Here is a 71,370-nt window from a genome sequence, read left to right on the forward strand (position 1 = left end):
ATCAAACCAGCCCGACTTGGCACTGGTGCCACCTCTGGTCTGGGAACCATCCTGCCTATCGTGGATTTTAAGGAGCCAGCCGGCTACTCCCAGCCACAGGCCCCCAACAAAAACCACGGCCCTTTTTTCTCGCAAACAAAACTTAGCTGCCTCACTTCTGGATGGCAGATTGCAGGAGCCACTTGGTACTATCAAACCAGCCCGACTTGGCACTGGTGCCACCTTGGGTCTGGGAACCATCCTGCGTATCGTGGATTCTAAGGAGCCAGCCGGCCACTGCCAGCCACAGGCCCCCAAACAAAATCAACGGCGCTGTTCCCTGGAAAACAAAACACGCCTGCCAACTTTTTGATGGAGTTTGCAGGAGCCACTTGGTACTATCAAACCAGCCCGACTTGGCACTGGTGCCACCTTGGGTCTGGGAAACATCCTGCGTATCGTGGATTCTTAGGAGCCAGCCGGCCACTCCTAGCCACAGGCCCCCAAACAAAAACCTAGGCCTATTTCTCTGGCAAACAAAAGTAAGCTGCCCTGCTTCTGGATGGCAGATTGCAGGAGACACTTGGTACTATCAAACCAGCCCGACTTGGCACTGGTGCCACCTTGGATCTGGGAACCATGCTCTGTATCGTGGATATTCAGGGGCCAGCCGGCCACTCTCAGCCATATGTCCCCAAACAGAAACCTCGGCCCGTTTCTCTGGCAAACAAAACTCAACTGCCCCTCTTCTGGATGGCAAATTGCAGGATGAACTTGATACTCAAACCGCAGGCCGACTTGGTAGTGGTGACACCTTGGGCCTGGGAACCATCATGCGTATCGAGCATTTTAAGGAGCCAGCCGGCCACTCCCAGCAATATGCCCCCAAAAACAATCCACAGAATTTTCCTCTGGCAAACAAAAATCAGCTGCCTCGCTTCTGGATGGCAGATTGCAGGAGCCACTTTGCACCATCAAACCAGCCCGACTTGGCACTGGTGCCACATTGCATCTGGGAACCATGCTGCCTAGCGTGGATTTTCAGGAGCCAGCCGGCCACTCTCAGCTATATGCCCCCAAACAAAACCCACGGCCCGTTTCCCTGGCAAACAAAATTAAGCTGCCCCGCTTCTGGATGGCAGATTGCAGGACGCACTTGGTAGTATCAAACCAGCAAAACTTGGCACTGGTGCCACCTTGGGTCTGGGAACCATCCTGCGTATCGTGGGTTCAAAGGAGCCAGCCGGTCACTCCCAGCCACAGGCCCCCAAATACAAACAATGTCGCTTTTCCCTGGAAAACAAAACTCGCCTGCCAACTTTTTGATGGCAGATTGCAGGAGCCACTTGGTACTATCAAACCAGCCCAACTTGGCACTGGTGCCACCATGGGTCTGGTAACCATCCTGCCTATTGTAGCTTTCCAGGAGCCAGCCGGTCACTCCCAGCCATAGGTCCCCAGTCACAAACCTCGGCCCGTTTCCCTGGCAAACAAAAGTAAGCTACCCCGCTTCTGGATGGCAGATTGCAGGAGCCACTTGGTACTATCAAACCAGCCCAACTTGGCACTGGTGCCACCTTGGGTCTGGGAACCATGCTGCGTAACACAGATTCTAAGGCGCCAGTCGGCCACTACGAGCCACAAGCCCCCAAACACAAACAACGGCGCTATTCTCTGGCAAACAAAACTCAACTGCCCCTCTTCTGGATGGCAAATTGCAGGACGCACTTGGTACTATAAAAACAGCCCGACTTGGCACTGGTGCCCCCTTGGGTCTGGGAACCATCCTGCGTATCGATCTTTTTAATGAGACAGCCGGCCGCTCCCAGCCATATGCCCCCAAACACAACCCACGGCCCTTTTCTCTGGCAAACAAAACTCAACTGCACCGCTTCTGGATGGCAGATTGCAGGAGCCACTTGGTACTATCAAACCAGCCCGACTTGGCACTGGTGCCACCTTGGGTCTGGGAACCATCCTGCGTATTGTGGGTTGTCAGGAGCCAGCCGAACACTCTCGGCCACAGACCCCAATTAAAAACAACGGCCCGTTTCACAGGCAAACAAAACTCAGCTGCCCCGCTTCTGGATGGGAGATTGCAGGAGGCACTTGACACTGTGAAACCAGCCCGACTTGGCACTGGTGCCACCTTGGGTCTGGGAACCATGCTGCGTATCATGGATTTTCAGGAGCCAGCCGGCCACTGCCAGCCACAGGCCCCCAAACACAAACCACAGACTTTTTGTCTGGCAAACAAAATTCAGCTGCCCCGCTTCTGGATGGCAGATTGCAGGAGCCACTTGGGACTATCACACCAGCACAACATGGCACTGCTGCCACCTTGGATCTGGGAACCATCCTTCCTATCGTGGATTTTCAGGGGCCAGCCGGTCGCTCTCAGCCATAGGCCCCAAACACAAACCACGGCCCTTTTCTCTGGAAAACAAAACTCAACTGCCCCTCTTCTGGATGGCAGATTGCAAAAGCCACTGGGTACTATGAAACCAGCCCTACTTGGCACTGATGCCACCTTGGGTCTGGGAACCATGCTGCGTATCATGGATTTTCAGGAGCCAGCCGGCCACTGCCAGCCACAGGCCCCGAAACACAAACAACAGCCTTTTTCTCTGGCAAACAAAAGTAAGCTACCCCGCTTCTGGATGGCAGATTGCAGGAGCCACTTGGTACTATCAAACCAGCCCAACTTGGCACTGGTGCCACCTTGGGTCTGGGAACCATGCTGCGTAACACAGATTCTAAGGCGCCAGTCGGCCACTACGAGCCACAAGCCCCCAAACACAAACAACGGCGCTATTCTCTGGCAAACAAAACTCAACTGCCCCTCTTCTGGATGGCAAATTGCAGGACGCACTTGGTACTATAAAAACAGCCCGACTTGGCACTGGTGCCCCCTTGGGTCTGGGAACCATCCTGCGTATCGATCTTTTTAATGAGACAGCCGGCCACTCCCAGCCATATGCCCCCAAACACAACCCACGGCCCTTTTCTCTGGCAAACAAAACTCAACTGCACCGCTTCTGGATGGCAGATTGCAGGAGCCACTTGGTACTATCAAACCAGCCCGACTTGGCACTGGTGCCACCTTGGGTCTGGGAACCATCCTGCGTATTGTGGGTTGTCAGGAGCCAGCCGAACACTCTCGGCCACAGACCCCAATTAAAAACAACGGCCCGTTTCACAGGCAAACAAAACTCAGCTGCCCCGCTTCTGGATGGGAGATTGCAGGAGGCACTTGGTGTAATCAAACCAGCCCGACTTGGCACTGGTGCCACCTTGGGTCTGGGAACCATCCTGCGTATCGTGGATTCTAAGGAGCCAGCCGGCCACTCCTAGCCACAGGCCCCCAAACAAAAACCTAGGCCTATTTCTCTGGCAAACAAAAGTAAGCTGCCCTGCTTCTGGATGGCAGATTGCAGGAGACACTTGGTACTATCAAACCAGCCCGACTTGGCACTGGTGCCACCTTGGATCTGGGAACCATGCTCTGTATCGTGGATATTCAGGGGCCAGCCGGCCACTCTCAGCCATATGTCCCCAAACAGAAACCTCGGCCCGTTTCTCTGGCAAACAAAACTCAACTGCCCCTCTTCTGGATGGCAAATTGCAGGATGAACTTGATACTAAAACCGCAGGCCGACTTGGTAGTGGTGACACCTTGGGCCTGGGAACCATCATGCGTATCGAGCATTTTAAGGAGCCAGCCGGCCACTCCCAGCAATATGCCCCCAAAAACAATCCACAGAATTTTCCTCTGGCAAACAAAAATCAGCTGCCTCGCTTCTGGATGGCAGATTGCAGGAGCCACTTTGCACCATCAAACCAGCCCGACTTGGCACTGGTGCCACATTGCATCTGGGAACCATGCTGCCTAGCGTGGATTTTCAGGAGCCAGCCGGCCACTCTCAGCTATATGCCCCCAAACAAAACCCACGGCCCGTTTCCCTGGCAAACAAAATTAAGCTGCCCCGCTTCTGGATGGCAGATTGCAGGACGCACTTGGTAGTATCAAACCAGCAAAACTTGGCACTGGTGCCACCTTGGGTCTGGGAACCATCCTGCGTATCGTGGGTTCAAAGGAGCCAGCCGGTCACTCCCAGCCACAGGCCCCCAAATACAAACAATGTCGCTTTTCCCTGGAAAACAAAACTCGCCTGCCAACTTTTTGATGGCAGATTGCAGGAGCCACTTGGTACTATCAAACCAGCCCAACTTGGCACTGGTGCCACCATGGGTCTGGTAACCATCCTGCCTATTGTAGCTTTCCAGGAGCCAGCCGGTCACTCCCAGCCATAGGTCCCCAGTCACAAACCTCGGCCCGTTTCCCTGGCAAACAAAAGTAAGCTACCCCGCTTCTGGATGGCAGATTGCAGGAGCCACTTGGTACTATCAAACCAGCCCAACTTGGCACTGGTGCCACCTTGGGTCTGGGAACCATGCTGTGTAACACAGATTCTAAGGCGCCAGTCGGCCACTACGAGCCACAAGCCCCCAAACACAAACAACGGCGCTATTCTCTGGCAAACAAAACTCAACTGCCCCTCTTCTGGATGGCAAATTGCAGGACGCACTTGGTACTATAAAAACAGCCCGACTTGGCACTGGTGCCCCCTTGGGTCTGGGAACCATCCTGCGTATCGATCTTTTTAATGAGACAGCCGGCCACTCCCAGCCATATGCCCCCAAACACAACCCACGGCCCTTTTCTCTGGCAAACAAAACTCAACTGCACCGCTTCTGGATGGCAGATTGCAGGAGCCACTTGGTACTATCAAACCAGCCCGACTTGGCACTGGTGCCACCTTGGGTCTGGGAACCATCCTGCGTATTGTGGGTTGTCAGGAGCCAGCCGAACACTCTCGGCCACAGACCCCAATTAAAAACAACGGCCCGTTTCACAGGCAAACAAAACTCAGCTGCCCCGCTTCTGGATGGGAGATTGCAGGAGGCACTTGACACTGTGAAACCAGCCCCACTTGGCACTGGTGCCACCTTGGGTCTGGGAACCATGCTGCGTATCATGGATTTTCAGGAGCCAGCCGGCCACTCCCAGCCACAGGCCCCCAAACAAAAACCTAGGCCTATTTCTCTGGCAAACAAAAGTAAGCTGCCCTGCTTCTGGATGGCAGATTGCAGGAGACACTTGGTACTATCAAACCAGCCCGACTTGGCACTGGTGCCACCTTGGATCTGGGAACCATGCTCTGTATCGTGGATATTCAGGGGCCAGCCGGCCACTCTCAGCCATATGTCCCCAAACAGAAACCTCGGCCCGTTTCTCTGGCAAACAAAACTCAACTGCCCCTCTTCTGGATGGCAAATTGCAGGATGAACTTGATACTAAAACCGCAGGCCGACTTGGTAGTGGTGACACCTTGGGCCTGGGAACCATCATGCGTATCGAGCATTTTAAGGAGCCAGCCGGCCACTCCCAGCAATATGCCCCCAAAAACAATCCACAGAATTTTCCTCTGGCAAACAAAAATCAGCTGCCTCGCTTCTGGATGGCAGATTGCAGGAGCCACTTTGCACCATCAAACCAGCCCGACTTGGCACTGGTGCCACATTGCATCTGGGAACCATGCTGCCTAGCGTGGATTTTCAGGAGCCAGCCGGCCACTCTCAGCTATATGCCCCCAAACAAAACCCACGGCCCGTTTCCCTGGCAAACAAAATTAAGCTGCCCCGCTTCTGGATGGCAGATTGCAGGACGCACTTGGTAGTATCAAACCAGCAAAACTTGGCACTGGTGCCACCTTGGGTCTGGGAACCATCCTGCGTATCGTGGGTTCAAAGGAGCCAGCCGGTCACTCCCAGCCACAGGCCCCCAAATACAAACAATGTCGCTTTTCCCTGGAAAACAAAACTCGCCTGCCAACTTTTTGATGGCAGATTGCAGGAGCCACTTGGTACTATCAAACCAGCCCAACTTGGCACTGGTGCCACCATGGGTCTGGTAACCATCCTGCCTATTGTAGCTTTCCAGGAGCCAGCCGGTCACTCCCAGCCATAGGTCCCCAGTCACAAACCTCGGCCCGTTTCCCTGGCAAACAAAAGTAAGCTACCCCGCTTCTGGATGGCAGATTGCAGGAGCCACTTGGTACTATCAAACCAGCCCAACTTGGCACTGGTGCCACCTTGGGTCTGGGAACCATGCTGCGTAACACAGATTCTAAGGCGCCAGTCGGCCACTACGAGCCACAAGCCCCCAAACACAAACAACGGCGCTATTCTCTGGCAAACAAAACTCAACTGCCCCTCTTCTGGATGGCAAATTGCAGGACGCACTTGGTACTATAAAAACAGCCCGACTTGGCACTGGTGCCCCCTTGGGTCTGGGAACCATCCTGCGTATCGATCTTTTTAATGAGACAGCCGGCCACTCCCAGCCATATGCCCCCAAACACAACCCACGGCCCTTTTCTCTGGCAAACAAAACTCAACTGCACCGCTTCTGGATGGCAGATTGCAGGAGCCACTTGGTACTATCAAACCAGCCCGACTTGGCACTGGTGCCACCTTGGGTCTGGGAACCATCCTGCGTATTGTGGGTTGTCAGGAGCCAGCCGAACACTCTCGGCCACAGACCCCAATTAAAAACAACGGCCCGTTTCACAGGCAAACAAAACTCAGCTGCCCCGCTTCTGGATGGGAGATTGCAGGAGGCACTTGACACTGTGAAACCAGCCCCACTTGGCACTGGTGCCACCTTGGGTCTGGGAACCATGCTGCGTATCATGGATTTTCAGGAGCCAGCCGGCCACTCCCAGCCACAGGCCCCCAAACACAAACCACAGACTTTTTGTCTGGCAAACAAAATTCAGCTGCCCCGCTTCTGGATGGCAGATTGCAGGAGCCACTTGGGACTATCACACCAGCACAACATGGCACTGCTGCCACCTTGGATCTGGGAACCATCCTTCCTATCGTGGATTTTCAGGGGCCAGCCGGTCACTCTCAGCCATAGGCCCCAAACACAAACCACGGCCCTTTTCTCTGGAAAACAAAAGTAAGCTGCCCCTCTTCTGGATGGCAGATTGCAGGAGCCACTGGGTACTATGAAACCAGCCCTACTTGGCACTGATGCCACCTTGGGTCTGGGAACCATGCGGCGTATCATGGATTTTCAGGAGCCAGCCGGCCACTGCCAGCCACAGGCCCCGAAACACAAACAACAGCCTTTTTCTCTGGCAAACAAAATTCAGCTGCCCCGCTTCTGGATGGCAGATTGCAGGAACCACTTGGTACTAACAAACCAGCCCGACTTGGCACTGATGCCACCTTGGGTCTGGGAACCATCCTGCGTATCGTGGATTCAAAGGAGCCAGCTGGCCACTCCCAGCCACAGGCCCCAAAACACACACAACGGTGCTTTTCCCTGGAAAACAAAACTCGCCTGCCAAACTTTTGATGGCAGATTGCAGGAGCCACTTGGTATTATCAAACCAGCCCAACTTGGCACTGGTGCCACCATGGGTCTGGTCACCATCCTGCCTATCGTAGCTTTTCAGGAGCCAGCCAGCCACCCCCAGCCAGAGGCCCCCAGACAAATATTTCGGCCCGTTTCCCTGGCAAACAAAAGTAAGCTGCCCCGCTTCTGGATGGCAGATTGCAGGAGCCACTTTGCACCATCAAACCAGCCCAACTTGGCACTGGTGCCAACTCAGGTCTGGGAACCATCCTGCGTATCCTGGGTTCTAAGGAGCCAGCTGGCCACTCCCAACCACAGGCCCCCAAACACAAACAACGGCGCTTTTCCCTGGAAAACAAAACTCGCCTGCCAACTTTTTGATGGCAGATTGCAGGAGCCACTTGGTACTATCAAACCAGCCCAACTTGGCACTGGTGCCACCATGGGTCTGGTCACCATCCTGCCTATCGTAGCTTTTCAGGAGCCAGCCGGTCACTCCCAGCCATAGGCCCCCAGACACAAACCTCGGCCCGTTTCCCTGGCAAACAAAAGTAAGCTGCCCCGCTTCTGCATGGCAGATTGCAGGAGCTACTTAGTACTATCAAACCAGCCCGACTTGGCACTGGTGACACCTCTGGTCTGGGAACCATCCTGCCTATCGTGGATTTTCAGGGGCCAGCCGGCCACTCTCAGCCATATGCCCCAAAAACAAACCACGGCCCTTTTCTCTGGCAAACAAAACTCAACTGCCCCTCTTCTGGATGGCAAATTTTAGGACGCACTTTGTACTACGAAAACCGCCCGACGTGGCACTGGTGCCACCTTGTGTCAGGGAACCATCCTGCATATCGAGCTTTTTAAGGAGCCAGCCGGCCACGCCCAGCCATATACCCCCAAAAACAAACCACGGACCATTTCTCTTGGAAACAAAAATCCGCTGCCCCGCGTCTGTATGGCAGATTGCAGGAGCCACTTTGCACCATCAAACCAGCCCGACTTGGCACTGGTGCCACCTTGGGTCTGGGAACAATCCTGCATATCGTGGATTCTAAGGAGCCAGCCGGCCACTCCCTGCCACAGGCCCCCAAACACAAACAACGGCGCTTTTCCCTGGAAAACAAAATTCGCCTGCCAGCTTTTTGATGGCAGATTGCAGGAGCCACTTGGTACTATCAAATCATCCCAACTTGGCACTGGTGCCACTATGGGTCTGGGAACCATCCTGCCTATTGTAGCATTTCAGGAGCCAGCCGGTCACTCCCAGCCATAGGCCCCCAGACACAAACCTCGGACCGTTTCCCTGGCAAACAAAATTAAGCTGCCCCGATTCTGGATGGCAGATTGCAGGAGCCACTTGGTTGTGTCAAACCAGCCCGACTTGGCACTGGTGCCACCTTGGGTCTGGGAACCATCCTGCGTAACGTGGATTCTAAGCAGCCACCCGGCCACTCTGAGCCACAGGCCCCCAAACACAAACAACGGCGCTTTTCCCTGGAAAACAAAACTCGCCTGCCAAATTTGATGGCAGATTGCAGGAGCCACTTGGTACTATCAAACCAGCCCAACTTGGCACTGGTGCCACGTCTGGTCTGGGAACCATCCTGCCTATCGTAGCTTTTCAGGAGCCAGCCGGTCACTCCCAGCCATAGACCCCCAGACACAAACCTCGGCCCGTTTCCCTGGAAAACAAAAGTAAGTTACCCCGATTCTGGATGGCAGATTGCAGGAGCCACTTGGTACTATCAAATCAGCCCAACTTGGCACTGGTGCCACCATGGGTCTGGTAAACATCCTGCCTATCGTAGCTTTTCAGGAGCCAGCCGGTCACTCCCTGCCATAGGCCCCCGGACAAAAACCTCGGCCCGTTTCCCTGGCAAACAAAAGTAATCTACCCCACTTCTGGATGGCAGATTGCAGGACGCACTTGGTACTATCAAACCAGCCCAACTTGGCACTGGTGCCACGTCAAGTCTAGGAACCATCCTGCGTATCGTGGATTCTAAGGAGCCAGCCTGCCACTCCCAGCCATAGGCCTCTAAACAAAAACAACGGCGCTTTTCCCTGGTAAAGAAAACTTGCCTGCCAACTTTTTGATGGCAGATTGCAGGAGCCACTTGGTACTATCAAACCAGCCCAACTTGGCACTGCTGCCACCATGGGTCTGGTCACCATCCTGCCTATCGTAGCTTTTCAGGAGCCAGCCGGTCACTCCCAGCCATAGGCCCCCAGACACAAAGCTCGGCCCGTTTCCCTGGCAAACAAAAGTAAGCTGCCCCGCTTCTGGATGGCAGATTGCAGGAACCACTTGGTACTATCAAACCAGCCCGACTTGGCACTGGTGCCACCTCTGGTCTGGGAACCATCCTGCGTATCGTGGATTCTAAGGAGCCAGCTGGCCACTCCCAGCCACAGGCCCCCAAACACAAACAACGGCGCTTTTCCCTGGAAAACAAAACTCGCCTGCCAATTTTTTGATGGCAGATTGCAGGAGCCACTTGGTACTATCAAACCAGCCCAACTTGGCACTGGTGCCGCCATGGGTCTTGTCACCATCCTGCCTATCGTAGCTTTTCACGAGCCAGCCGGTCACTCCCAGCCATAGGACCCCAGACAAAAACCTCGGCCCGTTTCCCTGGAAAACAAAAGTAAGCTGCCCCGCTTCTGGATGGCAGATTGTAGGACGCATTTGTTACTATCAAACCCGCCCGACTTGGCACTGGTGCCACCACTGGTCTGGGAACCATCCTGCGTATCGTGGATTCTAAAGAGCCAGCCGGCCACTCCCAGCCACAGGCACCCATACACAAACAACGGCACTTTTCCCTGGAAAACAAAACTCGCCTGCCAACTTTTTGATGGCAGATTGCAGGAGCCACTTGGTACTATCAAACCAGCCCAACTTGGCACTGCTGCCACCATGGGTCTGGTCACCATCCTGCCTATCGTAGCTTTTCAGGAGCCAGCCGGTCACTCCCAGCCATAGGCCCCCAGACAAAAACCTCGGCCCGTTTCCCTGGCAAACAAAAGTAAGCTGCCCCGCTTCTGGATGGCAGATTGCAGGATCCACTTGGTACTATCAAACCAGCCCGACTTGGCACTGGTGCCACGACAAGTCTGGGAACCATCCTGCGTATCGTGGATTCTAATGAGCCAGCCGGCCACTCCCAGCCACAGGCCCCCAAACACAAACAACGGCGCTTTTCCCTGGAAAACAAAACTCGCCTGCCAACTTTTTGATGGCAGATTGCAGGAGCCACTTGGTACCATCAAACCAGCCCTACTTGGCACTGGTGCCACCTTGGGTCTGGTAACCATCCTGCCTATCGTAGCTTTTCAGGAGCCAGCCGGTCACTCCCAGCCATAGGCCCCCAGACACAAACCTCGGCCCGTTTCCCTGGCAAACAAAAGTAAGCTGCCCCGCTTCTGGATGGCAGATTGCAGGAGCCACTTTGCACCATCAAACTATCCCGACTAGGCACTGGTGCCACCTTGGGTCTGGGAACCATCCTGCGTATGGTGGATTCTAAGGAGCCAGCCGGCCACTCCCAGCCACAGGCCCCTAAACACATCAACGGCGCTTTTCCCTGGAAAACAAAACTCGCCTGCCAAACTTTTGATGGCAGATTGCAGGAGCCACTTGGTACTATCAAACCAGCCCAACTTGGGACTGGTGCCACCATGGGTCTGGTCACCATCCTGCCTATCGTAGCTTTTCAGGAGCCAGCCGGTCACTCGCAGCCATAGGCCCCCAGACACAAACCTCGGCCCGTTTCCCTGGCAAACAAAAGTAAGCTGCCCTGCTTCTGGATGGCAGATTGCAGGAACCACTTGGTACTATCAAACCAGCAAAACTTGGCACTGGTGCCACCTTGGGTCTGGATACCATGGTGCGTATCGTGGATTCTAAGGAGCCAGCCGGCCACTCCCAGCCACAGGCCCCCAAACAAAAACAACGGCGCTTTTCCCTGGAAAACAAAACTCGCCTACCAACGTTTTGATGGCAGATTGCAGGAGCCACTTGGTACTATCAAACCAGCCCAACTTGGCACTGGTGCCACCATGGGTCTGGTCACCATCCTGCCTATCGTAACTTTTCAGGAGCCAGCCGGTCACTCCCAGCCATAGGCCCCCAGACACAAAGCTCGGCCCGTTTCCCTGGCAAAGGAAATTAAGCTGCCCCGCTTCTGGATGGCAGATTGCAGGAGCCACTTGGTACTATCAAACCAGCCCGACTTGGCACTGGTGCCACCTCTGGTCTGGGAACCATCCTGCGTATCGTGGATTCTAAGGAGCCAGTCGGCCACTCCCAGCCACAGGCCCCCAAACACAAACAACGGCCCGTTTCCGTGGCAAACAAAAGTAAGCTGCCCCGCTTCTGGATGGCAGATTGCAGGAGCCACTTGGTACTATCAAACCAGCCCGACTTGGCACTGGTGCCACCTCTGGTCTGGGAACCATCCTGCGTATTGTGGTTTCTAAGGAGCCAGCCGGCCACTCCCAACCACAGGCCCCCAAACACAAACAACGGCGCTTTTCCCTGGAAAACAAAACTCGCCTGCCAACGTTTTGATGGCAGATTGCAGGAGCCACTTGGTACTATCAAACCAGCCCAACTTGGCACTGGTGCCACCATGGGTCTTGTCACCATCCTGCCTATCGTAGCTTTCAGGAGCCAGCCGGTCACTGCCTGCCATAGGCCCCGACACACAAACCTCGGCCCGTTTCCCTGGCAAACAAAAGTAAGCTGCCCCGCTTCTGGATGGCAGATTGCAGGAGCCACTTGGTACTATCAAACCAGCCCGACTTGGCACTGGTGCCACTTCTGGTCTGGGAACCATCCTGCGTATCGTGGATTTTATGGAGCCAGCCGGTCAGTCCCAGCCATAGGCCCCCAAACACAAACAACGATCCGTTTCCCTGGCAAACAAAAGTAAGCTGCCCCGCTTCTGGATGGCAGATTGCAGGAACCACTTGGTAGTATCAAACCAGCCCAACTTGGCACTGGTGCCACCTCTGGTCTGGGAACCATGCTGCGTATCGTGGTTTCTAAGGAGCCAGCCGGCCACTCCCAACCATAGACCCCCAGACACAAACCTCGGCCCGTTTCCCTGGAAAACAAAAGTAAGCTACCCGATTCTGGATGGCAGATTGCAGGAGCCACTTGGTACTATCAAATCAGCCCAACTTGGCACTGGTGCCACCATGGGTCTGGTAAACATCCTGCCTATCGTAGCTTTTCAGGAGCCAGCCGGCCACTCTCAGCCATATGCCCCCAAAAACAAACCACGGCCCTTTTCTCTGGCAAACAAAACTCAACTGCACCGCTTCTGGATGGCAAATTTTAGGACGCACTTTGTACTACGAAAACCGCCCGACGTGGCACTGGTGCCACCTTGTGTCAGGGAACCATCCTGCATATCGAGCTTTTTAAGGAGCCAGCCGGCCACGCCCAGCCATAAACCCCCAAAAACAAACCACGGACCATTTCTCTTGGAAAAAAAAATCCGCTGCCCCGCGTCTGTATGGCAGATTGCAGGAGCCACTTTGCACCATCAAACCAGCCCGACTTGGCACTGGTGCCACCTTGGGTCTGGGAACAATCCTGCATATCGTGGATTCTAAGGAGCCAGCCGGCCACTCCCAGCCACAGGCCCCCAAACACAAACAACGGCGCTTTTCCCTGGAAAACAAAATTCGCCTGCCAACTTTTTGATGGCAGATTGCAGGAGCCACTTGGTACTATCAAATCATCCCAACTTGGCACTGGTGCCACTATGGGTCTGGGAACCATCCTGCCTATTGTAGCATTTCAGGAGCCAGCCGGTCACTCCCAGCCATAGGCCCCCAGACACAAACCTCGGACGGTTTCCCTGGCAAACAAAATTAAGCTGCCCCGATTCTGGATGGCAGATTGCAGGAGCCACTTGGTTGTGTCAAACCAGCCCGACTTGGCACTGGTGCCACCTTGGGTCTGGGAACCATCCTGCGTATCGTGGATTCTAAGCAGCCACCCGGCCACTCTGAGCCACAGGCCCCCAAACAAAAACTACGGCGCTTTTCCCTGGAAAACAAAACTCGCCTGCCAACTTTTTGATGGCAGATTGCAGGAGCCACTTGGTACTATCAAACCAGCCCAACTTGGCACTGGTGCCACGTCTGGTCTGGGAACCATCCTGCCTATCGTAGCTTTTCAGGAGCCAGCCGGTCACTCCCAGCCATAGACCCCCAGACACAAACCTCGGCCCGTTTCCCTGGCAAACAAAAGTAAGCTGCCCCGCTTTTGGATGGCAGATTGCAGGAGCCACGTTGCACCATCAAACCAGCCCCACGTGGCACTGGTGCCACCTTGGGTCTGGGAACAAGTTGGGCTGGTTTGATAGTACCAAGTGGCTCCTGCAATCTGCCATCCAGAAGCGGGACAGCTTACTTTTTTTTCCCAGGGAAACGGGCCGAGGTATTTGTCTGGGGGCCTATGGCTGGGAGTGACCGGCTGACTACTGAAAAGCTACGATAGGCAGGATGGTTACCAGACTCATGGTGCCACCAGTGCCAAGTGGGGCTGCTTTGATAATACTAAATAGCTCCTGCAATCTGCCATCCAGACGCGGGGCAGCGGATTTTTGTTTGCTGGAGAAAAGTTCCGTGGTTTTTTTTTTGGGGGTATATGACTGGACGTGGCCGGCTGGCTCCTTAAAAAGCTCTATACGCAGGATTGTTCCCTGACCCAAGGTGGCATCAGTGCCAAGTCGGGCTGTTTTCGTAGTACCAAGTGCGTCCTGCAATTTGCCATCCAGAAGCGGGGCAGCCTACTTTTGTTTGCCAGGGAAACGGGCCGAGGTTTGTGTCTGGGGGCCTATGGGTGGGAGTGAGCGGCTGGCTCCTGAAAAGCTACGATAGGCAGGATGGTGACCAGACCCATGGTGGCACCAGTGCCAAGTTGGGCTGGTTTGATAGTACCAAGTGGCTCCTGCAATCTGCCATCAAGAAGTTGGCAGGCGAGTTTTGTTTTCCAGGGAAAAGCGCCGTTGTTTTTGTTTAGAGGCCTGTGGCTGGGAGTGGCCGCCTGTCCTCGTAGAATCTACGTTACGCAGCATGGTTCCCAGAGCCAAGGTGGCACCAGGGCCAAGTCGGGCTGGTTTGTAAGTACCAAGTGCATCCTGCAATCTGCCATCCAAAAGCGGGGCAGCTTACTTTTGTTTGCCAGGGAAACGGGCCGAGGTTTGTGTCCGGGGGCCTATGGCAGGGAGTGACCGGCTGGCTCCTGAAAAGCTACGATAGGCAGGATGTTTACCCGACCCATGGTGGCACCAGTGCCAAGTTGGGCTGATTTGATAGTACCAAGTGGCTCCTGCAATCTGCCATCCAGAATCGGGGTAACTTACTTTTATTTTCCAGGGAAACGGGCCGAGGTTTGTGTCTGGGGGTCTATGGCTGGGAGTGACCGGCTGGCTCCTGAAAAGCTACAATAGGCAGGATGGTTCCCAGACCAGAGGTGGCACCAGTGCCAAGTTGGGCTGGTTTGATAGTACCAAGTGGCTCCTGCAATCTGCCATCAAAAAGTTGGCAGGCGAGTTTTGTTTTCCAGGGAAAAGCGCCGTTGTTTGTGTTTGGGGGCCTGTGGCTCAGAGTGGCCGGGTGGCTGCTTAGAATCCACGTTACGCAGGATGGTTCCCAGACCCAAGGTGGCACCAGTGCCAAGTCGGGCTGGTTTGACACAACCAAGTGGCTCCTGCAATCTGCCATCCAGAATCGGGGCAGCTTAATTTTGTTTGCCAGGGAAACGGTCCGAGGTTTGTGTCTGGGGGCCTATGGCTGGGAGTGACCGGCTGGCTCCTGAAATGCTACAATAGGCAGGATGGTTCCCAGACCCATAGTGGCACCAGTGCCAAGTTGGGATGATTTGATAGTACCAAGTGGCTCCTGCAATCTGCCATCAAAAAGCTGGCAGGCGAATTTTGTTTTCCAGGGAAAAGCGCCGTTGTTTGTGTTTGGGGGCCTGTGGCAGGGAGTGGCCGGCTGGCTCCTTAGAATCCACGATATGCAGGATTGTTCCCAGACCCAAGGTGGCACCAGTGCCAAGTCGGGCTGGTTTGATGGTGCAAAGTGGCTCCTGCAATCTGCCATACAGACGCGGGGCAGCGGATTTTTGTTTCCAAGAGAAATGGTCCGTGGTTTGTTTTTGGGGGTATATGGCTGGGCGTGGCCGGCTGGCTCCTTAAAAGGCTCGATATGCAGGATGGTTCCCTGACACAAGGTGGCACCAGTGCCACGTCGGGCGGTTTTCGTAGTACAAAGTGCGTCCTAAAATTTGCCATCCAGAAGAGGGGCAGTTGAGTTTTGTTTGCCAGAGAAAAGGGCCGTGGTTTGTTTTTGGGGCATATGGCTGAGAGTGGCCGGCTGGCCCCTGAAAATCCACGATAGGCAGGATGGTTCCCAGACCAGAGGTGTCACCAGTGCCAAGTCGGGCTGGTTTGATAGTACTAAGTAGCTCCTGCAATCTGCCATGCAGAAGCGGGGCAGCTTACTTTTGTTTGCCAGGGAAACGGGCCGAGGTTTGTGTCTGGGGGCCTATGGCTGGGAGTGACCGGCTGGCTCCTGAAAAGCTACGATAGGCAGGATGGTGACCAGACCCATGGTGGCAGCAGTGCCAAGTTGGGCTGGTTTGATAGTACCAAGTGGCTCCTGCAATCTGCCATCAAAAAGTTGGCAGGCGAGTTTTGTTTTCCAGGGAAAGCGCCGTTGTTTGTGTTTGGGGGCCTGTGGCTGGGAGTGGCCAGCTGGCTCCTTAGAACCCACGATACGCAGGATGGTTCCCAGACCTGAGTTGGCACCAGTGCCAAGTTGGGCTGGTTTGATAGTACCAAGTGGCTCCTGCAATCTGCCATCCAGAAGCGGGGCAGCTTACTTTTGTTTGCCAGGGAAACGGGCCGAAATATTTGTCTGGGGGCCTCTGGCTGGGGGTGGCTGGCTGGCTCCTGAAAAGCTACGATAGGCAGGATGGTGACCAGACCCATGGTGGCACCAGTGCCAAGTTGGGCTGGTTTGATAATACCAAGTGGCTCCTGCAATCTGCCATCAAATGTTTGGCAGGCGAGTTTTGTTTTCCAGGGAAAAGCACCATTGTGTGTGTTTTGGGGCCTGTGGCTGGGAGTGGCCAGCTGGCTCCTTTGAATCCACGATACGCAGGATGGTTCCCAGACCCAAGGTGGCATCAGTGCCAAGTCGGGCTGTTTTGTTAGTACCAAGTGGTTCCTGCAATCTGCCATCCAGAAGCGGGGCAGCTGAATTTTGTTTGCCAGAGAAAAAGGCTGTTGTTTGTGTTTCGGGGCCTGTGGCTGGCAGTGGCCGGCTGGCTCCTGAAAATCCATGATACGCAGCATGGTTCCCAGACCCAAGGTGGCATCAGTGCCAAGTAGGGCTGGTTTCATAGTACCCAGTGGCTCCTGCAATCTGCCATCCAGAAGAGGGGCAGTTGAGTTTTGTTTTCCAGAGAAAAGGGCCGTGGTTTGTGTTTGGGGCCTATGGCTGAGAGTGACCGGCTGGCCCCTGAAAATCCACGATAGGAAGGATGGTTCCCAGATCCAAGGTGGCAGCAGTGCCATGTTGTGCTGGTGTGATAGTCCCAAGTGGCTCCTGCAATCTGCCATCCAGAAGCGGGGCAGCTGAATTTTGTTTGCCAGACAAAAAGTCTGTGGTTTGTGTTTGGGGGCCTGTGGCTGGGAGTGGCCGGCTGGCTCCTGAAAATCCATGATACGCAGGATGGTTCCCAGACCCAAGGTGGCACCAGTGCCAAGTCGGGCTGGTTTGATAGTACCAAGTGGCTCCTGCAATCTGCCATCCAGAAGCGGTGCAGTTGAGTTTTGTTTGCCAGAGAAAAGGGCCGTGGGTTGTGTTTGGGGGCATATGGCTGGGAGCGGCCGGCTGTCTCATTAAAAAGATCGATACGCAGGATGGTTCCCAGACCCAAGGGGGCACCAGTGCCAAGTCGGGCTGTTTTTATAGTACCAAGTGCGTCCTGCAATTTGCCATCCAGAAGAGGGGCAGTTGAGTTTTGTTTGCCAGAGAATAGCGCCGTTGTTTGTGTTTGGGGGCTTGTGGCTCGTAGTGGCCGACTGGCGCCTTAGAATCTGTGTTACGCAGCATGGTTCCCAGACCCAAGGTGGCACCAGTGCCAAGTTGGGCTGGTTTGATAGTACCAAGTGGCTCCTGCAATCTGCGATCCAGAAGCGGGGTAGCTTACTTTTGTTTGCCAGGGAAACGGGCCGAGGTTTGTGACTGGGGACCTATGGCTGGGAGTGACCGGCTGGCTCCTGGAAAGCTACAATAGGCAGGATGGTTACCAGACCCATGGTGGCACCAGTGCCAAGTTGGGCTGGTTTGATAGTACCAAGTGGCTCCTGCAATCTGCCATCAAAAAGTTGGCAGGCGAGTTTTGTTTTCCAGGGAAAAGCGCCGTTGTTTTTGTTTGGGGGCCTGTGGCTGGGAGTGGCCAGCTGGCTCCTTAGAACCCACGATACGCAGGATGGTTCCCAGACCTGAGTTGGCACCAGTGCCAAGTTGGGCTGGTTTGATAGTACCAAGTGGCTCCTGCAATCTGCCATCCAGAAGCGGGGCAGCTTACTTTTGTTTGCCAGGGAAACGGGCCGAAATATTTGTCTGGGGGCCTCTGGCTGGGGGTGGCTGGCTGGCTCCTGAAAAGCTACGATAGGCAGGATGGTGACCAGACCCATGGTGGCACCAGTGCCAAGTTGGGCTGGTTTGATAATAACAAGTGGCTCCTGCAATCTGCCATCAAAAGTTTGGCAGGCGAGTTTGTTTTCCAGGGAAAAGCACCGTTGTGTGTGTTTTGGGGCCTGTGGCTGGGAGTGGCCAGCTGGCTCCTTTGAATCCACGATACGCAGGATGGTTCCCAGACCCAAGGTGGCATCAGTGCCAAGTCGGGCTGTTTTGTTAGTACCAAGTGGTTCCTGCAATCTGCCATCCAGAAGCGGGGCAGCTGAATTTTGTTTGCCAGAGAAAAAGGCTGTTGTTTGTGTTTCGGGGCCTGTGGCTGGCAGTGGCCGGCTGGCTCCTGAAAATCCATGATACGCAGCATGGTTCCCAGACCCAAGGTGGCATCAGTGCCAAGTAGGGCTGGTTTCATAGTACCCAGTGGCTCCTGCAATCTGCCATCCAGAAGAGGGGCAGTTGAGTTTTGTTTTCCAGAGAAAAGGGCCGTGGTTTGTGTTTGGGGCCTATGGCTGAGAGTGACCGGCTGGCCCCTGAAAATCCACGATAGGAAGGATGGTTCCCAGATCCAAGGTGGCACTAGTGCCAAGTTTTGCTGGTTTGATACTACCAAGTGCGTCCTGCAATCTGCCATCCAGAAGCGGGGCAGCTTAATTTTGTTTGCCAGGGAAACGGGCCGTGGGTTTTGTTTGGGGGCATATAGCTGAGAGTGGCCGGCTGGCTCCTGAAAATCCACGCTAGGCAGCATGGTTCCCAGATGCAATGTGGCACCAGTGCCAAGTCGGGCTGGTTTGATGGTGCAAAGTGGCTCCTGCAATCTGCCATCCAGAAGCGAGGCAGCTGATTTTTGTTTGCCAGAGGAAAATTCCGTGGATTGTTTTTGGGGGCATATTGCTGGGAGTGGCCGGCTGGCTCCTTAAAATGCTCGATACGCATGATGGTTCCCAGGCCCAAGGTGTCACCACTACCAAGTCGGCCTGCGGTTTTAGTATCAAGTTCATCCTGCAATTTGCCATCCAGAAGAGGGGCAGTTGAGTTTTGTTTGCCAGAGAAACGGGCCGAGGTTTCTGTTTGGGGACATATGGCTGAGAGTGGCCGGCTGGCCCCTGAATATCCACGATACAGAGCATGGTTCCCAGATCCAAGGTGGCACCAGTGCCAAGTCGGGCTGGTTTGATAGTACCAAGTGTCTCCTGCAATCTGCCATCCAGAAGCAGGGCAGCTTACTTTTGTTTGCCAGAGAAATAGGCCTAGGTTTTTGTTTGGGGGCCTGTGGCTAGGAGTGGCCGGCTGGCTCCTTAGAATCCACGATACGCAGGATGGTTCCCAGACCCAAGGTGGCACCAGTGCCAAGTCGGGCTGGTTTGATTACACCAAGTGCCTCCTGCAATCTCCCATCCAGAAGCGGGGCAGCTGAGTTTTGTTTGCCTGTGAAACGGGCCGTTGTTTTTAATTGGGGTCTGTGGCCGAGAGTGTTCGGCTGGCTCCTGACAACCCACAATACGCAGGATGGTTCCCAGACCCAAGGTGGCACCAGTGCCAAGTCGGGCTGGTTTGATAGTACCAAGTGGCTCCTGCAATCTGCCATCCAGAAGCGGTGCAGTTGAGTTTTGTTTGCCAGAGAAAAGGGCCGTGGGTTGTGTTTGGGGGCATATGGCTGGGAGTGGCCGGCTGTCTCAGTAAAAAGATCGATACGCAGGATGGTTCCCAGACCCAAGGGGGCACCAGTGCCAAGTCGGGCTGTTTTTATAGTACCAAGTGCGTCCTGCAATTTGCCATCCAGAAGAGGGGCAGTTGAGTTTTGTTTTCCAGAGAATAGCGCCGTTGTTTGTGTTTGGGGGCTTGTGGCTCGTAGTGGCCGACTGGCGCCTTAGAATCTGTGTTACGCAGCATGGTTCCCAGACCCAAGGTGGCACCAGTGCCAAGTTGGGCTGGTTTGATAGTACCAAGTGGCTCCTGCAATCTGCCATCCAGAAGCGGGGTAGCTTACTTTTGTTTGCCAGGGAAACGGGCCGAGGTTTGTGACTGGGGACCTATGGCTGGGAGTGACCGGCTGGCTCCTGGAAAGCTACAATAGGCAGGATGGTTACCAGACCCATGGTGGCACCAGTGCCAAGTTGGGCTGGTTTGATAGTACCAAGTGGCTCCTGCAATCTGCCATCAAAAAGTTGGCAGGCGAGTTTTGTTTTCCAGGGAAAAGCGACATTGTTTGTATTTGGGGGCCTGTGGCTGGGAGTGACCGGCTGGCTCCTTTGAACCCACGATACGCAGGATGGTTCCCAGACCCAAGGTGGCACCAGTGCCAAGTCGGGCTGGTTTGATACTACCAAGTGCGTCCTGCAATCTGCCATCCAGAAGCGGGGCAGCTTAGTTTTGTTTGCCAGGGAAACGGGCCGTGGGTTTTGTTTGGGGGTATATAGCTGAGAGTGGCCGGCTGGCTCCTGAAAATCCACGCTAGGCAGCATGGTTCCCAGATGCAATGTGGCACCAGTGCCAAGTCGGGCTGGTTTGATGGTGCAAAGTGGTTCCTGCAATCTGCCATCCAGAAGCGGGGCAGCTGAATTTTGTTTGCCAGAGAAAAAGGCTGTTGTTTGTGTTTCGGGGCCTGTGGCTGGCAGTGGCCGGCTGGCTCCTGAAAATCCATGATACGCAGCATGGTTCCCAGACCCAAGGTGGCATCAGTGCCAAGTAGGGCTGGTTTCATAGTACCCAGTGGCTCCTGCAATCTGCCATCCAGAAGAGGGGCAGTTGAGTTTTGTTTTCCAGAGAAAAGGGCCGTGGTTTGTGTTTGGGGCCTATGGCTGAGAGTGACCGGCTGGCCCCTGAAAATCCACGATAGGAAGGATGGTTCCCAGATCCAAGGTGGCAGCAGTGCCATGTTGTGCTGGTGTGATAGTCCCAAGTGGCTCCTGCAATCTGCCATCCAGAAGCGGGGCAGCTGAATTTTGTTTGCCAGACAAAAAGTCTGTGGTTTGTGTTTGGGGGCCTGTGGCTGGGAGTGGCCGGCTGGCTCCTGAAAATCCATGATACGCAGGATGGTTCCCAGACCCAAGGTGGCACCAGTGCCAAGTCGGGCTGGTTTGATAGTACCAAGTGGCTCCTGCAATCTGCCATCCAGAAGCGGTGCAGTTGAGTTTTGTTTGCCAGAGAAAAGGGCCGTGGGTTGTGTTTGGGGGCATATGGCTGGGAGCGGCCGGCTGTCTCATTAAAAAGATCGATACGCAGGATGGTTCCCAGACCCAAGGGGGCACCAGTGCCAAGTCGGGCTGTTTTTATAGTACCAAGTGCGTCCTGCAATTTGCCATCCAGAAGAGGGGCAGTTGAGTTTTGTTTGCCAGAGAATAGCGCCGTTGTTTGTGTTTGGGGGCTTGTGGCTCGTAGTGGCCGACTGGCGCCTTAGAATCTGTGTTACGCAGCATGGTTCCCAGACCCAAGGTGGCACCAGTGCCAAGTTGGGCTGGTTTGATAGTACCAAGTGGCTCCTGCAATCTGCCATCCAGAAGCGGGGTAGCTTACTTTTGTTTGCCAGGGAAACGGGCCGAGGTTTGTGACTGGGGACCTATGGCTGGGAGTGACCGGCTGGCTCCTGGAAAGCTACAATAGGCAGGATGGTTACCAGACCCATGGTGGCACCAGTGCCAAGTTGGGCTGGTTTGATAGTACCAAGTGGCTCCTGCAATCTGCCATCAAAAAGTTGGCAGGCGAGTTTTGTTTTCCAGGGAAAAGCGCCGTTGTTTGTGTTTGGGGGCCTGTGGCTGGGAGTGGCCAGCTGGCTCCTTAGAACCCACGATACGCAGGATGGTTCCCAGACCTGAGTTGGCACCAGTGCCAAGTTGGGCTGGTTTGATAGTACCAAGTGGCTCCTGCAATCTGCCATCCAGAAGCGGGGCAGCTTACTTTTGTTTGCCAGGGAAACGGGCCGAAATATTTGTCTGGGGGCCTCTGGCTGGGGGTGGCTGGCTGGCTCCTGAAAAGCTACGATAGGCAGGATGGTGACCAGACCCATGGTGGCACCAGTGCCAAGTTGGGCTGGTTTGATAATAACAAGTGGCTCCTGCAATCTGCCATCAAAAGTTTGGCAGGCGAGTTTTGTTTTCCAGGGAAAAGCACCGTTGTGTGTGTTTTGGGGCCTGTGGCTGGGAGTGGCCAGCTGGCTCCTTTGAATCCACGATACGCAGGATGGTTCCCAGACCCAAGGTGGCATCAGTGCCAAGTCGGGCTGTTTTGTTAGTACCAAGTGGTTCCTGCAATCTGCCATCCAGAAGCGGGGCAGCTGAATTTTGTTTGCCAGAGAAAAAGGCTGTTGTTTGTGTTTCGGGGCCTGTGGCTGGCAGTGGCCGGCTGGCTCCTGAAAATCCATGATACGCAGCATGGTTCCCAGACCCAAGGTGGCATCAGTGCCAAGTAGGGCTGGTTTCATAGTACCCAGTGGCTCCTGCAATCTGCCATCCAGAAGAGGGGCAGTTGAGTTTTGTTTTCCAGAGAAAAGGGCCGTGGTTTGTGTTTGGGGCCTATGGCTGAGAGTGACCGGCTGGCCCCTGAAAATCCACGATAGGAAGGATGGTTCCCAGATCCAAGGTGGCACTAGTGCCAAGTTTTGCTGGTTTGATACTACCAAGTGCGTCCTGCAATCTGCCATCCAGAAGCGGGGCAGCTTAATTTTGTTTGCCAGGGAAACGGGCCGTGGGTTTTGTTTGGGGGCATATAGCTGAGAGTGGCCGGCTGGCTCCTGAAAATCCACGCTAGGCAGCATGGTTCCCAGATGCAATGTGGCACCAGTGCCAAGTCGGGCTGGTTTGATGGTGCAAAGTGGCTCCTGCAATCTGCCATCCAGAAGCGAGGCAGCTGATTTTTGTTTGCCAGAGGAAAATTCCGTGGATTGTTTTTGGGGGCATATTGCTGGGAGTGGCCGGCTGGCTCCTTAAAATGCTCGATACGCATGATGGTTCCCAGGCCCAAGGTGTCACCACTACCAAGTCGGCCTGCGGTTTTAGTATCAAGTTCATCCTGCAATTTGCCATCCAGAAGAGGGGCAGTTGAGTTTTGTTTGCCAGAGAAACGGGCCGAGGTTTCTGTTTGGGGACATATGGCTGAGAGTGGCCGGCTGGCCCCTGAATATCCACGATACAGAGCATGGTTCCCAGATCCAAGGTGGCACCAGTGCCAAGTCGGGCTGGTTTGATAGTACCAAGTGTCTCCTGCAATCTGCCATCCAGAAGCAGGGCAGCTTACTTTTGTTTGCCAGAGAAATAGGCCTAGGTTTTTGTTTGGGGGCCTGTGGCTAGGAGTGGCCGGCTGGCTCCTTAGAATCCACGATACGCAGGATGGTTCCCAGACCCAAGGTGGCACCAGTGCCAAGTCGGGCTGGTTTGATTACACCAAGTGCCTCCTGCAATCTCCCATCCAGAAGCGGGGCAGCTGAGTTTTGTTTGCCTGTGAAACGGGCCGTTGTTTTTAATTGGGGTCTGTGGCCGAGAGTGTTCGGCTGGCTCCTGACAACCCACAATACGCAGGATGGTTCCCAGACCCAAGGTGGCACCAGTGCCAAGTCGGGCTGGTTTGATAGTACCAAGTGGCTCCTGCAATCTGCCATCCAGAAGCGGTGCAGTTGAGTTTTGTTTGCCAGAGAAAAGGGCCGTGGGTTGTGTTTGGGGGCATATGGCTGGGAGTGGCCGGCTGTCTCAGTAAAAAGATCGATACGCAGGATGGTTCCCAGACCCAAGGGGGCACCAGTGCCAAGTCGGGCTGTTTTTATAGTACCAAGTGCGTCCTGCAATTTGCCATCCAGAAGAGGGGCAGTTGAGTTTTGTTTTCCAGAGAATAGCGCCGTTGTTTGTGTTTGGGGGCTTGTGGCTCGTAGTGGCCGACTGGCGCCTTAGAATCTGTGTTACGCAGCATGGTTCCCAGACCCAAGGTGGCACCAGTGCCAAGTTGGGCTGGTTTGATAGTACCAAGTGGCTCCTGCAATCTGCCATCCAGAAGCGGGGTAGCTTACTTTTGTTTGCCAGGGAAACGGGCCGAGGTTTGTGACTGGGGACCTATGGCTGGGAGTGACCGGCTGGCTCCTGGAAAGCTACAATAGGCAGGATGGTTACCAGACCCATGGTGGCACCAGTGCCAAGTTGGGCTGGTTTGATAGTACCAAGTGGCTCCTGCAATCTGCCATCAAAAAGTTGGCAGGCGAGTTTTGTTTTCCAGGGAAAAGCGACATTGTTTGTATTTGGGGGCCTGTGGCTGGGAGTGACCGGCTGGCTCCTTTGAACCCACGATACGCAGGATGGTTCCCAGACCCAAGGTGGCACCAGTGCCAAGTTTTGCTGGTTTGATACTACCAAGTGCGTCCTGCAATCTGCCATCCAGAAGCGGGGCAGCTTAGTTTTGTTTGCCAGGGAAACGGGCCGTGGGTTTTGTTTGGGGGTATATAGCTGAGAGTGGCCGGCTGGCTCCTGAAAATCCACGCTAGGCAGCATGGTTCCCAGATGCAATGTGGCACCAGTGCCAAGTCGGGCTGGTTTGATGGTGCAAAGTGGCTCCTGCAATCTGCCATCCAGAAGCGAGGCAGCTGATTTTTGTTTGCCAGAGGAAAATTCCGTGGATTGTTTTTGGGGGCATATTGCTGGGAGTGGCCGGCTGGCTCCTTAAAATGCTCGATACGCATGATGGTTCCCAGGCCCAAGGTGTCACCACTACCAAGTCGGCCTGCGGTTTTAGTATCAAGTTCATCCTGCAATTTGCCATCCAGAAGAGGGGCAGTTGAGTTTTGTTTGCCAGAGAAACGGGCCGAGGTTTCTGTTTGGGGACATATGGCTGAGAGTGGCCGGCTGGCCCCTGAATATCCACGATACAGAGCATGGTTCCCAGATCCAAGGTGGCACCAGTGCCAAGTCGGGCTGGTTTGATAGTACCAAGTGTCTCCTGCAATCTGCCATCCAGAAGCAGGGCAGCTTACTTTTGTTTGCCAGAGAAATAGGCCTAGGTTTTTGTTTGGGGGCCTGTGGCTAGGAGTGGCCGGCTGGCTCCTTAGAATCCACGATACGCAGGATGGTTCCCAGACCCAAGGTGGCACCAGTGCCAAGTCGGGCTGGTTTGATTACACCAAGTGCCTCCTGCAATCTCCCATCCAGAAGCGGGGCAGCTGAGTTTTGTTTGCCTGTGAAACGGGCCGTTGTTTTTAATTGGGGTCTGTGGCCGAGAGTGTTCGGCTGGCTCCTGACAACCCACAATACGCAGGATGGTTCCCAGACCCAAGGTGGCACCAGTGCCAAGTCGGGCTGGTTTGATAGTACCAAGTGGCTCCTGCAATCTGCCATCCAGAAGCGGTGCAGTTGAGTTTTGTTTGCCAGAGAAAAGGGCCGTGGGTTGTGTTTGGGGGCATATGGCTGGGAGTGGCCGGCTGTCTCATTAAAAAGATCGATACGCAGGATGGTTCCCAGACCCAAGGGGGCACCAGTGCCAAGTCGGGCTGTTTTTATAGTACCAAGTGCGTCCTGCAATTTGCCATCCAGAAGAGGGGCAGTTGAGTTTTGTTTTCCAGAGAATAGCGCCGTTGTTTGTGTTTGGGGGCTTGTGGCTCGTAGTGGCCGACTGGCGCCTTAGAATCTGTGTTACGCAGCATGGTTCCCAGACCCAAGGTGGCACCAGTGCCAAGTTGGGCTGGTTTGATAGTACCAAGTGGCTCCTGCAATCTGCCATCCAGAAGCGGGGTAGCTTACTTTTGTTTGCCAGGGAAACGGGCCGAGGTTTGTGACTGGGGACCTATGGCTGGGAGTGACCGGCTGGCTCCTGGAAAGCTACAATAGGCAGGATGGTGACCAGACCCATGGTGGCACCAGTGCCAAGTTGGGCTGGTTTGATAGTACCAAGTGGCTCCTGCAATCTGCCATCAAAAAGTTGGCAGGCGAGATTTGTTTTCCAGGGAAAAGCGACATTGTTTGTATTTGGGGGCCTGTGGCTGGGAGTGACCGGCTGGCTCCTTTGAACCCACGATACGCAGGATGGTTCCCAGACCCAAGGTGGCACCAGTGCCAAGTTTTGCTGGTTTGATACTACCAAGTGCGTCCTGCAATCTGCCATCCAGAAGCGGGGCAGCTTAATTTTGTTTGCCAGGGAAACGGGCCGTGGGTTTTGTTTGGGGGCATATAGCTGAGAGTGGCCGGCTGGCTCCTGAAAATCCACGCTAGGCAGCATGGTTCCCAGATGCAATGTGGCACCAGTGCCAAGTCGGGCTGGTTTGATGGTGCAAAGTGGCTCCTGCAATCTGCCATCCAGAAGCGAGGCAGCTGATTTTTGTTTGCCAGAGGAAAATTCCGTGGATTGTTTTTGGGGGCATATTGCTGGGAGTGGCCGGCTGGCTCCTTAAAATGCTCGATACGCATGATGGTTCCCAGGCCCAAGGTGTCACCACTACCAAGTCGGCCTGCGGTTTTAGTATCAAGTTCATCCTGCAATTTGCCATCCAGAAGAGGGGCAGTTGAGTTTTGTTTGCCAGAGAAACGGGCCGAGGTTTCTGTTTGGGGACATATGGCTGAGAGTGGCCGGCTGGCCCCTGAATATCCACGATACAGAGCATGGTTCCCAGATCCAAGGTGGCACCAGTGCCAAGTCGGGCTGGTTTGATAGTACCAAGTGTCTCCTGCAATCTGCCATCCAGAAGCAGGGCAGCTTACTTTTGTTTGCCAGAGAAATAGGCCTAGGTTTTTGTTTGGGGGCCTGTGGCTAGGAGTGGCCGGCTGGCTCCTTAGAATCCACGATACGCAGGATGGTTCCCAGACCCAAGGTGGCACCAGTGCCAAGTCGGGCTGGTTTGATTACACCAAGTGCCTCCTGCAATCTCCCATCCAGAAGCGGGGCAGCTGAGTTTTGTTTGCCTGTGAAACGGGCCGTTGTTTTTAATTGGGGTCTGTGGCCGAGAGTGTTCGGCTGGCTCCTGACAACCCACAATACGCAGGATGGTTCCCAGACCCAAGGTGGCACCAGTGCCAAGTCGGGCTGGTTTGATAGTACCAAGTGGCTCCTGCAATCTGCCATCCAGAAGCGGTGCAGTTGAGTTTTGTTTGCCAGAGAAAAGGGCCGTGGGTTGTGTTTGGGGGCATATGGCTGGGAGTGGCCGGCTGTCTCAGTAAAAAGATCGATACGCAGGATGGTTCCCAGACCCAAGGGGGCACCAGTGCCAAGTCGGGCTGTTTTTATAGTACCAAGTGCGTCCTGCAATTTGCCATCCAGAAGAGGGGCAGTTGAGTTTTGTTTTCCAGAGAATAGCGCCGTTGTTTGTGTTTGGGGGCTTGTGGCTCGTAGTGGCCGACTGGCGCCTTAGAATCTGTGTTACGCAGCATGGTTCCCAGACCCAAGGTGGCACCAGTGCCAAGTTGGGCTGGTTTGATAGTACCAAGTGGCTCCTGCAATCTGCCATCCAGAAGCGGGGTAGCTTACTTTTGTTTGCCAGGGAAACGGGCCGAGGTTTGTGACTGGGGACCTATGGCTGGGAGTGACCGGCTGGCTCCTGGAAAGCTACAATAGGCAGGATGGTTACCAGACCCATGGTGGCACCAGTGCCAAGTTGGGCTGGTTTGATAGTACCAAGTGGCTCCTGCAATCTGCCATCAAAAAGTTGGCAGGCGAGTTTTGTTTTCCAGGGAAAAGCGACATTGTTTGTATTTGGGGGCCTGTGGCTGGGAGTGACCGGCTGGCTCCTTTGAACCCACGATACGCAGGATGGTTCCCAGACCCAAGGTGGCACCAGTGCCAAGTTTTGCTGGTTTGATACTACCAAGTGCGTCCTGCAATCTGCCATCCAGAAGCGGGGCAGCTTAGTTTTGTTTGCCAGGGAAACGGGCCGTGGGTTTTGTTTGGGGGTATATAGCTGAGAGTGGCCGGCTGGCTCCTGAAAATCCACGCTAGGCAGCATGGTTCCCAGATGCAATGTGGCACCAGTGCCAAGTCGGGCTGGTTTGATGGTGCAAAGTGGCTCCTGCAATCTGCCATCCAGAAGCGAGGCAGCTGATTTTTGTTTGCCAGAGGAAAATTCCGTGGATTGTTTTTGGGGGCATATTGCTGGGAGTGGCCGGCTGGCTCCTTAAAATGCTCGATACGCATGATGGTTCCCAGGCCCAAGGTGTCACCACTACCAAGTCGGCCTGCGGTTTTAGTATCAAGTTCATCCTGCAATTTGCCATCCAGAAGAGGGGCAGTTGAGTTTTGTTTGCCAGAGAAACGGGCCGAGGTTTCTGTTTGGGGACATATGGCTGAGAGTGGCCGGCTGGCCCCTGAATATCCACGATACAGAGCATGGTTCCCAGATCCAAGGTGGCACCAGTGCCAAGTCGGGCTGGTTTGATAGTACCAAGTGTCTCCTGCAATCTGCCATCCAGAAGCAGGGCAGCTTACTTTTGTTTGCCAGAGAAATAGGCCTAGGTTTTTGTTTGGGGGCCTGTGGCTAGGAGTGGCCGGCTGGCTCCTTAGAATCCACGATACGCAGGATGGTTCCCAGACCCAAGGTGGCACCAGTGCCAAGTCGGGCTGGTTTGATTACACCAAGTGCCTCCTGCAATCTCCCATCCAGAAGCGGGGCAGCTGAGTTTTGTTTGCCTGTGAAACGGGCCGTTGTTTTTAATTGGGGTCTGTGGCCGAGAGTGTTCGGCTGGCTCCTGACAACCCACAATACGCAGGATGGTTCCCAGACCCAAGGTGGCACCAGTGCCAAGTCGGGCTGGTTTGATAGTACCAAGTGGCTCCTGCAATCTGCCATCCAGAAGCGGTGCAGTTGAGTTTTGTTTGCCAGAGAAAAGGGCCGTGGGTTGTGTTTGGGGGCATATGGCTGGGAGTGGCCGGCTGTCTCATTAAAAAGATCGATACGCAGGATGGTTCCCAGACCCAAGGGGGCACCAGTGCCAAGTCGGGCTGTTTTTATAGTACCAAGTGCGTCCTGCAATTTGCCATCCAGAAGAGGGGCAGTTGAGTTTTGTTTTCCAGAGAATAGCGCCGTTGTTTGTGTTTGGGGGCTTGTGGCTCGTAGTGGCCGACTGGCGCCTTAGAATCTGTGTTACGCAGCATGGTTCCCAGACCCAAGGTGGCACCAGTGCCAAGTTGGGCTGGTTTGATAGTACCAAGTGGCTCCTGCAATCTGCCATCCAGAAGCGGGGTAGCTTACTTTTGTTTGCCAGGGAAACGGGCCGAGGTTTGTGACTGGGGACCTATGGCTGGGAGTGACCGGCTGGCTCCTGGAAAGCTACAATAGGCAGGATGGTGACCAGACCCATGGTGGCACCAGTGCCAAGTTGGGCTGGTTTGATAGTACCAAGTGGCTCCTGCAATCTGCCATCAAAAAGTTGGCAGGCGAGATTTGTTTTCCAGGGAAAAGCGACATTGTTTGTATTTGGGGGCCTGTGGCTGGGAGTGACCGGCTGGCTCCTTTGAACCCACGATACGCAGGATGGTTCCCAGACCCAAGGTGGCACCAGTGCCAAGTTTTGCTGGTTTGATACTACCAAGTGCGTCCTGCAATCTGCCATCCAGAAGCGGGGCAGCTTAATTTTGTTTGCCAGGGAAACGGGCCGTGGGTTTTGTTTGGGGGCATATAGCTGAGAGTGGCCGGCTGGCTCCTGAAAATCCACGCTAGGCAGCATGGTTCCCAGATGCAATGTGGCACCAGTGCCAAGTCGGGCTGGTTTGATGGTGCAAAGTGGCTCCTGCAATCTGCCATCCAGAAGCGAGGCAGCTGATTTTTGTTTGCCAGAGGAAAATTCCGTGGATTGTTTTTGGGGGCATATTGCTGGGAGTGGCCGGCTGGCTCCTTAAAATGCTCGATACGCATGATGGTTCCCAGGCCCAAGGTGTCACCACTACCAAGTCGGCCTGCGGTTTTAGTATCAAGTTCATCCTGCAATTTGCCATCCAGAAGAGGGGCAGTTGAGTTTTGTTTGCCAGAGAAACGGGCCGAGGTTTCTGTTTGGGGACATATGGCTGAGAGTGGCCGGCTGGCCCCTGAATATCCACGATACAGAGCATGGTTCCCAGATCCAAGGTGGCACCAGTGCCAAGTCGGGCTGGTTTGATAGTACCAAGTGTCTCCTGCAATCTGCCATCCAGAAGCAGGGCAGCTTACTTTTGTTTGCCAGAGAAATAGGCCTAGGTTTTTGTTTGGGGGCCTGTGGCTAGGAGTGGCCGGCTGGCTCCTTAGAATCCACGATACGCAGGATGGTTCCCAGACCCAAGGTGGCACCAGTGCCAAGTCGGGCTGGTTTGATTACACCAAGTGCCTCCTGCAATCTCCCATCCAGAAGCGGGGCAGCTGAGTTTTGTTTGCCTGTGAAACGGGCCGTTGTTTTTAATTGGGGTCTGTGGCCGAGAGTGTTCGGCTGGCTCCTGACAACCCACAATACGCAGGATGGTTCCCAGACCCAAGGTGGCACCAGTGCCAAGTCGGGCTGGTTTGATAGTACCAAGTGGCTCCTGCAATCTGCCATCCAGAAGCGGTGCAGTTGAGTTTTGTTTGCCAGAGAAAAGGGCCGTGGGTTGTGTTTGGGGGCATATGGCTGGGAGTGGCCGGCTGTCTCATTAAAAAGATCGATACGCAGGATGGTTCCCAGACCCAAGGGGGCACCAGTGCCAAGTCGGGCTGTTTTTATAGTACCAAGTGCGTCCTGCAATTTGCCATCCAGAAGAGGGGCAGTTGAGTTTTGTTTGCCAGAGAATAGCGCCGTTGTTTGTGTTTGGGGGCTTGTGGCTCGTAGTGGCCGACTGGCGCCTTAGAATCTGTGTTACGCAGCATGGTTCCCAGACCCAAGGTGGCACCAGTGCCAAGTTGGGCTGGTTTGATAGTACCAAGTGGCTCCTGCAATCTGCCATCCAGAAGCGGGGTAGCTTACTTTTGTTTGCCAGGGAAACGGGCCGAGGTTTGTGACTGGGGACCTATGGCTGGGAGTGACCGGCTGGCTCCTGGAAAGCTACAATAGGCAGGATGGTGACCAGACCCATGGTGGCACCAGTGCCAAGTTGGGCTGGTTTGATAGTACCAAGTGGCTCCTGCAATCTGCCATCAAAAAGTTGGCAGGCGAGATTTGTTTTCCAGGGAAAAGCGACATTGTTTGTATTTGGGGGCCTGTGGCTGGGAGTGACCGGCTGGCTCCTTTGAACCCACGATACGCAGGATGGTTCCCAGACCCAAGGTGGCACCAGTGCCAAGTTTTGCTGGTTTGATACTACCAAGTGCGTCCTGCAATCTGCCATCCAGAAGCGGGGCAGCTTAATTTTGTTTGCCAGGGAAACGGGCCGTGGGTTTTGTTTGGGGGCATATAGCTGAGAGTGGCCGGCTGGCTCCTGAAAATCCACGCTAGGCAGCATGGTTCCCAGATGCAATGTGGCACCAGTGCCAAGTCGGGCTGGTTTGATGGTGCAAAGTGGCTCCTGCAATCTGCCATCCAGAAGCGAGGCAGCTGATTTTTGTTTGCCAGAGGAAAATTCCGTGGATTGTTTTTGGGGGCATATTGCTGGGAGTGGCCGGCTGGCTCCTTAAAATGCTCGATACGCATGATGGTTCCCAGGCCCAAGGTGTCACCACTACCAAGTCGGCCTGCGGTTTTAGTATCAAGTTCATCCTGCAATTTGCCATCCAGAAGAGGGGCAGTTGAGTTTTGTTTGCCAGAGAAACGGGCCGAGGTTTCTGTTTGGGGACATATGGCTGAGAGTGGCCGGCTGGCCCCTGAATATCCACGATACAGAGCATGGTTCCCAGATCCAAGGTGGCACCAGTGCCAAGTCGGGCTGGTTTGATAGTACCAAGTGTCTCCTGCAATCTGCCATCCAGAAGCAGGGCAGCTTACTTTTGTTTGCCAGAGAAATAGGCCTAGGTTTTTGTTTGGGGGCCTGTGGCTAGGAGTGGCCGGCTGGCTCCTTAGAATCCACGATACGCAGGATGGTTCCCAGACCCAAGGTGGCACCAGTGCCAAGTCGGGCTGGTTTGATTACACCAAGTGCCTCCTGCAATCTCCCATCCAGAAGCGGGGCAGCTGAGTTTTGTTTGCCTGTGAAACGGGCCGTTGTTTTTAATTGGGGTCTGTGGCCGAGAGTGTTCGGCTGGCTCCTGACAACCCACAATACGCAGGATGGTTCCCAGACCCAAGGTGGCACCAGTGCCAAGTCGGGCTGGTTTGATAGTACCAAGTGGCTCCTGCAATCTGCCATCCAGAAGCGGTGCAGTTGAGTTTTGTTTGCCAGAGAAAAGGGCCGTGGGTTGTGTTTGGGGGCATATGGCTGGGAGTGGCCGGCTGTCTCATTAAAAAGATCGATACGCAGGATGGTTCCCAGACCCAAGGGGGCACCAGTGCCAAGTCGGGCTGTTTTTATAGTACCAAGTGCGTCCTGCAATTTGCCATCCAGAAGAGGGGCAGTTGAGTTTTGTTTGCAAGAGAATAGCGCCGTTGTTTGTGTTTGGGGGCTTGTGGCTCGTAGTGGCCGACTGGCGCCTTAGAATCTGTGTTACGCAGCATGGTTCCCAGACCCAAGGTGGCACCAGTGCCAAGTTGGGCTGGTTTGATAGTACCAAGTGGCTCCTGCAATCTGCCATCCAGAAGCGGGGTAGCTTACTTTTGTTTGCCAGGGAAACGGGCCGAGGTTTGTGACTGGGGACCTATGGCTGGGAGTGACCGGCTGGCTCCTGGAAAGCTACAATAGGCAGGATGGTTACCAGACCCATGGTGGCACCAGTGCCAAGTTGGGCTGGTTTGATAGTACCAAGTGGCTCCTGCAATCTGCCATCAAAAAGTTGGCAGGCGAGTTTTGTTTTCCAGGGAAAAGCGACATTGTTTGTATTTGGGGGCCTGTGGCTGGGAGTGACCGGCTGGCTCCTTTGAACCCACGATACGCAGGATGGTTCCCAGACCCAAGGTGGCACCAGTGCCAAGTTTTGCTGGTTTGATACTACCAAGTGCGTCCTGCAATCTGCCATCCAGAAGCGGGGCAGCTTAATTTTGTTTGCCAGGGAAACGGGCCGTGGGTTTTGTTTGGGGGTATATAGCTGAGAGTGGCCGGCTGGCTCCTGAAAATCCACGCTAGGCAGCATGGTTCCCAGATGCAATGTGGCACCAGTGCCAAGTCGGGCTGGTTTGATGGTGCAAAGTGGCTCCTGCAATCTGCCATCCAGAAGCGAGGCAGCTGATTTTTGTTTGCCAGAGGAAAATTCCGTGGATTGTTTTTGGGGGCATATTGCTGGGAGTGGCCGGCTGGCTCCTTAAAATGCTCGATACGCATGATGGTTCCCAGGCCCAAGGTGTCACCACTACCAAGTCGGCCTGCGGTTTTAGTATCAAGTTCATCCTGCAATTTGCCATCCAGAAGAGGGGCAGTTGAGTTTTGTTTGCCAGAGAAACGGGCCGAGGTTTCTGTTTGGGGACATATGGCTGAGAGTGGCCGGCTGGCCCCTGAATATCCACGATACAGAGCATGGTTCCCAGATCCAAGGTGGCACCAGTGCCAAGTCGGGCTGGTTTGATAGTACCAAGTGTCTCCTGCAATCTGCCATCCAGAAGCAGGGCAGCTTACTTTTGTTTGCCAGAGAAATAGGCCTAGGTTTTGGTTTGGGGGCCTATGGCTGAGAGTGGCCGGCTGGCCCCTGAAAATCAACGATAGGCAGGATGGTTCCCAGATCCAAGGTGGCACCAGTGCCAAGTAAGGCTGGTTGTATGGTTCAAAGTAACTCCTGCAATCTGCCATCCAGAAGCGGGACAGCTTAGTTTTTTTTGCCAGAGAAAAGGTCCATGGTTTCTTTTTGGGGCATACGGCTGGGAATTGCCGGCTGGCTCCTTAAAATGCTCGATACGCAGGATGGTTCCCAGAGCCAAGGTGGCACCACTGCCAAGTCGGGCTCTTTTTGTAGTACCAAGTGCGTCCTGCAATTTGCCATCCAGAAGAGGGGCAGTTGAGTTTTGTTTGCCAGAGAAAAGGGCCGTTGTTTGTGTTTGGGGGCCTGTGGCTGGGAGTGTTCGGCTGGTTCCTGAATATGTACAATACGCAGCATGGTTCCCAGACCCAAGGTGGCACCAGTGCCAAGTTGGGCTGGTTTGATAGTACCAAGTGGCTCCTGCAATCTGCCATCCAGAAGTGGGGCAGCTGATTTTTGTTTGCCAGAGAAAAGGTCCGTGGTTTGTTTTTGGGGGCATGTGGCTGAGAGTGGCCGGCTGGCCCCTGAAAATCCACGATACACAGGATGGTTCCCAGATCCAAGGTGGCACCTGTGCCAAGTCGGGCTGATTTGATAGTACTAAGTAGCTCCTGCAATCTGCCATGCAGAAGCGGGGCAGCTTACTTTTGTTTGCCAGGGAAACGGGCCGAGGTTTGTGTTTGGGGGCCTATGGCTGAGAGTGACCGGCTGGCTCCTGAAAAGCTACAATAGGCAGGATGGTGACCAGACCCATGGTGGCACCAGTGCCAAGTTGGGCTGGTTTGATAGTACCAAGTGGTTCCTGCAATCTGCCATCCAGAAGCAGGGCAGCTGAGTTTTGTTTGCCAGAGAAAAGGGCCTTGGTTTGTGTTTGGGGGCATATGGCTGGGTGTGGCCAGCTGGCTCCTTAAAATGCACGATATGCAACATGGCTCCCAGACCCAAGGTGGCACAAGTGCCAAGTTGGGCTGGTTTGATAGTACCAAGTGGCTCCTGCAATCTTCCATGATCACGTGGAGAAATACTTTCTGGTTTCAGCCTCATGCTCTTTCTTCTCTCCCTCAACTTCTCTATCACCTCTCATCTGGTTCACATGCGCTGTCTTCAAGGTCCACAGGCTACTTTTCACAGAATCTTCTGGCCTGATGAAGTAAGGATGATGAATAGAACAGAGCTGGGATCTATTTTCCAGTTTGGATAAAATGCATTCTGCACACAAATCCAAGGAGAACGGGCTGCCCCGATGCCCAGAAAATCTTTCACTCCTGCTAGTGTTCTACGTCAACCGCAACTTAGTCTGAAAGAAAAGCTTTTTCTCTGAGAGCATCTGAGAGGTTTGCATGAAGCACTGATATCTGACATATGCAATTTTGAATAGGAGAGGAAAAAGAAAATGGCAAGGAGTTTTTAATTTTAGTGGTTTCAATTTTAATTTCCGTGCACTTTTTCAAAACTTGTCAGCTCAAATGCCCATCAACATCTTTTAGTCATCTGTAAGTCAGTATTCATATAAAATGTGCTTCAAATCCAAAGAATTTCAAATTTGCACTCCAAGCTTCTATGCCTAGATTTATGATTTCCTACACATATTAGATGAAAGGAAGGCCTTTTTTACTGTGGGAGTGCTGGAACACTGGAACAGGTTGCCCAGAGAAGTTGTGGGTGTCCCATCCCTGAAAGTATTCAAGGTCACCTTGGACGGGGCTTGGAGCAGCAACAAAGGAGAAGCTTGATGGTAGAGAAACAAAGTTGGACTATAGAAGAAACTCGGATTGAAGTATAGGATCAAGTTTTCTCTCAGCTCTTGGGGTAAATTCAAAGTTGTACAAAATGACATTTATCTGTGCTATTCACTACTGTAACAGAAAGTTTCATGAAAACTGTACAGAAGATAGTAAATTTTAAAAGAGATAAGAATTACAGCATAAAATCCATGGGATAGGTTACAACATGAGACACTCTCTAAGAGAAAATCTCTGTGTTTCAGCACTTCATCGGGGTAAGATTTCATGAAGTGCCAAAGAAGGCGGCAAAATATCATTCGGGACATTATTTACTGGAATTCAGCCTGGCCATTAGTAGGAACTGCCTTTGAACATATCATGTAGATATACCACACACACTTTCCCTTCACTGAAAAATTACTGTTTACAACAAATAAGCAATTGACGATCAAAATTGATTGAAAGCATCTTAAACATGTCAAGTATTTCATTGTAGATGATCTGTGATCCAAATGCTTCTTCCACCTTCGAGAGGGACAGAAGAATTCTTCCATATCATGATGGTTTAAAATTGTATCAACCAATGTTTTCTGCTGAAAAGATATCATCTATTTTTTTCTATTTTTGGAAGAAAATATTCCTAGACATACAACAGGTGAGAACTAAGTAATTTTAAAGAAACAAATGAAATGAAAATATTCTGTAAATAGAATGAAATGAAAAGCTGTGTTTTAAATAGGAGCTAAATATTAAACAGAATTTTTGTACCAGGCATTTGAATTACTGCACCAGCTCTTTTGCCCATCAAGAGAGGCATTTAGCATTTCAGTCTTTTCCAAGGTGTTCATGATCTGCTATGCTGATCTCTGTGTGTGCCTAGGTGTGTGTGGAGGGGGGGGCATATGAAGGGGAGTGTGTATGTTTGCTTTACAATTGTTGTGGCAGATTCATGCCTCAGCTCCACATTTTGTTTTAAAAAGGTCACACCGAGTGGATATGAAGTTTACTATCAACAAGAGATCGATTCCCAAATCATCCATTTGACTCTCCCTTATAAATCATGTGCTTTGTTGCATATTTTATCAAATATACTTTCAAGCCAGATGGAGGAAGGAGGATGTGGGAATCCCTCCACCATCTTGCAACTTTTATGTAAGTAGGTTTTCAAGAAAATCATCATTTCTCTTTTAAATATGTCTGGAACAGGCATGATGGTAGTGTCAACCTGTTGGAGTTTTTGTTGCTGGAAGAAGTTGTACAAAAGGATTGGTTTTTACATTGACCAGTTACTGAATCAAGCGCAGGAATACATTGGAAATTTAGCTGGGGGTTCCTTTTCCCAGCAGACTACTTCTAGAACGAGCTTGTACACTGAAGCTGACTCTTTTGCTCTCTTTTTGTTTCTTTCCTATTTTCTTGGCTTCTTTGCCACTATCTAGACAATTTTGGAACTTTGTTCCCAACTAAAATGGTTTCAATAGTCTGATTGTGATCATACATTTTTACAAGGAATTTTTAAAATCTTTCCTCGAGTCCAGAAAGTCAAGGACTTAGATCTTTTTCTTCCCTTATCAATATTGCCATGAAATTGATAAATAAAGACCAACTCTTTATTTTTGTTTTTAACCCACGTAGATAATTCCCATCCATTAATCCATTTTGTGGACCAATAGCTGCCATTCTGATGGAAGCTGTCACTTCTTAACAATAGGCATTCTGTGACTATGTTGACAGCACTTTGGGTGAAGATCCTAACTGGTCTTAGATATACATAGGGAGAAATTTGCTCAGCCAGTGTCAGTCTTAAGCATGCGTATCAGAAGATCTTTCTAGAGCTGGGAATTTTCCCATGAAAGGGATTCAGTTAGGGAAGAGACACTTGTGCCAGAGTTTTACATTCTTCTTGAACACTGCTTAAGGAACTTAGATGCCATGTCCATTTGGATCTCTGTCTGCACAGAACTTTGTCATGCCAGTGCTTTGAAATGCATCTTGAAGAGAATTCACTAGCACAGAATGAAAGAGAGTGGAAGGGGTTGGTGGGGCTAACCAGGCCCAACCCCCCTGCCTAAACCAGGATACCTAGAGCCTCTTGCCCAGGATTCTATCTGGGTGTACTTTTAATGTCTTCAAAGATCCAGGCTCCACAATCTTTCTGGGCAGTCTGTGCCGTGGTTCAGTCACCCTGACAGTAAAGAAACATTTACTGATGTTCAAAGGCAATCTCCTGTATTTCAGTGTGTGCCCACTGCCTCTTGTCTTTTCCCTCAGCATCACTGAAAAGACACTGATTCCCTCCCCTTTGCACTATTGCTTCCATATATATGTGTGATGCCATGTAGAGGTATGTCAAAAACCTCCCTGAAGCCCAGGCAGATAATATTCCCTTCATCTACCAGTCAAGTTGATTCATCAGAGGAGTTTAAAGTGATGTTCAGCATGAAATTCCCCTGAAAAATCATGCTAACTACATTATTTGGTCATCTGTCATGTGCCTGGCAAGGATTTCCAGGAAGAGCTGCTTCATCAACTTCCTGGGGATAAAAAAGAGGCTGGCTGGTTTGTACTATGGCGAGTCCTCTTAATTGCCTTTTTTGAAGATGGGTGTCATTTGCTAACATCCACTCTTTAGCCTCTCTTGTCGTCTACATCTTAGCAAAACGCTTTTCCACTATGTCTGGCTAGGAAAAACTGTGCCAGCACAGAAAACATCTCCCATCGTGTTCTAGAAGTTGCACGGATGTCTGCCAAGTGTTTGGCAGGAAGAAAAGAAAAGTTGTCCAAAACAGCTTCCAATCGAATGTTCCTGTGATTGGAAAAGTCAGGAGAGTGCAAAGGTACTGTTTTCTATCAGTTGGCAAGGTGCGCACACAATCCCAGTGTTGTACAGCTTGCTTCTTCACCTTCCCGAAGCTGCCGCTCTCGCCGGCTGCCGGAGCCCAAGAAGCGGCTTCTTCGCGCAAAGACGATTGTGCCGCTCACAGGGCTCTCCTTAGCGCGGCTTCTGCCGAAAGACGCCCGGCAGCGGCTCTTACCTCCGGAGAGCATCCTACCTTCGTCTTTAGCTCCTCTTCTCATCTACACCTCGGCAAAAAGCTTCTCCACTATGTCTGGCTAGGAAAAACTGTGCCAGCACAGAAAACATCTCCCATCGTGTTCTAGAAGTTGCACGGATGTCTGCCAAGTGTTTGGCAGGAAGAAAAGAAAAGTTGTCCAAAACAGCTTCCAATCGAATGTTCCTGTGATTGGAAAAGTCAGGAGAGTGCAAAGGTACTGTTTTCTATCAGTTGGCAAGGTGCGCACACAATCCCAGTGTTGTACAGCTTGCTTCTTCACCTTCCCGAAGCTGCCGCTCTCGCCGGCTGCCGGAGCCCAAGAAGCGGCTTCTTCGCGCAAAGACGATTGTGCCGCTCACAGGGCTCTCCTTAGCGCGGCTTCTGCCGAAAGACGCCCGGCAGCGGCTCTTACCTCCGGAGAGCATCCTACCTTCGTCTTTCGCGTCTTTTGTAGTCTACATCTTAGCAAAACGCTTTTCCACTATGTCTGGCTAGGAAAAACTGTGCCAGCACAGAAAACATCTCCCATCGTGTTCTAGAAGTTGCACGGATGTCTGCCAAGTGTTTGGCAGGAAGAAAAGAAAAGTTGTCCAAAACAGCTTCCAATCGAATGTTCCTGTGATTGGAAAAGTCAGGAGAGTGCAAAGGTACTGTTTTCTATCAGTTGGCAAGGTGCGCACACAATCCCAGTGTTGTACAGCTTGCTTCTTCACCTTCCCGAAGCTGCCGCTCTCGCCGGCTGCCGGAGCCCAAGAAGCGGCTTCTTCGCGCAAAGACGATTGTGCCGCTCACAGTGCTCTCCTTAGCGCGGCTTCTGCCGAAAGACGCCCGGCAGCGGCTCTTACCTCCGGAGAGCATCCTACCTTCGTCTTTCGCGTCTTTTGTAGTCTACATCTTAGCAAAACGCTTTTCCACTATGTCTGGCTAGGAAAAACTGTGCCAGCACAGAAAACATCTCCCATCGTGTTCTAGAAGTTGCACGGATGTCTGCCAAGTGTTTGGCAGGAAGAAAAGAAAAGTTGTCCAAAACAGCTTCCAATCGAATGTTCCTGTGATTGGAAAAGTCAGGAGAGTGCAAAGGTACTGTTTTCTATCAGTTGGCAAGGTGCGCACACAATCCCAGTGTTGTACAGCTTGCTTCTTCACCTTCCCGAAGCTGCCGCTCTCGCCGGCTGCCGGAGCCCAAGAAGCGGCTTCTTCGCGCAAAGACGATTGTGCCGCTCACAGTGCTCTCCTTAGCGCGGCTTCTGCCGAAAGACGCCCGGCAGCGGCTCTTACCTCCGGAGAGCATCCTACCTTCGTCTTTCGCGTCTTTTGTAGTCTACATCTTAGCAAAACGCTTTTCCACTATGTCTGGCTAGGAAAAACTGTGCCAGCACAGAAAACATCTCCCATCGTGTTCTAGAAGTTGCACGGATGTCTGCCAAGTGTTTGGCAGGAAGAAAAGAAAAGTTGTCCAAAACAGCTTCCAATCGAATGTTCCTGTGATTGGAAAAGTCAGGAGAGTGCAAAGGTACTGTTTTCTATCAGTTGGCAAGGTGCGCACACAATCCCAGTGTTGTACAGCTTGCTTCTTCACCTTCCCGAAGCTGCCGCTCTCGCCGGCTGCCGGAGCCCAAGAAGCGGCTTCTTCGCGCAAAGACGATTGTGCCGCTCACAGGGCTCTCCTTAGCGCGGCTTCTGCCGAAAGACGCCCGGCAGCGGCTCTTACCTCCGGAGAGCATCCTACCTTCGTCTTTCGCGTCTTTTGTAGTCTACATCTTAGCAAAACGCTTTTCCACTATGTCTGGCTAGGAAAAACTGTGCCAGCACAGAAAACATCTCCCATCGTGTTCTAGAAGTTGCACGGATGTCTGCCAAGTGTTTGGCAGGAAGAAAAGAAAAGTTGTCCAAAACAGCTTCCAATCGAATGTTCCTGTGATTGGAAAAGTCAGGAGAGTGCAAAGGTACTGTTTTCTATCAGTTGGCAAGGTGCGCACACAATCCCAGTGTTGTACAGCTTGCTTCTTCACCTTCCCGAAGCTGCCGCTCTCGCCGGCTGCCGGAGCCCAAGAAGCGGCTTCTTCGCGCAAAGACGATTGTGCCGCTCACAGTGCTCTCCTTAGCGCGGCTTCTGCCGAAAGACGCCCGGCAGCGGCTCTTACCTCCGGAGAGCATCCTACCTTCGTCTTTCTCGTCTTTTGTAGTCTACATCTTAGCAAAACGCTTTTCCACTATGTCTGGCTAGGAAAAACTGTGCCAGCACAGAAAACATCTCCCATCGTGTTCTAGAAGTTGCACGGATGTCTGCCAAGTGTTTGGCAGGAAGAAAAGAAAAGTTGTCCAAAACAGCTTCCAATCGAATGTTCCTGTGATTGGAAAAGTCAGGAGAGTGCAAAGGTACTGTTTTCTATCAGTTGGCAAGGTGCGCACACAATCCCAGTGTTGTACAGCTTGCTTCTTCACCTTCCCGAAGCTGCCGCTCTCGCCGGCTGCCGGAGCCCAAGAAGCGGCTTCTTCGCGCAAAGACGATTGTGCCGCTCACAGGGCTCTCCTTAGCGCGGCTTCTGCCGAAAGACGCCCGGCAGCGGCTCTTACCTCCGGAGAGCATCCTACCTTCGTCTTTCGCGTCTTTTGTAGTCTACATCTTAGCAAAACGCTTTTCCACTATGTCTGGCTAGGAAAAACTGTGCCAGCACAGAAAACATCTCCCATCGTGTTCTAGAAGTTGCACGGATGTCTGCCAAGTGTTTGGCAGGAAGAAAAGAAAAGTTGTCCAAAACAGCTTCCAATCGAATGTTCCTGTGATTGGAAAAGTCAGGAGAGTGCAAAGGTACTGTTTTCTATCAGTTGGCAAGGTGCGCACACAATCCCAGTGTTGTACAGCTTGCTTCTTCACCTTCCCGAAGCTGCCGCTCTCGCCGGCTGCCGGAGCCCAAGAAGCGGCTTCTTCGCGCAAAGACGATTGTGCCGCTCACAGGGCTCTCCTTAGCGCGGCTTCTGCCGAAAGACGCCCGGCAGCGGCTCTTACCTCCGGAGAGCATCCTACCTTCGTCTTTCGCGTCTTTTGTAGTCTACATCTTAGCAAAACGCTTTTCCACTATGTCTGGCTAGGAAAAACTGTGCCAGCACAGAAAACATCTCCCATCGTGTTCTAGAAGTTGCACGGATGTCTGCCAAGTGTTTGGCAGGAAGAAAAGAAAAGTTGTCCAAAACAGCTTCCAATCGAATGTTCCTGTGATTGGAAAAGTCAGGAGAGTGCAAAGGTACTGTTTTCTATCAGTTGGCAAGGTGCGCACACAATCCCAGTGTTGTACAGCTTGCTTCTTCACCTTCCCGAAGCTGCCGCTTTCGCCGGCTGCCGGAGCCCAAGAAGCGGCTTCTTCGCGCAAAGACGATTGTGCCGCTCACAGTGCTCTCCTTAGCGCAGCTTCTGCCGAAAGACGCCCGGCAGCGGCTCTTACCTCCTGAGAGTGGCAGCTTCGGGAAGATGAAGAAGCAAGCTGTACAACACTGGGATTGTGTGCGCACCTTGCCAACTGATAGAAAACAGTACCTTTGCACTCTCCTGACTTTTCCAATCACATGAACATTCGATTGGAAGCTGTTTTGGACAACTTTTCTTTTCTTCCTCCCAAACACTTGGCAGACATCCGTGCAACTTCTAGAACACGATGGGAGATGTTTTCTGTGCTGGCACGGGTTTTCCTAGCCAGACGTAGTGGAAAAGCGTTTTGCTAAGATGTAGACTACAAAAGACGCGAAAGACGAAGGTAGGATGCTCTCCGGAGGTAAGAGCCGCTGCCGGGCGTCTTTCGGCAGAAGCCGCGCTAAGGAGAGCACTGTGAACGGCACAATCGTCTTTGCGCGAAGAAGCCGCTTCTTGGGCTCCGGCAGCCGGCGAGAGCGGCAGCTTCGGGAAGGTGAAGAAGCAAGTTGTACAACACTGGGATTGTGTGCGCACCTTGCCAACTGATAGAAAACAGTACCTTTGCACTCTCCTGACTTTTCCAATCACAGGAACATTCGATTGGAAGCTGTTTTGGACAACTTTTCTTTTCTTCCTGCCAAACACTTGGCAGACATCCGTGCAACTTCTAGAACACGATGGGAGATGTTTTCTGTGCTGGCACAGTTTTTCCTAGCCAGACATAGTGGAAAAGCGTTTTGCTAAGATGTAGACTACAAAAGACGCGAAAGACGAAGGTAGGATGCTCTCCGGAGGTAAGAGCCGCTGCCGGGCGTCTTTCGGCAGAAGCCGCGCTAAGGAGAGCACTGTGAGCGGCACAATCGTCTTTGCGCGAAGAAGCCGCTTCTTCGGCTCCGGCAGCCGGCGAGAGCGGCAGCTTCGGGAAGGTGAAGAAGCAAGCTGTACAACACTGGGATTGTGTGCGCACCTTGCCAACTGATAGAAAACAGTATCTTTGCACTCTCCTGACTTTTCCAATCACAGGAACATTCGATTGGAAGCTGTTTTGGACAACTTTTCTTTTCTTCCTGCCAAACACTTGGCAGACATCCGTGCAACTTCTAGAACACGATGGGAGATGTTTTCTGTGCTGGCACAGTTTTTCCTAGCCAGACATAGTGGAAAAGCTTTTTGCCGAGGTGTAGATGAGAAGAGGAGCTAAAGACGAAGGTAGGATGCTCTCCGGAGGTAAGAGCCGCTGCCGGGCGTCTTTCGGCAGAAGCCGCGCTAAGGAGAGCCCTGTGAGCGGCACAATCGTCTTTGCGCGAAGAAGCCGCTTCTTGGGCTCCGGCAGCCGGCGAGAGCGGCAGCTTCGGGAAGGTGAAGAAGCAAGCTGTACAACACTGGGATTGTGTGCGCACCTTGCCAACTGATAGAAAACAGTACCTTTGCACTCTCCTGACTTTTCCAATCACAGGAACATTCGATTGGAAGCTGTTTTGGACAACTTTTCTTTTCTTCCTGCCAAACACTTGGCAGACATCCGTGCAACTTCTAGAACACGATGGGAGATGTTTTCTGTGCTGGCACAGTTTTTCCTAGCCAGACATAGTGGAAAAGCGTTTTGCTAAGATGTAGACTACAAAAGACGCGAAAGACGAAGGTAGGATGCTCTCCGGAGGTAAGAGCCGCTGCCGGGCGTCTTTCGGCAGAAGCCGCGCTAAGGAGAGCACTGTGAGCGGCACAATCGTCTTTGCGCGAAGAAGCCGCTTCTTGGGCTCCGGCAGCCGGCGAGAGCGGCAGCTTCGGGAAGGTGAAGAAGCAAGCTGTACAACACTGGGATTGTGTGCGCACCTTGCCAACTGATAGAAAACAGTACCTTTGCACTCTCCTGACTTTTCCAATCACAGGAACATTCGATTGGAAGCTGTTTTGGACAACTTTTCTTTTCTTCCTGCCAAACACTTGGCAGACATCCGTGCAACTTCTAGAACACGATGGGAGATGTTTTCTGTGCTGGCACAGTTTTTCCTAGCCAGACATAGTGGAGAAGCTTGTTGCCGAGGTGTAGATGAGAAGAGGAGCTAAAGACGAAGGTAGGGTGCTCTCCGGAGGTAAGAGCCGCTGCCGGGCGTCTTTCGGCAGAAGCCGCGCTAAGGAGAGCACTGTGAGCGGCACAATCGTCTTTGCGCGAAGAAGCCGCTTCTTGGGCTCCGGCAGCCGGCGAGAGCGGCAGCTTCGGGAAGGTGAAGAAGCAAGCTGTACAACACTGGGATTGTGTGCGCACCTTGCCAACTGATAGAAAACAGTACCTTTGCACTCTCCTGACTTTTCCAATCACAGGAACATTCGATTGGAAGCTGTTTTGGACAACTTTTCTTTTCTTCCTGCCAAACACTTGGCAGACATCCGTGCAACTTCTAGAACACGATGGGAGATGTTTTCTGTGCTGGCACAGTTTTTCCTAGCCAGACATAGTGGAAAAGCGTTTTGCTAAGATGTAGACGACAAGAGAGGCTAAAGAGTGGATGTTAGCAAATGACACCCATCTTCAAAAAAGGCAATTAAGAGGACTCGCCATAGTACAAACCAGCCAGCCTCTTTTTTATCCCCAGGAAGTTGATGAAGCAGCTCTTCCTGGAAATCCTTGCCAGGCACATGACAGATGACCAAATAATGTAGTTAGCATGATTTTTCAGGGGAATTTCATGCTGAACATCACTTTAAACTCCTCTGATGAATCAACTTGACTGGTAGATGAAGGGAATATTATCTGCCTGGGCTTCAGGGAGGTTTTTGACATACCTCTACATGGCATCACACATACATATGGAAGCAATAGTGCAAAGGGGAGGGAATCAGTGTCTTTTCAGTGATGCTGAGGGTAAAGACAAGAGGCAGTGGGCACACACTGAAATACAGGAGATTGCCTTTGAACATCAGTAAATGTTTCTTTACTGTCAGGGTGACTGAACCACGGCACAGACTGCCCAGAAAGATTGTGGAGCCTGGATCTTTGAAGACATTAAAAGTACACCCAGATAGAATCCTGGGCAAGAGGCTCTAGGTATCCTGGTTTAGGCAGGGGGGTTGGGCCTGGTTAGCCCCACCAACCCCTTCCACTCTCTTTCATTCTGTGCTAGTGAATTCTCTTCAAGATGCATTTCAAAGCACTGGCATGACAAAGTTCTGTGCAGACAGAGATCCAAATGGACATGGCATCTAAGTTCCTTAAGCAGTGTTCAAGAAGAATGTAAAACTCTGGCACAAGTGTCTCTTCCCTAACTGAATCCCTTTCATGGGAAAATTCCCAGCTCTAGAAAGATCTTCTGATACGCATGCTTAAGACTGACACTGGCTGAGCAAATTTCTCCCTATGTATATCTAAGACCAGTTAGGATCTTCACCCAAAGTGCTGTCAACATAGTCACAGAATGCCTATTGTTAAGAAGTGACAGCTTCCATCAGAATGGCAGCTATTGGTCCACAAAATGGATTAATGGATGGGAATTATCTACGTGGGTTAAAAACAAAAATAAAGAGTTGGTCTTTATTTATCAATTTCATGGCAATATTGATAAGGGAAGAAAAAGATCTAAGTCCTTGACTTTCTGGACTCGAGGAAAGATTTTAAAAATTCCTTGTAAAAATGTATGATCACAATCAGACTATTGAAACCATTTTAGTTGGGAACAAAGTTCCAAAATTGTCTAGATAGTGGCAAAGAAGCCAAGAAAATAGGAAAGAAACAAAAAGAGAGCAAAAGAGTCAGCTTCAGTGTACAAGCTCGTTCTAGAAGTAGTCTGCTGGGAAAAGGAACCCCCAGCTAAATTTCCAATGTATTCCTGCGCTTGATTCAGTAACTGGTCAATGTAAAAACCAATCCTTTTGTACAACTTCTTCCAGCAACAAAAACTCCAACAGGTTGACACTACCATCATGCCTGTTCCAGACATATTTAAAAGAGAAATGATGATTTTCTTGAAAACCTACTTACATAAAAGTTGCAAGATGGTGGAGGGATTCCCACATCCTCCTTCCTCCATCTGGCTTGAAAGTATATTTGATAAAATATGCAACAAAGCACATGATTTATAAGGGAGAGTCAAATGGATGATTTGGGAATCGATCTCTTGTTGATAGTAAACTTCATATCCACTCGGTGTGACCTTTTTAAAACAAAATGTGGAGCTGAGGCATGAATCTGCCACAACAATTGTAAAGCAAACATACACACTCCCCTTCATATGCCCCCCCCTCCACACACACCTAGGCACACACAGAGATCAGCATAGCAGATCATGAACACCTTGGAAAAGACTGAAATGCTAAATGCCTCTCTTGATGGGCAAAAGAGCTGGTGCAGTAATTCAAATGCCTGGTACAAAAATTCTGTTTAATATTTAGCTCCTATTTAAAACACAGCTTTTCATTTCATTCTATTTACAGAATATTTTCATTTCATTTGTTTCTTTAAAATTACTTAGTTCTCACCTGTTGTATGTCTAGGAATATTTTCTTCCAAAAATAGAAAAAAATAGATGATATCTTTTCAGCAGAAAACATTGGTTGATACAATTTTAAACCATCATGATATGGAAGAATTCTTCTGTCCCTCTCGAAGGTGGAAGAAGCATTTGGATCACAGATCATCTACAATGAAATACTTGACATGTTTAAGATGCTTTCAATCAATTTTGATCGTCAATTGCTTATTTGTTGTAAACAGTAATTTTTCAGTGAAGGGAAAGTGTGTGTGGTATATCTACATGATATGTTCAAAGGCAGTTCCTACTAATGGCCAGGCTGAATTCCAGTAAATAATGTCCCGAATGATATTTTGCCGCCTTCTTTGGCACTTCATGAAATCTTACCCCGATGAAGTGCTGAAACACAGAGATTTTCTCTTAGAGAGTGTCTCATGTTGTAACCTATCCCATGGATTTTATGCTGTAATTCTTATCTCTTTTAAAATTTACTATCTTCTGTACAGTTTTCATGAAACTTTCTGTTACAGTAGTGAATAGCACAGATAAATGTCATTTTGTACAACTTTGAATTTACCCCAAGAGCTGAGAGAAAACTTGATCCTATACTTCAATCCGAGTTTCTTCTATAGTCCAACTTTGTTTCTCTACCATCAAGCTTCTCCTTTGTTGCTGCTCCAAGCCCCGTCCAAGGTGACCTTGAATACTTTCAGGGATGGGACACCCACAACTTCTCTGGGCAACCTGTTCCAGTGTTCCAGCACTCCCACAGTAAAAAAGGCCTTCCTTTCATCTAATATGTGTAGGAAATCATAAATCTAGGCATAGAAGCTTGGAGTGCAAATTTGAAATTCTTTGGATTTGAAGCACATTTTATATGAATACTGACTTACAGATGACTAAAAGATGTTGATGGGCATTTGAGCTGACAAGTTTTGAAAAAGTGCACGGAAATTAAAATTGAAACCACTAAAATTAAAAACTCCTTGCCATTTTCTTTTTCCTCTCCTATTCAAAATTGCATATGTCAGATATCAGTGCTTCATGCAAACCTCTCAGATGCTCTCAGAGAAAAAGCTTTTCTTTCAGACTAAGTTGCGGTTGACGTAGAACACTAGCAGGAGTGAAAGATTTTCTGGGCATCGGGGCAGCCCGTTCTCCTTGGATTTGTGTGCAGAATGCATTTTATCCAAACTGGAAAATAGATCCCAGCTCTGTTCTATTCATCATTCTTACTTCATCAGGCCAGAAGATTCTGTGAAAAGTAGCCTGTGGACCTTGAAGACAGCGCATGTGAACCAGATGAGAGGTGATAGAGAAGTTGAGGGAGAGAAGAAAGAGCATGAGGCTGAAACCAGAAAGTATTTCTCCACGTGATCATGGAAGATTGCAGGAGCCACTTGGTACTATCAAACCAGCCCAACTTGGCACTGGTGCCACCTTGGGTCTGGGAGCCATGTTGCATATCGTGCATTTTAAGGAGCCAGCTGGCCACACCCAGCCATATGCCCCCAAACACAAACCAAGGCCCTTTTCTCTGGCAAACAAAACTCAGCTGCCCTGCTTCTGGATGGCAGATTGCAGGAACCACTTGGTACTATCAAACCAGCCGAACTTGGCACTGGTGCCACCATGGGTCTGGTCACCATCCTGCCTATTGTAGCTTTTCAGGAGCCAGCCGGTCACTCTCAGCCATAGGCCCCCAAACACAAACCTCGGCCCGTTTCCCTGGCAAACAAAAGTAAGCTGCCCCGCTTCTGCATGGCAGATTGCAGGAGCTACTTAGTACTATCAAATCAGCCCGACTTGGCACAGGTGCCACCTTGGATCTGGGAACCATCCTGTGTATCGTGGATTTTCAGGGGCCAGCCGGCCACTCTCAGCCATATGCCCCCAAAAACAAACCACGGACCTTTTCTCTGGCAAACAAAAATCAGCTGCCCCACTTCTGGATGGCAGATTGCAGGAGCCACTTGGGACTATCACACCAGCACAACATGGCACTGCTGCCACCTTGGATCTGGGAACAATCCTGCGTATCGTACATATTCAGGAACCAGCCGAACACTCCCAGCCACAGGCCCCCAAACACAAACAACGGCCCATTTCCCTGGCAAACAAAACTCAGCTGCCCCGCTTCTGGATGGCAGTTTGCAGGAGCCACTTGGGACTATCAAAGCAGCCCGACTTGGTAATGGTACCACCTTGGATCTGGGAACCATCCTTCCTATCGTGGATTTTCAGGGGCCAGCCGGTCATTCCCAGCCATATGCCCCCAAACACAAACCTCGGCCCTTTCCTCTGGCAAACAAAACTCAACTGCCCCTCTTCTGGATGGCAAATTGCAGGACGCACTTGGTACTACAAAAAGAGCCCGACTTGGCAGTGGTGCCACCTTGGCTCTGGGAACCATCCTGCGTATCGAGCATTTTAAGGAGCCAGCCGGCAATTCCCAGCCGTATGCCCCAAAAAGAGACCATGGACATTTTCTCTGGCAAAAAAAACTCAGCTGTCCCGCTTCTGGATGGCAGATTGCAGGAGTCACTTTGAACCATACAACCAGCCTTACTTGGCACTGGTGCCACCTTGGATCTGGGAACCATCCTGCCTATCGTTGATTTTCAGGGGCCAGCCGGCCACTCTCAGCCATAGGCCCCCAAACACAAACCACAGCCCTTTTCTCTAGCAAACAAAATTCAACTGCCCCGCTTCTGGATGGCAAATTGCAGGAGCCACTGGGTACTACAAAAACAGCCTGACTTGGCACTGGTGCCACCTAGCGTCTGGTTACCATGCGGCGTATCGTGCATTTTAAGGAGCCAGGTGGCCACTCCCAGCCATATGCCCCCAAACACAACCCACGGCCCTTTTCTCTGGCAAACAAAACTCAGCTGCCCCGCTTCTGGATGGCAGATTGCAGGAGACACTTGGTACTATCAAACCAGCCCGACTTGGCACTGGTGCCACCTTGGGTCTGGGAACCATCCTGCGTATTGTGGATTGTCCGGAGACAGCCGACCACTCTCGGCCACAGAGCCCAATCAAAAACAAAGGTCCGTTTCCCTGGCAAAAAAAACTCAGCTGCCCCGCTTCTGGATGGGAGATTGCAGGAGGCACTTGACACTGTCAAACGAGCCCCACTTGGCACTGGTGCCACCTTGGGTCTGGGAACTATGCTGCGTATCGTGGATTTTCAGGAGCCAGCCGGCCACTGCCAGCCACAGGCCCCCAAACACAAACCACAGCCTTTTCCTCTGGCAAACAAAACTCAGCTGCCCCGCTTCTGGATGGCAGATTGCAGGAGCCACTTGGTACTATCAAACCAGCCCGACTTGGCACTGGTGCCACCTTGGGTCTGGGAACCATCCTGCCTATCGTGGATTTTAAGGAGCCAGCCGGCTACTCCCAGCCACAGGCCCCCAACAAAAACCACGGCCCTTTTTTCTCGCAAACAAAACTTAGCTGCCTCACTTCTGGATGGCAGATTGCAGGAGCCACTTGGTGTAATCAAACCAGCCTGACTTGGCACTGGTGCCACCTTGGGTCTGGGAACCATCCTGCGTATCGTGGATTCTAAGGAGCCAGCCGGCCACTCCTAGCCACAGACCCCCAAACAAAAACCTAGGCCTATTTCTCTGGCAAACAAAAGTAAGCTGCCCTGCTTCTGGATGGCAGATTGCAGGAGACACTTGGTACTATCAAACCAGCCCGACTTGGCACTGGTGCCACCTTGGATCTGGGAACCATGCTGTGTATCGTGGATATTCAGGGGCCAGCTGGCCACTCTCAGCCATATGTCCCCAAACAGAAACCTCGGCCCGTTTCTCTGGCAAACAAAACTCAACTGCCCCTCTTCTGGATGGCAAATTGCAGGATGAACTTGATACTAAAACCGCAGGCCGACTTGGTAGTGGTGACACCTTGGGCCTGGGAACCATCATGCGTATCGAGCATTTTAAGGAGCCAGCCGGCCACTCCCAGCAATATGCCCCCAAAAACAATCCACGGAATTTTTCTCTGGCAAACAAAAATCAGCTGCCCCGCTTCTGGATGGCAGATTGCAGGAGCCACTTTGCACCATCAAACCAGCCCGACTTGGCACTGGTGCCACCTTGCATCTGGGAACCATGCTGCCTAGCGTGGATTTTCAGGAGCCAGCCGGCCACTCTCAGCTATATGCCCCCAAACAAAACCCACGGCCCGTTTCCCTGGCAAACAAAATTAAGCTGCCCCGCTTCTGGATGGCAGATTGCAGGACGCACTTGGTAGTATCAAACCAGCCCGACTTGGCACTGGTGCCACCTTGGGTCTGGGAACCATCCTGCGTATCGTGGGTTCAAAGGAGCCAGCCGGCCACTCCCAGCCACAGGCCCCCAAATACAAACAATGGCGCTTTTCCCTGGAAAACAAAACTCGCCTGCCAACTTTTTGATGGCAGATTGCAGGAGCCACTTGGTACTATCAAATCAGCCCAACTTGGCACTGCTGCCACCATGGGTCTGGTAACCATCCTGCCTATTGTAGCTTTTCAGGAGCCAGCCGGTCACTCCCAGCCATAGGTCCCCAGTCACAAACCTCGGCCCGTTTCCCTGGCAAACAAAAGTAAGCTGCCCCGCTTCTGGATGGCAGATTGCAGGAGCCACTTGGTACTATCAAACCAGCCCAACTTGGCACTGGTGCCACCTTGGGTCTGGGAACCATGCTGCGTAACACAGATTCTAAGGAGCCAGTCGGCCACTCCCAGCCACAAGCCCCCAAACACAAACAACGGCGCTATTCTCTGGCAAACAAAACTCAACTGCCCCTCTTGTGGATGGCAAATTGCAGGACGCACTTGGTACTATAAAAACAGCCCGACTTGGCACTGGTGCCACCTTGGGTCTGGGAACCATCCTGCGTATTGTGGGTTGTCAGGAGCCAGCCGAACACTCTCGGCCACAGACCCCAATTAAAAACAACGGCCCGTTTCACAGGCAAACAAAACTCAGCTGCCCCGCTTCTGGATGGGAGATTGCAGGAGGCACTTGACACTGTGAAACCAGCCCCACTTGGCACTGGTGCCACCTTGGGTCTGGGAACCATGCTGCGTATCATGGATTTTCAGGAGCCAGCCGGTCACTCTCAGCCATAGGCCCCCAAACACAAACCTCGGCCCGTTTCCCTGGCAAACAAAAGTAAGGTGCCCCGCTTCTGCATGGCAGATTGCAGGAGCTACTTAGTACTATCAAATCAGCCCGACTTGGCACAGGTGCCACCTTGGATCTGGGAACCATCCTGTGTATCGTGGATTTTCAGGGGCCAGCCGGCCACTCTCAGCCATATGCCCCCAAAAACAAACCACGGACCTTTTCTCTGGCAAACAAAAATCAGCTGCCCCACTTCTGGATGGCAGATTGCAGGAGCCACTTGGGACTATCACACCAGCACAACATGGCACTGCTGCCACCTTGGATCTGGGAACAATCCTGCGTATCGTACATATTCAGGAACCAGCCGAACACTCCCAGCCACAGGCCCCCAAACACAAACAACGGCCCATTTCCCTGGCAAACAAAACTCAGCTGCCCCGCTTCTGGATGGCAGTTTGCAGGAGCCACTTGGGACTATCAAACCAGCCCGACTTGGTAATGGTACCACCTTGGATCTGGGAACCATCCTTCCTATCGTGGATTTTCAGGGGCCAGCCGGTCATTCCCAGCCATATGCCCCCAAACACAAACCTCGGCCCTTTCCTCTGGCAAACAAAACTCAACTGCCCCTCTTCTGGATGGCAAATTGCAGGACGCACTTGGTACTACAAAAAGAGCCCGACTTGGCAGTGGTGCCACCTTGGCTCTGGGAACCATCCTGCGTATCGAGCATTTTAAGGAGCCAGCCGGCAATTCCCAGCCGTATGCCCCAAAAAGAAACCATGGACATTTTCTCTGGCAAAAAAAACTCAGCTGTCCCGCTTCTGGATGGCAGATTGCAGGAGTCACTTTGAACCATACAACCAGCCTTACTTGGCACTGGTGCCACCTTGGATCTGGGAACCATCCTGCCTATCGTTGATTTTCAGGGGCCAGCCGGCCACTCTCAGCCATAGGCCCCCAAACACAAACCACAGCCCTTTTCTCTAGCAAACAAAATTCAACTGCCCCGCTTCTGGATGGCAAATTGCAGGAGCCACTGGGTACTACAAAAACAGCCTGACTTGGCACTGGTGCCACCTTGCGTCTGGTTACCATGCGGCGTATCGTGCATTTTAAGGAGCCAGGTGGCCACTCCCAGCCATATGCCCCCAAACACAACCCACGGCCCTTTTCTCTGGCAAACAAAACTCAGCTGCCCCGCTTCTGGATGGCAGATTGCAGGAGACACTTGGTACTATCAAACCAGCCCGACTTGGCACTGGTGCCACCTTGGGTCTGGGAACCATCCTGCGTATTGTGGATTGTCCGGAGACAGCCGACCACTCTCGGCCACAGAGCCCAATCAAAAACAAAGGTCCGTTTCCCTGGCAAAAAAAACTCAGCTGCCCCGCTTCTGGATGGGAGATTGCAGGAGGCACTTGACACTGTCAAACGAGCCCCACTTGGCACTGGTGCCACCTTGGGTCTGGGAACCATGCTGCGTATCGTGGATTTTCAGGAGCCAGCCGGCCACTGCCAGCCACAGGCCCCCAAACACAAACCACAGCCTTTTCCTCTGGCAAACAAAACTCAGCTGCCCCGCTTCTGGATGGCAGATTGCAGGAGCCACTTGGTACTATCAAACCAGCCCGACTTGGCACTGGTGCCACCTTGGGTCTGGGAACCATCCTGCCTATCGTGGATTTTAAGGAGCCAGCCGGCTACTCCCAGCCACAGGCCCCCAACAAAAACCACGGCCCTTTTTTCTCGCAAACAAAACTTAGCTGCCTCACTTCTGGATGGCAGATTGCAGGAGCCACTTGGTGTAATCAAACCAGCCCGACTTGGCACTGGTGCCACCTTGGGTCTGGGAACCATCCTGCGTATCGTGGATTCTAAGGAGCCAGCCGGCCACTCCCAGCCACAGGCCCCCAAACAAAATCAACGGCGCTGTTCCCTGGAAAACAAAACACGCCTGCCAACTTTTTGATGGAGTTTGCAGGAGCCACTTGGTACTATCAAACCAGCCCGACTTGGCACTGGTGCCACCTTGGGTCTGGGAAACATCCTGCGTATCGTGGATTCTTAGGAGCCAGCCGGCCACTCCTAGCCACAGACCCCCAAACAAAAACCTAGGCCTATTTCTCTGGCAAACAAAAGTAAGCTGCCCTGCTTCTGGATGGCAGATTGCAGGAGCCACTTGGTGTAATCAAACCAGCCCGACTTGGCACTGGTGCCACCTTGGATCTGGGAACCATGCTGTGTATCGTGGATATTCAGGGGCCAGCTGGCCACTCTCAGCCATATGTCCCCAAACAGAAACCTCGGCCCGTTTCTCTGGCAAACAAAACTCAACTGCCCCTCTTCTGGATGGCAAATTGCAGGATGAACTTGATACTAAAACCGCAGGCCGACTTGGTAGTGGTGACACCTTGGGCCTGGGAACCATCATGCGTATCGAGCATTTTAAGGAGCCAGCCGGCCACTCCCAGCAATATGCCCCCAAAAACAATCCACGGAATTTTTCTCTGGCAAACAAAAATCAGCTGCCCCGCTTCTGGATGGCAGATTGCAGGAGCCACTTTGCACCATCAAACCAGCCCGACTTGGCACTGGTGCCACCTTGCATCTGGGAACCATGCTGCCTAGCGTGGATTTTCAGGAGCCAGCCGGCCACTCTCAGCTATATGCCCCCAAACAAAACCCACGGCCCGTTTCCCTGGCAAACAAAATTAAGCTGCCCCGCTTCTGGATGGCAGATTGCAGGACGCACTTGGTAGTATCAAACCAGCCCGACTTGGCACTGGTGCCACCTTGGGTCTGGGAACCATCCTGCGTATCGTGGGTTCAAAGGAGCCAGCCGGCCACTCCCAGCCACAGGCCCCCAAATACAAACAATGGCGCTTTTCCCTGGAAAACAAAACTCGCCTGCCAACTTTTTGATGGCAGATTGCAGGAGCCACTTGGTACTATCAAATCAGCCCAACTTGGCACTGCTGCCACCATGGGTCTGGTAACCATCCTGCCTATTGTAGCTTTTCAGGAGCCAGCCGGTCACTCCCAGCCATAGGTCCCCAGTCACAAACCTCGGCCCGTTTCCCTGGCAAACAAAAGTAAGCTGCCCCGCTTCTGGATGGCAGATTGCAGGAGCCACTTGGTACTATCAAACCAGCCCAACTTGGCACTGGTGCCACCTTGGGTCTGGGAACCATGCTGCGTAACACAGATTCTAAGGAGCCAGTCGGCCACTCCCAGCCACAAGCCCCCAAACACAAACAACGGCGCTATTCTCTGGCAAACAAAACTCAACTGCCCCTCTTCTGGATGGCAAATTGCAGGACGCACTTGGTACTATAAAAACAGCCCGACTTGGCACTGGTGCCACCTTGGGTCTGGGAACCATCCTGCGTATTGTGGGTTGTCAGGAGCCAGCCGAACACTCTCGGCCACAGACCCCAATTAAAAACAACGGCCCGTTTCACAGGCAAACAAAACTCAGCTGCCCCGCTTCTGGATGGGAGATTGCAGGAGGCACTTGACACTGTGAAACCAGCCCCACTTGGCACTGGTGCCACCTTGGGTCTGGGAACCATGCTGCGTATCATGGATTTTCAGGAGCCAGCCGGTCACTCTCAGCCATAGGCCCCCAAACACAAACCTCGGCCCGTTTCCCTGGCAAACAAAAGTAAGCTGCCCCGCTTCTGCATGGCAGATTGCAGGAGCTACTTAGTACTATCAAATCAGCCCGACTTGGCACAGGTGCCACCTTGGATCTGGGAACCATCCTGTGTATCGTGGATTTTCAGGGGCCAGCCGGCCACTCTCAGCCATATGCCCCCAAAAACAAACCACGGACCTTTTCTCTGGCAAACAAAAATCAGCTGCCCCACTTCTGGATGGCAGATTGCAGGAGCCACTTGGGACTATCACACCAGCACAACATGGCACTGCTGCCACCTTGGATCTGGGAACAATCCTGCGTATCGTACATATTCAGGAACCAGCCGAACACTCCCAGCCACAGGCCCCCAAACACAAACAACGGCCCATTTCCCTGGCAAACAAAAGTAAGCTGCCCCGCTTCTGGATGGCAGTTTGCAGGAGCCACTTGGGACTATCAAACCAGCCCGACTTGGTAATGGTACCACCTTGGATCTGGGAACCATCCGGCGTATCGTGGATTTTCAGGGGCCAGCCGGTCATTCCCAGCCATATGCCCCCAAACACAAACCTCGGCCCTTTCCTCTGGCAAACAAAACTCAACTGCCCCTCTTCTGGATGGCAAATTGCAGGACGCACTTGGTACTACAAAAAGAGCCCGACTTGGCAGTGGTGCCACCTTGGCTCTGGGAACCATCCTGCGTATCGAGCATTTTAAGGAGCCAGCCGGCAATTCCATGCCGTATGCCCCAAAAAGAAACCATGGACCTTTTCTCTGGCAAAAAAAACTCAGCTGTCCCGCTTCTGGATGGCAGATTGCAGGAGTCACTTTGAACCATACAACCAGCCTTACTTGGCACTGGTGCCACCTTGGATCTGGGAACCATCCTGCCTATCGTTGATTTTCAGGGGCCAGCCGGCCACTCTCAGCCATAGGCCCCCAAACACAAACCACAGCCCTTTTCTCTAGCAAACAAAATTCAACTGCCCCGCTTGTGGATGGCAAATTGCAGGAGCCACTGGGTACTACAAAAACAGCCTGACTTGGCACTGGTGCCACCTTGCGTCTGGTTACCATGCGGCGTATCGTGCATTTTAAGGAGCCAGGTGGCCACTCCCAGCCATATGCCCCCAAACACAACCCACGGCCCTTTTCTCTGGCAAACAAAACTCAGCTGCCCCGCTTCTGGATGGCAGATTGCAGGAGACACTTGGTACTATCAAACCAGCCCGACTTGGCACTGGTGCCACCTTGGGTCTGGGAACCATCCTGCGTATTGTGGATTGTCAGGAGACAGCCGACCACTCTCGGCCACAGAGCCCAATCAAAAACAAAGGTCCGTTTCCCTGGCAAAAAAAACTCAGCCGCCCCGCTTCTGGATGGCACATTGCAGGAGCCACTTGGTACTATCAAACCAGCCCGACTTGGCACTGGTGCCACCTTGGGTCTGGGAACCATCCTGCCTATCGTGGATTTTAAGGAGCCAGCCGGCTACTCCCAGCCACAGGCCCCCAACAAAACCACGGCCCTTTTTTCTCGCAAACAAAACTTAGCTGCCTCACTTCTGGATGGCAGATTGCAGGAGCCACTTGGTGTAATCAAACCAGCCCGACTTGGCACTGGTGCCACCTTGGGTCTGGGAACCATCCTGCGTATCGTGGATTCTAAGGAGCCAGCCGGCCACTCCCAGCCACAGGCCCCCAAACAAAATCAACGGCGCTGTTCCCTGGAAAACAAAACACGCCTGCCAACTTTTTGATGGAGTTTGCAGGAGCCACTTGGTACTATCAAACCAGCCCGACTTGGCACTGGTGCCACCTTGGGTCTGGGAAACATCCTGCGTATCGTGGATTCTTAGGAGCCAGCCGGCCACTCCTAGCCACAGGCCCCCAAACAAAAACCTAGGCCTATTTCTCTGGCAAACAAAAGTAAGCTGCCCTGCTTCTGGATGGCAGATTGCAGGAGACACTTGGTACTATCAAACCAGCCCGACTTGGCACTGGTGCCACCTTGGATCTGGGAACCATGCTGTGTATCGTGGATATTCAGGGGCCAGCCGGCCACTCTCAGCCATATGTCCCCAAACAGAAACCTCGGCCCGTTTCTCTGGCAAACAAAACTCAACTGCCCCTCTTCTGGATGGCAAATTGCAGGATGAACTTGATACTAAAACCGCAGGCCGACTTGGTAGTGGTGACACCTTGGGCCTGGGAACCATCATGCGTATCGAGCATTTTAAGGAGCCAGCCGGCCACTCCCAGCAATATGCCCCCAAAAACAATCCACGGAATTTTTCTCTGGCAAACAAAAATCAGCTGCCCCGCTTCTGGATGGCAGATTGCAGGAGACACTTTGCACCATCAAACCAGCCCGACTTGGCACTGGTGCCACCTTGCATCTGGGAACCATGCTGCCTAGCGTGGATTTTCAGGAGCCAGCCGGCCACTCTCAGCTATATGCCCCCAATCAAAACCCACGGCCCGTTTCCCTGGCAAACAAAAGTAAGCTGCCCCGCTTCTGGATGGCAGATTGCAGGACGCACTTGGTAGTATCAAACCAGCCCGACTTGGCACTGGTGCCACCTTGGGTCTGGGAACCATCCTGCGTATCGTGGGTTCAAAGGAGCCAGCCGGCCACTCCCAGCCACAGGCCCCCAAATACAAACAATGGCGCTTGTCCCTGGAAAACAAAACTCGCCTGCCAACTTTTTGATGGCAGATTGCCGGAGCCACTTGTTACTATCAAACCAGCCCAACTTGGCACAGGTGCCACCATGGGTCTGGTAACCATCCTGCCTATTGTAGCTTTTCAGGAGCCAGCCGGTCACTCCCAGCCATAGGTCCCCAGTCACAAACCTCGGCCCGTTTCCCTGGCAAACAAAAGTAAGCTGCCCCGCTTCTGGATGGCAGATTGCAGGAGCCACTTGGTACTATCAAACCAGCCCAACTTGGCACTGGTGCCACCTTGGGTCTGGGAACCATGCTGCGTAACACAGATTCTAAGGAGCCAGTCGGCCACTACCAGCCACAAGCCCCCAAACACAAACAACGGCGCTATTCTCTGGCAAACAAAACTCAACTGCCCCTCTTCTGGATGGCAAATTGCAGGACGCACTTGGTACTATAAAAACAGCCCGACTTGGCACTGGTGCCACCTTGGGTCTGGGAACCATCCTGCGTATTGTGGGTTGTCAGGAGCCAGCCGAACACTCCCAGCCACAGGCCCCCAAATACAAACCAAAGCCTTTTTCTCTGGCAAACAAAACTCAGCTGCCCCGCTTCTGGATGGCAGATTGCAGGAGCCACTTGGGACTATCACACCAGAACAACATGGCACTGCTGCCACCTTGGATCTGGGAACCATCCTTCCTATCGTGGATTTTCAGGGGCCAGCCGGTCACTCTCAGCCATAGGCCCCAAACACAAACCACGGCCCTTTTCTCTGGAAAACAAAACTCAACTGCCCCTCTTCTGGATGGCAGATTGCAGGAGCCACTGGGTACTATGAAACCAGCCCTACTTGGCACTGATGCCACCTTGGGTCTGGGAACCATCCTGCGTATCATGGATTTTCAGGAGCCAGCCGGCCACTGCCAGCCACAGGCCCCGAAACACAAACAACAGCCTTTTTCTCTGGCAAACAAAATTCAGCTGCCCCGCTTCTGGATGGCAGATTGCAGGAACCACTTGGTACTAACAAACCAGCCCGACTTGGCACTGGTGCCACCTTGGGTCTGGGAACCATCCTGCGTATCGTGGATTCTAAGGAGCCAGCTGGCCACTCCCAGCCACAGGCCCCAAAACACGCACAACGGTGCTTTTCCCTGGAAAACAAAACTCGCCTGCCAAACTTTTGATGGCAGATTGCAGGAGCCACTTGGTACTATCAAACCAGCCCAACTTGGCACTGGTGCCACCATGGGTCTGGTCACCATCCTGCCTATCGTAGCTTTTCAGGAGCCAGCCAGCCACCCCAATCCAGAGGCCCCCAGACAAATATTTCGGCCCGTTTCCCTGGCAAACAAAAGTAAGCTGCCCCGCTTCTGCATGGCAGATTGCAGGAGCCACTTTGCACCATCAAACCAGCCCAACTTGGCACTGGTGCCACCTCAGGTCTGGGAACCATCCTGCGTATCGTGGGTTCTAAGGAGCCAGCCGGCCACACCCAGCCACAGGCCCTCCAAACACAAACAACGGCGCTTTTCCCTGGAAAACACAACTCGCCTGCCAACTTTTTGATGGCAGATTGCAGGAGCCACTTGGTACTATCAAACCAGCCCAACTTGGCACTGGTGCCACCATGGGTCTGGTCACCATCCTGCCTATCGTAGCTTTTCAGGAGCCAGCCAGCCACCCCCAGCCAGAGGCCCCTAGACACAAACCTCGGCCCGTTTCCCTGGCAAACAAAAGTAAGCTGCCCCGCTTCTGCATGGCAGATTGCAGGAGCTGCTTAGTACTATCAAACCAGCCCGACTTGGCACTGGTGCCACCTCAGGTCTGGGAACCATCCTGCCTATCGTGGATTTTCAGGGGCCAGCCGGCCACTCTCAGCCATATGCCCCCAAAAAGAAACCACGGCCCTTTTCTCTGGCAAACAAAACTCAACTGCCCCTCTTCTGGATGGCAAATTTTAGGACGCCCTTAGTACTACGTACACCGCCCGACGTGGCCCTGGTGCCACCTTGTGTCAGGGAACCATCCTGCATATCGAGCTTTTTAAGGAGCCAGACGGCCACGCCCAGCCATAAACCCCCAAAAACAAACCACGGACTATTTCTCTTGGAAACAAAAATCCGCTGCCCCGCGTCTGGATGGCAGATTGCAGGAGCCACTTTGCACCATCAAACCAGCCCGACTTGGCACTGGTGCCACCTTGGGTCTGGGAACAATCCTGCATATCGTGGATTCTAAGGAGCCAGCCGGCCACTCCCAGCCACAGGCCCCCAAACACAAACAACGGCGCTTTTCCCTGGAAAACAAAATTCGCCTGCCAACTTTTTGATGGCAGATTGCAGGAGCCACTTGGTACTATCAAACCAGCCCAACTTGGCACTGGTGCCACCATGGGTCTGGGAACCATCCTGCCTATCGTAGCTTTTCAGGAGCCAGCCGGTCACTCCCAGCCATAGACCCCCAGACACAAACCTCGGCCCGTTTCCCTGGAAAACAAAAGTAAGCTACCCCAATTCTGGATGGCAGATTGCAGGAGCCACTTGGTACTATCAAATCAGCCCAACTTGGCACTGGTGCCACCATGGGTCTGGTAAACATCCTGCCTATCGTAGCTTTTCAGGAGCCAGCCGGTCACTCCCTGCCATAGGCCCCTGGACACAAACCTCGGCCCGTTTCCCTGGCAAACAAAAGTAAGCTGCCCCGCTTTTGGATGGCAGATTGCAGGATGCACTTGGTACTTACAAACCAGCCCGACTTGGCCCTGGTGCCACCTTGGCTCTGGGAACCATGCTGCGTAACGTAGATTCTACGAGGAGAGGCGGCCACTCCCAGCCACAGGCCTCTAAACAAAAACAACGGCGCTTTTCCCTGGAAAACAAAACTCGCCTGCCAACTTCTTGATGGCAGATTGCAGGAGCCACTTGGTACTATCAAACCAGCCCAACTTGGCACTGGTGCCACCATGGGTCTGGTCACCATCCTGCCTATCGTAGCTTTTTAGGAGCCAGCAGCTCACTCCCAGCCATAGGCCTCCAGACAAATACCTCGGCACATTTCCCTGGCAAACAAAAGTAGGCTGCCCCGCTTCTGGATGGCAAATTGCAGGACGCACTTGGTACTACGAAAACAGCCCGACTTGGCACTGATGCCACCTTGGGTCAGGGAACAATCCTGCGTATAGAGCTTTTTAAGGAGCCAGCCGGCCACGTCCAGTCATATACCCCCAAAAAAAACCACGGAACATTTCTCCAGCAAACAAAAATCCGCTGCCCCGCGTCTGGATGGCAGATTGCAGGAGCTATTTAGTATTATCAAACCAGCCCGACTTGGCACTGGTGGCACCATGAGTCTGGTAACCATCCTGCCTATCGTAGCTTTTCAGTAGCCAGCCGGTCACTCCCAGCCATAGGCCCCCAGACAAATACCTCGGCCCGTTTCCCTGGGAAACAAAAGTAAGCTGTCCCGCTTCTGGATGGAAGATTGCAGGAGCCACTTGGTACTCTCAAACCAGCCCAACTTGTTCCCAGACCCAAGGTGGCACCAGTGCCAAGTCGGGCTGGTTTGATGGTGCAACGTGGCTCCTGCAATCTGCCATCCAAAAGCGGGGCAGCTTACTTTTGTTTGCCAGGGAAATGGGCCGAGGTTTGTGTCTGGGGGCCTATGGCAGGGAGTGACCGGCTGGCTCCTCAAAAGCAACGATAGGCAGGATGTTTACCAGACCCATGGTGGCACCAGTGCCAAGTTGGGCTGATTTGATAGTACCAAGTGGCTCCTGCAATCTGCGATCCAGAATCGGGGTAGCTTACTTTTGTTTTCCAGGGAAACGGGCCGAGGTTTGTGTCTGGGGGTCTATGGCTGGGAGTGACCGGCTGGCTCCCGAAAAGCTACGATAGGCAGGATGGTTCCCAGACCAGAGGTGGCACCAGTGCCAAGTTGGGCTGGTTTGATAGTACCAAGTGGCTCCTGCAATCTGCCATCAAGAAGTTGGCAGGCGAATTTTGTTTTCCAGGGAAAAGCGCCGTTGTTTTTGTTTGGGGGCCTGTGGCTGGGAGTGGCCGGCTGGCTCCTTAGAATCCACGATATGCAGGATTGTTCCCAGACCCAAGGTGGCACCAGTGCCAAGTCGGGCTGGTTTGATGGTGCAAAGTGGCTCCTGCAATCTGCCATCCAGACGCGGGGCAGCGGATTTTTGTTTCCAAGAGAAATGGTCCGTGGTTTGTTATTGGGGGTTTATGGCTGGGCGTGGCCGGCTGGCTCCTTCAAAAGCTCGATATGCAGGATGGTTCCCTGACACAAGGTGGCACCAGTGCCACGTCGGGCGGTTTTCGTAGTACAAAGTGCGTCCTAAAATTTGCCATCCAGAAGAGGGGCAGTTGAGTTTTGTTTGCCAGAGAAAAGGGCCGTGGTTTGTTTTTGGGGGCATATGGCTGAGAGTGGCCGGCTGGCTCCTGAAAAGCTACGATAGGCAGGATGTTTACCAGACCCATGGTGGCACCAGTGCCAAGTTGGGCTGATTTGATAGTACCAAGTGGCTCCTGCAATCTGCCATCCAGAATCGGGGTAGCTTACTTTTGTTTTCCAGGGAAACGGGCCGAGCTTTGTGTCTGGGGGTCTATGGTTGGGAGTGGCCGGCTGGCTCCTTAGAAACCACGATACGCAGCATGGTTCCCAGACAAGAGGTGCCACCAGTGCCAAGTTGGGCTGGTTTGATACTACCAAGTGGTTCCTGCAATCTGCCATCCAGAAGCGGGGCAGCTTACTTTTGTTTGCCAGGGAAACGGACCGTTGTTTGTGTTTGGGGGCCTATGGCTGGGACAACCGGCTGGCTCCTTAAAATCTACGATACGCAGGATGGTTCCCAGACCAGAGGTGGCACCAGTGCCAAGTTGGGCTGGTTTGATAGTACCAAGTGGCTTCTGCAATCTGCCATCCAGAAGCGGGGCAGCTTACTTTTGTTTGCCAGGGAAACGGGCCGAGCTTTGTGTCTCGGGGCCTATGGCTGTGAGTGACCGGCTGGCTCCTGAAAAGCTTCGATAGGCAGGATGGTGACCAGACCCATGGTGGCACCAGTGCCAAGTTGGGCTGGTTTGATAGTACCAAGTGGCTCCTGCAATCTGCCATCAAAATGTTGTCAGGCGAGTTTTGTTTTCCAGGGAAAAGCGTCGTTGTTTGTGTTTGGGGGCCTGTGGCTGGGAGTGGCCGGCTGGCTCCTTAGAAACCACGATACGCAGCATGGTTCCCAGACAAGAGGTGCCACCAGTGCCAAGTTGGGCTGGTTTGATAGTACCAAGTGGTTCCTGCAATCTGCCATCCAGAAGCGGGGCAGCTTACTTTTGTTTGCCACGGAAAAGCGCCGTTGTTTGTGTTTGGGGGCCTGTGGCTGGGAGTGGCCGACTGGCTCCTTAGAAGCCACGATACGCAGGATGGTTCCCAGACCAGAGGTGGCACCAGTGCCAAGTTGGGCTGGTTTGATAATACCAAGTGGCTCCTGCAATCTGCCATCCAGAAGCGGGGCAGTTTAATTTTGTTTGCCAGGGAAACGGGCCAAGGTTTGTGTCTGGGGGCCTATGGCTGTGAGTGACCGGCTAGGTCCTGAAAAGCTACGAGAGGCATGATGGTGACCAGACCCATGGTGGCACCAGTGCCAAGTTGGGCTGGTTTGATAGTACCAAGTGGCTCCTGCAATCTGCCATCAAAAATCGGCAAGCGAGTGTTGATTTCCAGGGAAAAGCGTCGTTGTTTGTGTTTGGGGGCCTGTGGCTGGGAGTGGCCGGCTGGCTCCTTAGAATCCACGATACGCAGCATGGTTCCCAGACCCAAGGTGGCACCAGTGCCAAGTCGGGCTGGCTTGATAATACCAAGTGGTTCCTGCAATCGGCCATCAAAATGTTCGCAGGCGAGTTTTGTTTTCCAGGGAAAAGCGCCGTTGTTTGTGCCTGGGGCCCTATGGCCTGGAGTGGACGGATGGCTAATTAGAATCCACGATACACAGGATGGTTCCCAGACCCATGGTGGCACCAGTGCCAAGTTGGGCTGGTTTGATAGTACCAAGTGGTTCCTGCAATCTGCCATCCAGAAGCGGGGCAGCTTACTTTTGTTTGCCAGGGAAACGGGCCGAGCTTTGTGTCTGGGGGCCTATGGCTGGGAGTGACCGGCTGGCTCCTGAAAAGCTACGATAGGCAGGATGGTGACCAGACCCATGGTGGCACCAGTGCCAAGTTGGGCTGGCTTGATAATACCAAGTGGTTCCTGCAATCGGCCATCAAAAAGTTGGCAGGCGAGTTTTGTTTTCCAGGGAAAAGCGCCGTTTTTTGTGCCTGGGGCCCTATGGCCTGGAGTGGACGGATGCCTAATTAGAACCCACGATACGCAGGATGGTTCCCAGACCTGAGGTGGCACCAGTGCCAAGTTGGGCTGGTTTGACGGTGCAAAGTGGCTCCTGCAATCTGCCATGCAGAAGCGGGGCAGCTTACTTTTGTTTGCCAGGGAAACGGGCCGAAATATTTGTCTGGGGGCCTCTGGCTGGGGGTGGCTGGCTGGCTCCTGAAAAGCTACGATAGGCAGGATGGTGACCAGACCCATGGTGGCACCAGTGCCAAGTTGGGCTGGTTTGATAGTACCAAGTGGCTCCTGCAATCTGCCATCAAAAACTTGGCAGGCGAGTTTTGTTTTCCAGGGAAAAGCGCCGTTGTTTGTGTTTGGGGGCCTGTGGCTGGGAGTGGCCGGCTGGCTCCTTAGAATCCACGATACGCAGCATGGTTCCCAGACCCAAGGTGGCACCAGTGCCAAGTCGGGCTGGCTTGATAATACCAAGTGGTTCCTGCAATCGGCCATCAAAAAGTTGGCTGGCGAGTTTTGTTTTCCAGGGAAAAGCGCCTTTGTTTGTGCCTGGGGCCCTATGGCCTGGAGTGGACGGATGGCTAATTAGAATCCACGATACACAGGATGGTTCCCAGACCCATGGTGGCACCAGTGCCAAGTTGGGCTGGTTTGATAGTAACAAGTGGTTCCTGCAATCTGCCATCCAGAAGCGGGGCAGCTTACTTTTGTTTGCCAGGGAAACGGTCCGAGGTTTGTGTCTGGGGGCCTATGGCTGGGAGTGACCGGCTGGCTCCTGAAAAGCTACGATAGGCAGGATGGTGACCAGACCCATGGTGGCACCAGTGCCAAGTTGGGCTGGCTAGATAATACCAAGTGGTTCCTGCAATCGGCCATCAAAAAGTTGGCAGGCGAGTTTTGTTTTCCAGGGAAAAGCGCCGTTGTTTGTGCCTGGGGCCCTAAGGCCTGGAGTGGACGGATGGCTAATTAGAATCCACGATACACAGGATGGTTCCCAGACCCATGGTGGCACCAGTGCCAAGTTGGGCTGGTTTGATAGTACCAAGTGGTTCCTGCAATCTGCCATCCAGAAGCGGGGCAGCTTACTTTTGTTTTCCAGGGAAACGGGCCGAGGTTTTTGTCTGGGGGCCTATGGCTGGGAGTGACCGGCTGGCTCCTGAAAAGCTACGATAGGCAGGATGGTGACCAGACCCATGACGGCACCAGTGCCAAGTTGGGCTGGTTTGATAGTACCAAGTGGCTCCTGCAATCTGCCATCAAAAAGTTGGCAGGCGAGTTTTGTTTTCCAGGGAAAAGCGCCGTTGTTTGTGTTTGGGGGCCTGTGGCTGGGAGTGGCCGGCTGGCTCCTTAGAATCCACGATACTCAGCATGGTTCCCAGATCAGAGGTGGCACCAGTGCCAAGTTGGGCTGGTTTGATAGTACCAAGTGCGTCCGGGAATCTGCCATCCAGAAGCGGGGCAGCTTACTTTTGTTTGCCAGGGAAACGGGCCGAGGTATTTGTCTGGGGGCCTATGGCTGGGAGTGACCCGCTGGCTCCTGAAAAGTTACGATAGGCAGGATGGTGACCAGACCCATGGTGGCACCAGTGCCAAGTTGGGCTGGTTTGATAGTACCAAGTGGCTCCTGCAATCTGCCATCAAAAAGTTGGCAGGCGAGTTTTGTTTTCCAGGGAAAAGCGCCGTTGTTTGTGTTTGGGGGCCTGTGGCTGCGAGTGGCCGGCTGGCTCCTTAGAATCCACGATACGCAGGATGGTTCCCAGACTTGACGTGGCACCAGTGCCAAGTCGGGCTGGTTTGATAGTACCAAGTGCGTCCTGCAATCTGCCATCCAGAAGCGGGGCAGCTTACTTTTGTTTTCCAGGGAAACGGGCCGAGGTATTTGTCTGGGGGCCTATGGCTGGGAGTGACCGGCTGGCTCCTGAAAAGCTACGATAGGCAGGATGGTGACCAGACCCATGGTGGCACCAGTGCCAAGTTGGGCTGGTTTGATAGTACCAAGTGGCTCCTGCAATCTGCCATCAAAAAGTTGTCAGGCGAGTTTTGTTTTCCAGGGAAAAGCGCCGTTGTTTGTGTTTGGGTGCCTGTGGCTGGGAGTGGCCGGCTGGCTCCTTAGAATCCACGATACGCAGGATGGTTCCCAGACCAGTGGTGGCACCAGTGCCAAGTCGGGCTGGTTTGATAGTAACAAGTGCGTCCTACTATCTGCCATCCAGAAGCGGGGCAGCTTACTTTTGTTTGCCAGGGAAACGGGCCGAGCTTTGTGTCTGGGGGCCTATGGCTGGGAGTGACCGGCTGGCTCCTGAAAAGCTATGATAGGCAGGATGGTGACCAGACCCATGGTGGCACCAGTGCCAAGTTGGCCTGGTTTGATAGTACCAAGTGGCTCCTGCAATCTGCCATCAAAAAGTTGTCAGGCGAGTTTTGTTTTCCAGGGAAAAGCGCCGTTGTTTGTGTTTGGGGGCCTGTGGCTGGGAGTGGCCGGCTGGCTCCTTAGAATCCACGATACGCAGGATGGTTCCCAGACCAGAGGTGGCAACAGTGACAAGTCGGGCCAGTTTGATGGTGCAAAGTGGCTCCTGCAATCTGCCATCCAGAAGCAGGGCTGCTTACTTTTGTTTGCCAGGGAAAGGAGCCGAGGTTTGTGTCTGGGGGCCTATGGCTGGGAGTGACCAGCTGGCTCCTGAAAAGGTACGATAGGCAGGATGGTTACCAGACCCATGGTGGCACCAGTGCCAAGTTCGGCTGATTTGATAGTACCAAGTGGCTCCTGCAATCTGCCATCAAAATGTTGGTAGGCGAGTTTTGTTTTCCAGAGAAAAGCGCCGTTGTTTGTGTTTGGGGGCCTGTGGGTGGGAGTGGCCGGATGGCTAATTAGAATCCACGATACGCAGGATGGTTCCCAGACCTAAAGTGGCACCAGTGACAAGTCGGGCCAGTTTGATGGTGCAAAGTTGCTACTGAAATCTGCCATCCAGAAACGGGGCAGCTTACTTTTGTTTGCCAGGGAAACGGGCCAAGGTTTGTGTCTGGGGGCCTATGGCTGTGCGTGACCGGCTAGGTCCTGAAAAGCTACGAGAGGCATGATGGTGACCAGACCCATGGTGGCACCAGTGCCAAGTTGGGCTGGTTTGATAGTACCAAGTGGCTCCTGCAATCTGCCATCAAAATGTCGGGAAGCGAGTGTTGATTTCCAGGGAAAAGCGCCGTTGTTTTTGTTTGGGGGCCTATGGGTGGGAGTGGCCGGATGGCTCCTTAGAATCCACGAGACGCAGGATGGTTCCCAGACCAGTGGTGGCACCAGTGCCAAGTCGGGCTGGTTTGATAGTACCAAGTGGCTCCTGCAATCTGCCATCCAGAAGCGGGGCAGCTGAATTTTGTTTGCCAGGGAAACGGGCCGAGGTTTGTGTCTCGGGGCCTATGGCTGGGAGTGACCGGCTGGCTCCTGAAAAGCTACGATAGGCAGGATGGTGACCAGACCCATGGTGGCACCAGTGCCAAGTTGGGCTGGTTTGATAGTACCAAGTGGCTCCTGCAATCTGCCATCAAAAATTTGGCAGGCGAGTTTGTTATCCAGGGAAAAGCGCCGTTGTTTGTGCCTGGGGCCCTATGGCCTGGAGTGGACGGATGGCTAATTAGAATCCACGATACACAGGATGGTTCCCAGACCCATGGTGGCACCAGTGCCAACTTGGGCTGGTTTGATAGTACCAAGTGGTTCCTGCAATCTGCCATCCAGAAGCGGGGCAGCTTACTTTTGTTTGCCAGGGAAACGGTCCGAGGATTGTGTCTGGGGGCCTAAGCCTGGAAGTGACCGGCTGGCTCGTGAAAAGCTACGATAGGCAGGATGGTGACCAGACCCATGACGGCACCAGTGCCAAGTTGGGCTGGTTTGATAGTACCAAGTGGCTCCTGCAATCTGCCATCAAAAACTTGGCAGGCGAGTTTTGTTTTCCAGGGAAAAGCGCCGTTGTTTGTGTTTGGGGGCCTGTGGCTGGGAGTGGCCGGCTGGCTCCTTAGAATCCACGATACTCAGCATGGTTCCCAGACCAGAGGTGGCACCAGTGCCAAGTTGGGCTGGTTTGATTGTAACAAGTGCGTCCGGGAATCTGCCATCCAGAAGCGGGGCAGCTTACTTTTGTTTGCCAGGGAAACGGGCCGAGGTTTGTGTCTGGGGGCCTATGGCTGGGAGTGGCCGGCTGGCTCATGAAAAGCTACGATAGGCAGGATGGTGACCAGACCCATGGTGGCACCAGTGCCAAGTTGGGCTGGTTTGATAGTACCAAGTGGCTCCTGCAATCTGCCATCAAAAAGTCGGCAAGCGAGCGTTGATTTCCAGGGAAAAGCGTCGTTGTTTGTGTTTGGGGGCCTGTGGCTGGGAGTGGCCGGCTGGCTCCTTAGAATCCACGATACGCAGCATGGTTCTCAGACCCAAGGTGGCACCAGTGCCAAGTCGGGCTGGCTTGATAATACCAAGTGGTTCCTGCAATCGGCCATCAAAATGTTCGCAGGCGAGTTTTGTTTTCCAGGGAAAAGCGCCGTTGTTTTTGCCTGGGGCCCTATGGCCTGGAGTGGACGGATGGCTAATTAGAATCCACGATACACAGGATGGTTCCCAGACCCATGGTGGCACCAGTGCCAAGTTGGGCTGGTTTGATAGTACCAAGTGGTTCCTGCAATCTGCCATCCAGAAGCGGGGCAGCTTACTTTTGTTTGCCAGGGAAACGGTCCGAGGTTTGTGTCTGGGGGCCTATGGCTGGGAGTGACCGGCTGGCTCCTGAAAAGCTACGATAGGCAGGATGGTGACCAGACCCATGGTGGCACCAGTGCCAAGTTGGGCTGGCTTGATAATACCAAGTGGTTCCTGCAATCGGCCATCAAAATGTTGGCAGGCGAGTTTTGTTTTCCAGGGAAAAGCGCCGTTGTTTGTGCCTGGGGCCCTATGGCCTGGAGTGGACGGATGGCTAATTAGAACCCACGAGACGCAGGATGGTTCCCAGACCTGAGGTGGCACCAGTGCCAAGTTGGGCTGGTTTGACGGTGCAAAGTGGCTCCTGCAATCTGCCATGCAGAAGCGGGGCAGCTTACTTTTGTTTGCCAGGGAAACGGGCCGAAATATTTGTCTGGGGGCCTCTGGCTGGGGGTGGCTGGCTGGCTCCTGAAAAGCTACGATAGGCAGGATGGTGACCAGACCCATGGTGGCACCAGTGCCAAGTTGGGCTGGTTTGATAGTACCAAGTGGCTCCTGCAATCTGCCATCAAAAACTTGGCAGGCGAGTTTTGTTTTCCAGGGAAAAGCGCCGTTGTTTGTGTTTGGGGGCCTGTGGCAGGGAGTGGCCGGCTGGCTCCTTAGAATCCACGATACGCAGCATGGTTCCCAGACCCAAGGTGGCACCAGTGCCAAGTCGGGCTGGCTTGATAATACCAAGTGGTTCCTGCAATCGGCCATCAAAAAGTTGGCAGGCGAGTTTTGTTTTCCAGGGAAAAGCGCCGTTGTTTGTGCCTGGGGCCCTATGGCCTGGAGTGGACGGATGGCTAATTAGAATCCACGATACACAGGATGGTTCCCAGACCCATGGTGGCACCAGTGCCAAGTTGGGCTGGTTTGATAGTAACAAGTGGTTCCTGCAATCTGCCATCCAGAAGCGGGGCAGCTTACTTTTGTTTGCCAGGGAAACGGTCCGAGGTTTGTGTCTGGGGGCCTATGGCTGGGAGTGACCGGCTGGCTCCTGAAAAGCTACGATAGGCAGGATGGTGACCAGACCCATGGTGGCACCAGTGCCAAGTTGGGCTGGCTAGATAATACCAAGTGGTTCCTGCAATCGGCCATCAAAAAGTTGGCAGGCGAGTTTTGTTTTCCAGGGAAAAGCGCTGTTGTTTGTGCCTGGGGCCCTATGGCCTGGAGTGGACGGATGGCTAATTAGAATCCACGATACGCAGGATGGTTCCCAGACCTAAAGTGGCACCAGTGACAAGTCGGGCCAGTTTGATGGTGCAAAGTTGCTACTGAAATCTGCCATCCAGAAACGGGGCAGCTTACTTTTGTTTGCCAGGGAAACGGGCCGAGGTTTGTGTCTCGGGGCCTATGGCTGGGAGTGACCGGCTGGCTCCTTAGAAAAGCTACGATAGGCAGGATGGTGACCAGACCCATGGTGGCACCAGTGCCAAGTTGGGCTGGTTTGATAGTACCAAGTGGCTCCTGCAATCTGCCATCAAAAAGTTGGCAGGTGAGTTTTGTTTTCCAGGGAAAAGCGCCGTTGTTTGTGTTTGGGGGCCTGTGGTTGGGAGTGGCCAGCTGGCTCCTTAGAATCCACGATACGCAGGATGGTTCCCAGACCAGAGGTCGCAGCAGTGCCAAGTCGGGCTGGTTTGATGGTGCAAAGTGGCTCCTGCAATCTGCCATCCAGAAGCGGGGTAGCTTACTTTTGTTTGCCAGGGAAACGGGCCGAGGTTTGTGACTGGGGGCCTATGGCTGGGAGTGACCGGCTGGCGCCTGAAAAGCTACGATAGGCAGGATGGTGACCAGACCCATGGTGGCACCAGTGCCAAGTTGGGCTGGTTTGATAGTACCAAGTGGCTCCTGCAATCTGCCATCAAAAAGTTGGCAGGCGAGTTTTGTTTTCCAGGGAAAAGCGCCGTTGTTTGTGTTTGAGGGCCTGTGGCTGGGAGTGGCCGGCTGGCTCCTTAGAATCCACGTTACGCAGCATGGTTCCCAGACCTGAGGTGGCACCAGTGCCAAGTTGGGCTGGTTTGACGGTGCAAAGTGGCTCCTGCAATCTGCCATGCAGAAGCGGGGCAGCTTACTTTTGTTTGCCAGGGAAACGGGCCGAAATATTTGTCTGGGGGCCTCTGGCTGGGGGTGGCTGGCTGGCTCCTGAAAAGCTACGATAGGCAGGATGGTGACCAGACCCATGGTGGCACCAGTGCCAAGTTGGGCTGGTTTGATAGTACCAAGTGGCTCCTGCAATCTGCCATCAAAAACTTGGCAGGCGAGTTTTGTTTTCCAGGGAAAAGCGCCGTTGTTTGTGTTTGGGGGCCTGTGGCAGGGAGTGGCCGGCTGGCTCCTTAGAATCCACGATACGCAGCATGGTTCCCAGACCCAAGGTGGCACCAGTGCCAAGTCGGGCTGGCTTGATAATACCAAGTG

This window comes from Melospiza melodia, chromosome 3, assembly GCF_035770615.1.
Source record: "Melospiza melodia melodia isolate bMelMel2 chromosome 3, bMelMel2.pri, whole genome shotgun sequence".
Lineage (NCBI taxonomy): Eukaryota > Metazoa > Chordata > Aves > Passeriformes > Passerellidae > Melospiza > Melospiza melodia.